At 45.6% G+C, this 72,089-nt stretch overlaps 1 protein-coding gene across 2 annotated transcripts; it reads right to left on the bottom strand.

Annotated features, from left to right (window-relative positions):
* Positions 1-30,070: 30,070 nt before the first annotated feature.
* On the bottom strand, positions 30,071-34,348 carry LOC124691341. 2 transcript variants are annotated; one of them, XM_047224630.1, is made up of 11 exons: positions 33,816-34,348; positions 33,490-33,672; positions 32,854-32,961; positions 32,721-32,762; positions 32,548-32,643; positions 32,366-32,458; positions 32,101-32,214; positions 31,958-31,990; positions 30,563-30,613; positions 30,399-30,482; positions 30,071-30,322 (listed from the first exon to the last, which is right to left on the bottom strand). In XM_047224630.1, the coding sequence occupies exons 1-11, from the start codon at positions 34,155-34,157 to the stop codon at positions 30,302-30,304; spliced, it is 1,167 nt and encodes a 388-aa protein (XP_047080586.1). In that variant the 5' UTR covers positions 34,158-34,348; the 3' UTR covers positions 30,071-30,301. The 2 variants fall into 2 exon arrangements, with proteins under 2 accessions (XP_047080586.1, XP_047080592.1); XM_047224636.1 differs by having other exon boundaries at positions 30,399-30,476; positions 33,816-34,346.
* Between the last annotated feature and the right edge of the window lie 37,741 nt (positions 34,349-72,089).

Below are 72,089 nucleotides of genomic sequence, written 5' to 3'. Positions count from 1 at the left end.
CAGTTCCTGTTTTCTGCTGTTTTTGATTTCAGAAAAGCTAGTTTACAAATATTCAAGGAATTGGACGAAACAAAGGCCCACGGCCCTATTTTCCACGGAGTGTTCCAGAAGACCGAAGAAGAGTCGAGGAAGGTTGGCAAGGGGCCCACACCATAGGGCGGCACAGCTGTGGGCCCCCCGCGCCGACATGTGGGGAGGGAGCTCCCTGGCTCCCCCGACTCTGCCCCTTCGCCTATTTATTCCTTTGTCCCCGAAAACCCTAGCACCGAGAGCCAGAATACGAGAACAGTTCCAGAGACGCCGCCGCCGTCAACCCTAACTCGGGGGGGGTGTTCAGGAGATCTCCTCCGGCACCCTGCCGGAGAGGGGAATCATCACCGGAGGGCTCTACATCATCATGCCCGCCTCCGGACTGATGTGTGAGTAGTTCATCCTTGGACTACGGGTCCATAGAAGTAGCTAGATGGTTGTCTTCACCTCTTGTGCTATCATGTTTAGATCTTGTGAGCTGCCTATCATGATCAAGATCATCTATTTGTAATGCTACATGTTGTGTTTGTTGGGATCCGATGAATATGGAATACTATGTCAAGTTGATTATTGATCTATCATATATGTTATTTATGATCTTGCATGCTCTCCGTTGCTAGTAGAGGCACTGGCCAAGTTGATACTTGTGACTCCAAGAGGGGGTATTTATGCTAGATAGTGGGTTCATGTCTCCATTGAATCTGGGGGAGTGACAACAACCCCTAAGGTTGTGGATGTGCTGTTGCCACTAGGGATAAAACATCAATGCTTTGTCTAAGGATATTTGTATTGTTTACATTACGCACGTACTTAATGCAATTGTCTCGTTGTTTGCAACTTAATACCGGAAGGGGTGCGGATGCTAACCCGAAGGTGGACTTTTTAGGCATAGATGCATGCCGGATGGCGGTCTATGTTCTTTGTCGTAATGCCCTAAGTAAATCTCATAGTAGTCATCATGATATGTATGTGCATTGTTATGCCCTCTCTATTTGTCAATTGCCCAACCGTAATTTGTTTACCCAACATGTTATTTATCTTATTGGAGAGACACCACTAGTGAACTCGTGGACCCCGGTCCATTCTTTTACATCTGAAATACAACCTACCGCAATCATTGTTCTCTTTTGTTTTCTCGCAAGCAAACATCATCTTCCACACCATACGTTTAATACTTTGTTTTCAGCAAGCCGGTGAGATTGACAACCTCACTGTTAAGTTGGGGCAAAGTAGTTTGATTGTGTTGTGCAGGTTCCACGTTGGCGCCGGAATCCCTGGTGTTGCGCCGCACTACACTCCTTCACCAACAACCTTCACGTGACCTTCATCTCCTACTGGTTCGATAACCTTGGTTTCTTACTGAGGGAAAACTCGCTGTTGTACTCATCATACCTTCCTCTTGGGGTTCCCAACGGACGTGTACTTTACCATCACAAGCAGCTACTTTTCTGGCGCCGTTGCCGGGGAGATCAAGACACGCTGCAAGGCGAGTCTCTCACACCCAATCTCTTTACTTTGTTTATTGTGTTGCTTTATTTTATTTTCTGTCTTGTTTGCCTTCTTTATATCAAAAACACACACAAAAAATTAGTTACTCGCATTTACTTTATTTATCGGTTTACCCTTGTTTATTTCATCATGCTTCTCCCTAAGTTCACTTTGAAAGATATATCGGTAGGGAGTGGGTCTATCATTGGAAGAGATAATATAGAATAATTTTTCAATCATGTTAGTAAGTTGGAAGATTTTGAAGATAGATCCTTGGTGGAACTTGCTCCTAATTATGAAATTGCTACTGCCTCTTTAGTGCACATGTTGGAACCTAGATTTGTTAATCTTAATCCTATAATGCAACATATGTTTCTTACACTCCGTGATATGGAAGAAGGAGAGAAGAAAGATTTTGTTTTAGAAACCCTTCTTATTGAATTTTGTGATGTAGTTAGGGAAGCTAGGAAAGTCTTTATTCAACATAAGATGCTTGTCTTTAATATCAATGTTGCAAATACCCTTGAAAGGATGGAAAAAGATAGGCTAAAGTACACTAATGAAGCCAATTGTGAGGGGGAGACTAAAGTACCAATACCTTATAAGCTCATAGGAATGCATGAGGCACTAGAAAAGAATTTTGATTGGATTGTTCCTGAAAATTTATTTGAGGAGGATAGTGAGCCTAAAAGTAATGAAAGAGGAGCTTCAAAACTTACATAGATAAGATATAATGCATCGTTGAGAAAACTCCCAACTCCTCTGTTGATGCTTCTTCTCTTGATGTTACTTGATTTACACTTTCTGCGCCTAGCTGAAAGGCGTTAAAGAAAAGCGCTTATGGGAGACAACCCATTATTTTATTTCTGTAATTTTTGTTTTATATTTGAGTCAAGGTGCTTGTTAGTACTGTAGCAATACATTTGTATATTTATTTTCTTGCATTGTTGTGCCAAGTAAAGTCTTTGATAGAAAGTTGATACTAGATTTGGATTTCTGCGCAGAAACAGATTTTTAGCTGTCACGGATTTGAGTTTTTCTCTCTATAGGAAACTCGTAAAATGCTGAAAAAATTCATGCGTAATCCTCAGATATGTGCGCAACTTTCGTTCAACTGGAGCTTTTCCATCTGAGCATGTTAAGTGCCTCGAAAAAAATCGTCTTTACGGACTGTTCTGTTTTGACAGATTCTGCCTTTTATTTCGCATTGCCTCTTTTACTGTGTTGAGTGGATTTCTTTGCTCCATTAAATTTCAGTAGCCTTGGGTAATGTCCAGAAGTGTTGGGAATGATTGTGTCCTTGCTGAACATGTGAATTTTTTATTATGCACTAACCCTCTAATGAGATTGCTTTGAGTTTGGTGTGAAGGAAGTTTTCAAGGATCAAGAGAGGAGGATGATATAATATGATCAAGAAGAGTGAAAAGTCTAAGCTTGGGGATGCCCCCGTGGTTCATCCCTGCATATTTCAAGAAGACTCAAGCGTCTAAACTTGGGGATGCCCAAGGCATCCCCTTCTTCATCAACAACTTATCAGGTCACCTCTAGTGAAACTATATTTTAATTCCGTCACATCTTATGTGCTTTACTTGGAGCGTCTGTGTGCTTTTATTTTCGTTTTGTTATTTTCATTCTATGAATAAATCGGATCCTAACATGCTTGTGTGGGAGAGAGACACGCTCCGCTTTTTCATTTGAACACTTGTGTTCTTAGTTTTATTTTTCATGTTCATGGCGAAAGCTGAAAGCCGCAGCACTTATTATTATTTGGTTGGAAACAGAAAATGCTTCATGTGGTAATTTGTATATTGTCTTGAATAATTTGATACTTGGCAATTGTTTTGAGCTCTCAAGTAGATCATGTTTAAGCTCTTGCATCATGTAGTTTAAATCTATTAGTGGAGAACTACCGTAGAGCTTGTTGAAATTTGGTTTGCATGATTGGTCTCTCTAAGGTCTAGATATTTTCTGGTAAAAGTGTTTGAGCAACAAGGAAGACAGTGTAGAGTCTTATAATGCTTGCAATATGTTCTTATGTAAGTTTTGATGTACCGGTTTATACTTGTGTTTGCTTCAAACAACCTTGCTAGCCAAAACCTTGTACTGAGAGGGAATGCTTCTCGTGCATCCAAAACCTTGAGCCAAAACCTATGCCATTTGTGTCCATCATAACTACCTACTATGTGGTATTTTTCTGCCATTCCAAGTAAATACTTCATGTGCTACCTTTAAACAATTCAAAACTTTATTACTCCTTATTTGTGTCAATGTTTTATAGCTCATGAGGAAGTATGTGGTGTTTTATCTTTCGATCTTGTTGGGCAGACTTTCACCAATGGACTAGTGGCATATACATCCGCTTATCCAATAATTTTGCAAAAAGAGCTGGCAACGGGGTGCCCAGCCCCAATTAATTAACTTTTATTAATAATTCTCTTCACATGTTTTGCCCTGATTTATCAATAAGCAACTTAATTTTGCAATAGACACTCCTCCATGGTATGTGAAATGTTGGAAGGCACCCGAGGATTCGGTTAGCCATGGTTTGTGAAAGCAAAAGGTTGGGAGGAGTGTCATCTATAAATAAAACTAAAATACATGTGTAAACAAAAGAGAAGAGGGATGATCTACCTTGCTGGTAGAGATAACGTCCTTCATGGGAGCCGCTCTTTGAAAGTCTATTTGACAAGGGGGTTAGAGTGCCCACTACCATTCGTTGACAACAACAAACACCTCTCGAAACTTTATCTTTATGATCTCTATATGATTTCAAAACTTAAAAAGCTCTAGCACATGATTTAATCCCTGCTTCCCTCTACGAAGGGTCTTTCTTTTACTTTATGTTGAGTCAGTTTACCTACTTCTTTCTATCTTAGAAGCAAACACTTGTGTCAACTGTGTGCATTGATTCTTACATGCTTACTTATTGCACTTATTATACTACTTTGTGTTGACAATTATCCATGAGATATGTATGTTGAAAGTTGAAAGCAATTGCTGAAACTTAAATCTTCCTTTGTGTTGCTTCAAAACCTCTTATTAAGAATCTATTGCTTTATGAGTTAACTCTTATGCAAGACTTTTTGATGCTTGTCTTGAAAGTACTATTTATGAAAAGTTTTTGCTATATGATTCAGTTGTTTAGTCATTATCTTTTTGTTAGCAAACTATAGACCATTGCTTTGAGTCACTTCATTCATCTCATATGCTTTACAATAGTGTTGATCAAGATTATGTTGGTAGCATGTCACTTCAGAAATTATTCTTTATATCGTTTACCTACTCGAGGGCGAGTAGGAACTAAGCTTGGGGATGCTTGATACGTCTCCAACGTATCTATAATTTCTTATGTTCCATGCTAGTTTTATGACAATCAATACCTACATGTTTTATTCACACTTCATAATGTTTTTATGCATTTTCTGGGACTAACCTATTAACAAGATGCCGCAGTGCCAGTTCCTGTTTTCTGTTGTTTTTGATTTCAGAAAAGCTAGTTTACAAATATTCTCGGAATTGGACGAAACAAAAGCCTACGGCCCTATTTTCCACGGAGTGTTCCAGAAGACCGAAGAAGAGTCGAGGAAGGTCAGCAGGGGGCCCACACCATAGGGCGGCACGGCTGTGGGGCCCTCGCGCCGACATGCGGGGAGGGAGCTCCCTGGCTCCCCCGACTCTGCCCCTTCGCCTGTTTATTCCTTCGTCCCCGAAAACCCTAGCACCGAGAGCCAGAATACGAGAACAGTTCCAGAGACGCCGCCGCCGTCAACCCTAACTCGGGGGGTTCATGAGATCTCCTCTGGCACCCTGCCGAAGAGGGGAATCATCACCGGAGGGCTCTACATCACCATGCCCGCCTCCGGACTGATGCGTGAGTAGTTCATCGTTGGACTACGGGTCCATAGCAGTAGCTAGATGGTTGTCTTCTCCTCTTGTGCTATCATGTTTAGATCTTGTGAGCTGCCTATCATGATCAAGATCATCTATTTGTAATGCTACATGTTGTGTTTGTTGGGATCCGATGAATATGGAATACTATGTCAAGTTCATTATTGATCTATCATATATGTTATTTATGATCTTGCATGCTCTCCGTTGCTAGTAGAGGCTCTGGCCAAGTTGATACTTGTGACTCCAAGAGGGGGTATTTATGCTAGATAGTGGGTTCATGTCTCCATTGAATCTGGGGAGTGACAAGCAACCCGTAAGGTTGTGGATGTCTTGTTGCCACTAGGGATAAAACATCAATGCTTTGTGTAAGGATATTTGTATTGTTTACATTACGCTACGTACTTAATGCAATTGTCTCGTTGTTTGCAACTTAATACTTGGAAGGGGTGCGGATGCTAACCCGAAGGTGGACTTTTAGGCATAGATGCATGCTTGGATGGCGGTCTATGTTCTTTGTCGTAATGCCCTAAGTAAATCTCATAGTAGTCATCATGATATGTATGTGCATTGTTATGCTCTCTCTATTTGTCAATTGCCCAACTGTAATTTGTTTACCCAACATGTTATTTATCTTATTGGAGAGACACCACTAGTGAACTGTGGACCCCGGTCCATTCTTTTACATCTGAAATACAACCTACTGCAATCATTGTTTTCTTTTGTTTTCTGCAAGCAAACATCATCTTCCACACCATACGTTTAATCCTTTGTTTTCAGCAAGCCGGTGAGATTGACAACCTCATCGTTAAGTTGGGGCAAAGTAGTTTGATTGTGTTCTCGCGAGGTTCCACGTTGGCGCCGGAATCCCCGGTGTTGCGCCGCACTACACTCCTTCACCAACAACCTTCACGTGGCCTTCATCTCCTACTGGTTCGATAACCTTGGTTTCTTACTGAGGGAAAACTCGCTGCTGTACTCATCATACCTTCCTCTTGGGGTTCCCAACGGACGTGTGCTTTACCGTCACAAGCATATGCGCAGATCAAGCGTGCGTTGTACCGCAGCGGCTGGATCCGCCGAGTGAACCAGCTGAGAGTGAGCTGAGTTCCGGTTAGCCCGTCGTGGACTAACCAAGAGATTCTCCGCGCAGCCTTCTCCGGAATCGGAGTCTGGGCGAGCGTGGGGACGAAGCTCCAGCTGTCGCGTTCTTCCAGAGGCTGGTTGATAAATTTGGGCAGCCCTTGATGGACACCCGGAACTGTGACGTTCTTCGCATAGAACCATCCGGTGTTCCAGTACCGGACGGATTCGTGGGAGTCATGAGGAGGGTACATGCGGCCAGGTCGAAGCATGAAGGTCATGCTGATGCAGTTCACCATAGCCTTGGCCTTCGTCTCTTTCTTCACCCGGAAGAAAAACTGCCATAATCGGACATCTGGGCGAATTCCGAGATGCCCTTCGCAAAGTGTGATAAAGTTTGAGAGAAGGAGATAGAAGTTTGGGCATATATTATGGGGCTGGAGCCCATAAGTGTTGAGGATGGAGAGGAAAAATTCCGAGCAGGGGAGCGACAGTCCGCGCTTGACCCAGGCTTTTGTCAGGACTGTTACGTCCGCGCCTGGCTTGGGGACGTCGGAGTCGCGCATGAAGCTCCATTGCGGAGCAATCATGCCTTCACCTTGGAGATCCCTTAGCTCCGCATCCTTGGTTTCACAGGGCCACCACTGTCCCTTCTCACCCTCTCGGATCCGGGCCTTGGAAGCCTTCTTCGCTTCCGCCTCCTACACTTTAGCGGCCATCCTAGCTTGACCTTCAAGTTCCTCTTGGATTTCTTTGAAGGTGGGGATTTGGCCTAGTGCAGTGCTGGAAGAGGCGGAGAATGGTTGAGCTAATTTTATGTCGGAAACATATGGCGGCAGGAATGCAAGGGGTTCCGGGCAGCTTGGTTCTAATGTGCTGGTATCCGGACTAGTCGGAGAACTACCAGTGCATTTGGACGAACTAGGCAACATGCTTCCGGCTGCACCCATGCAAACTAATTTGAGTAGTCGGAATCTACACTACACTACTTCTTCTTCTACAAGGCCGGCGCACTTACCGTTAATGGCGCGGTGGTTCTTCGAGACTCCGGCGAGGTTGAGGTGGCCGGACTTGCGGCGTTGAGCCTTTGAAGACCACGAATCGGCAGCGGAGGCAAAATCACGATCAAACACGCGAATCTTGGGTCGAGGGAGGCCTTAGAACGGCGGCGGGTCAAGCTCTCCGAGCGTGGGCTCGCCGGAGTTCAGATCTGGCTGGCGGCACGGCGCGAGGAAGAAGATGAAGTGGGTGAGACGGTGAAAGAATGAAGAAGATACCGCGTGCGGGGGTATTTATAGACCTCGCGCGGAGATTCGTGTTTCGGATCTGACGGTGGAAACTGAACGGTCACACCGTTGGATGCGTGACACGTGTCTTAGGTTAAAAGCGGTGAAACGACGTGGAGGTAACTTAACTGTGCACTCCCGAGATTTCCGGCTAGAGATTCGCATCTTCGAAAATTTAGCGCGGGAAAAGAGGAAGTTGTGCGCGGGAAAAGTGGAAAATCTACTACATTGCCGTTACTGAAGAACAGATGATTTCCGAGAAAGACGACATCGGAAACAAGTAAAGTTTAGAAGCTCTTCAAGATTCTCTTCGGATCCGAGTTGATTGTAGTCGGAGGAATGATGAATCTCGGAGAACTTCGGGGGCTACTGTTATGGGTATACTTTATGGGTATATCAACGGCATGGCCTAGATCCGGCAAGCCCGGGTGGCCCATAGTTGGTGATGTGGCATGTGGCCCATCGGGCGGCCCAATTGATGTAGATCCTGAAGGATGAAGTCCAGCCCAGGAACAGGAAACCGGATCCCAACCGACCTACGAAGGAGGCCGGATCCGTGGAGGCCCATAAGGTATCCGGATCCCGCACGACATAGATGGAAGGCGGATCCTTAACGGACACGGCAAGACATTGTACCGTAGTTAGGCAACTTGTATTCCGGCTAAGACTCTCCATGTAAACCCTAGATTCATGCGCCTTTATAAGCCGGATCCCGGGAGCCCTAGAGGCACAACCACAACTCATTGTAACAACGCGAAAGCACCCAGATAATTCCAGACAAGCAGCAGTAGGCCTTGCCATCGTGCAGGTGGTCCGAAGCTGGGTAAATCGCATACCACCGTCCCGAGGACTCTCCGCCCAATGGCCCCTACTTCTTCTCCCTTCCATGAGGATCGCTCCTCTGGAGTACCGTCGAATAGGCAACGACAACAACTTTCATACACGCTAAGGCGGAAACATCCAGCTCTGCGGTTTTAGTCGGAAAACATACACGATCCAAAAATGAACAAGTAAAGGAGCTAGAAGACTCAAAGAGTGAACCATATGCTTTATTTCATTGATCATGTATCATAGATATTACAAGATATGTAATGCGGAAATTGCTAAGTGTGGAAAGGACGTAGTTGTGCTATATTCCAGGGACGATCTGTTTCATCGTATATGTCATTCGGATCCTCCCATTTGTGTTTCCGGTACCAATTGGCAGGTCTATCCTTTAACTCCGGAGATCAACGAGGTAGTAAGATCCGTTGTGAAGCACTTTGCTGATGACGAAAGGTCCTTCCCATGGAGATTGCAACTTATGATCTTCCACCTGTCGAAGGCGGAGGACCAAGTCCCCTACCATAAACGAGCGGTTCCGAACTCGGAGCTTCTGCTGGTAAATGGTGGAACATTGATCAGCTAGGTTCCGAGCTTCTTCAATTAGGTCCACAGATAGCTGTCGAGTCTCGTCAGCAGTTTCTTCATTGTAAGCGGAAACTCGCGGTGAATCGTGGATGATGTCGGAGGGGAGCACAGCTTCAGATCCGTATACCATGAAGAATGGAGTAAATCCAGTTGATCTGTTAGGGGTAGTTCGTAAACTCCACAGAACAGAATCTAACTCCTCAGCCCAAGCTCCGGCTGCACGTCGCCGCGGTTCTTCGAGGCGAGGTTTGATTCCATCTAGTATAAGGCCATTGGCTCGTTCAACTTGACCATTAGATTGTGGATGAGCCATAGAAGCAAGGTCAAGCCGGATCCCTACGTCATTACAATAATCCTTTAGTTCTCCCTGTGCAAAGTTTGTGCCATTATCTGTGATTATGCTATGTGGGATGCCGAATCTCGTTACGAGGCTGGAAACAAATTTTAGTGTCGTAGCACCATAGGCTTTTCTCACTGGCTTTGCCTCGATCCATTTAATGAACTTGTCAATAGCGACCAAAAGGTACTCAAAACCGCCAGGAGATGATTTCTTTAATTTTCCGACTATATCGAGCCCCTAGACCGCAAACGGCCAAGTGATAGGGATGGTCTTCAGCTCCTGAGCCGGAGCGTTTGGTTGAGTAGCATAGTACTGACAACCTCGGCAGGTTTTCACTAGTTTCTCACCATCTTCTTTAGTTGTTAGCCAGTAAAAACCTTGCCGGAAAGCTTTTGGAACGAGCGACCTGGGAGCGGCGTGATGCCCGCAATCCCCTGCATGGATCTCTCTGAGTATTTCAATGCCATCTTGATTTGAGACACACTTCATAAATACCCCATTTGCACTTCCTTTGTAGAGCTGTCCATCAACAATTGTGTAGGATCTTGCTCGCCTGATGATCTGACGTGCGAGGACTTCATCCTCCAGCAACTTCCGATCGATAAGGTAATCTAGGAAAGGCTGTGTCTAGGCCAAAATGATAGCCATCACCTCCTTAGCCGGAGATACTGCCACATCTGGGTTTTCCGGGTTAGCGCCCTTCACCGAGGGTATCTGTAGGTGCTCAAGAAAGATTCCAGACGGAATTGGTTTTCTGCCGGATCCGAGCTTGGACAACATATCTGCTGCTGTGTTATCGTCTCTCCTGACGTACTTGACTTCATATCCGAGGAAACACTTGGCGATCTCGTCAACTTCGTCTCTGTAAGCCGCCATAACGGATTTCTGGCGTTCCAGGTTCCGGCTACTTGTTGTGCCACCAGATCGGAATCTCCGTAGCATATGATGTGCTTGATCCCAATCTCCTTAGCGATGCGCAGACCGTGTAGTAGAGCCTCGTATTCCGCCATGTTGTTTGTAGCTTCAAAGTGAATCTGCAGAACGTACTGCAGTTCTTCTCCGGTAGGTGACTTCAGGGTGACTCCAGCACCCGAGCCTTGATGTTGCTTGGATCCGTCAAAATGCATGACCCAGGCTTCTGGTTTCGGCATAGGTGTGCCCTCCGGCGCTTCAGTCCAATCAGCAAAGAAATCCGCTAAAACTTGTGATTTGATCGAAGTTCTGGCTTCGTAGTTGATGTCAAAGGAAGAAAGTTCAATGCCCCATTTTGCTACGCGCCCTGTTGCGTCGGAGTTGTTGATGATGGTTGACAATGGAGCCTTGCTCACAACTGTCATAGGGTGCTCCTGGAAGTAGTGTCTCAGCTTCCGGCTACCTAGGAATACACCGTAGGCTAGCTTCTGAAAGTGAGGGTATCTTTGCTTGGATTCCATCAGAACCTCGCTAATGTAATATACTGGCCTTTGGACTCCATATTCATGACCATCTTCATGTCGCTCCACCACGATTACTAGACATGACCTTGTTGGAGGCTGCCAAATAGAGGAGCATGGGCTCTGACTCACTTGGAGCTGCCAAGATGGGTGGGGAGGAGAGTAAGTTCTTCAACCCCTAAAGTGTTGCGTCTGCTCCGTCGTCCCAGATAAATTTGTCGGTTTTCTTCAACAACTTGTATAAGGGTAGTGCCTTCTCGCCAAGACGGCTAACAAATCTACTGATTGCTGCAACACAACCAGTTAATCGTTGCACATCTTTGAGAAAAGTTGGTCTTTTAATGTTTAGGATAGCCTGGATTTTATCCGGGTTAACTTCAATGCCTCTATGAGAGACGATGAAGCCAAGGAGTTTTCCGGCTGGTACGCCAAAGACGCACTTCAGCGGATTCAACATCATCTTGTACCGTCGGAGATTTTCAAAGGTTTCCGTGAGGTCGCTGATCAAATCGGATCCTTTCCGGGTCATTACCGCGATGTCTTCGATGTAGGCGTGCATGTTCCGGCCAATTTGGTCCTTCAGGCACCGCTGCATCGTACATTGGTAAGTGGCACCTGCGTTTTTCAAGCCAAATGGCATGGTAACATAGAAGTAGGTACCAAAGGGCGTGATGAACGAGTTCGCCTTTTGGTCGGACTTCTTCATCCGGATCTGGTGATACCCAGAATATGCGTCAAGAAAACACAGAAGTTCCGCCCTTGCCGTCGAATCAATGACTTGGTCAATGTGCGTCAAGGGGAACGGATCCTTCATACAATGCTTGTTCAAGCCGGAGTAACCGATGCACATTCTTAGTACTTCAGAATTATTTTTGGGTACAAGGACGGGATTTGCGACCCAATCAGTATGGATAACTTCTACTACAAGCCTCTAGTAACTTTGCTAACTCCATCCCTATGGCGCGGCGCTTCTTATCTCCAAAGCGTCGCATAGCTTGCTTCACCGGTTTTGCACCCGGATTTATGTTGAGGTAGTGTTCGGCAAGTTCCCTTGGACTTCGGACATGTCAGAAGGTTGCCATGCGAAGATATCCATGTTTGCTCGGAGGAACTCGAAGAGCGCATCTTCCTATTTGGGGTGCAGGTCGGCTCCGACTTACACCTGCTTGGAACTATCGCCTTCCTTGAGGTCAACCTTCTTGGTGTCTATCGCGGCCTTGAAAGAGGTCTTCTGTTCGGAGATCTTCTTCTTGGTGGTATGCATCTCACTCGGATCCACCGCGGCTCTATAGCCTTGCAGCTCCTCTCCAGGTATCACAGATTCTGCAAAGGTGGCTTCGCCCTCCTCGCAGTCTCGAGCTTTTTTGTAGTCTCCGGATATGGTGATCATACCATTAGGACTCGGAATCTTGAGCTTATTGTAGATGTAGCATGCCCTTGCGTGGAACTTGTGGTGACGTGGTAGGAGCTCTTGAAGGGCACTACTTCGAACCTGATCATATCTTCGCGGAAATTATTAACATCGCCGAAGGCCACGGGAAGTTTGATGCTGCCCAAGGAGTTTGCCTTTTTACCCGGAACTACACCATGAAACTCAGTGGTGATGTGCTTGAGCTGCTCCTTGGTAAGGTTCATCCTCTCCAGAGTCTCCAGGTACATGATGTTCAAGCTGGCTCCGCCATCCATAAGGCACTTGGAGAAGTCATACCCGTCTATGTGGGGACTTACAACCAGGGCGTAGCACTCTTTGGGGATAATGGTTGGGTGATCCTCCCTGTCGAAGGTGCAGGGCTTTTCCGACCATTTTACATACTGCGGCACAGCCGGAACTGTGGCATTCAGGATCCGGAGGGCCGATTTCTTGGCCCGGACCGTTGGGGTTCCGAGGAAGGTGTGGTATGCACCAGCACTCTTTTTCACGAAGGGGTTGGATTTGTTAGCTGCGGAACCCTCTTTGGGATCCGGCGAAGCGTCATCCTCATCCATCGCCTCGGAACTATCCTCATCCTTGTCCTTGTTCTTTCCCTTGCCTCCTTTGTCGCGTGGGCGGTGCTTCCGGGCGCGTTTGTATCCTGCCTCCAGGTCAGTTTTGAGATCATTGGCCCACTTGCAGTTGCGATTGGTGTGGGAAGATTTGCCAGTAGCCGGATCTATATGGGCTAGGCATGGCATATCCTTGTACTCTTCGTAAGTCTGGGGAGCGCGGGTTTCGGCAACGGTGACCTCGTCAGCGCGCTGCTGGCCCCTGCCGGCTCCGCCACCACGACCACGACCTCTTTCGCCTCCTTGACCTCCGCGTTGGAACTTCATGGCGACCATGTCAGATCCTTCGCTCTTCTGGTCGTCGGAGGGGTTCTTCCGCTTATTGTTGTTGCTGCTGCCACCGTTATCACGGTTCTTCTTTTGCTGATGCAGGGGTATGGCTGTGGCTGCAAGCTCTCCACCTGCGTCGTCATCAGCTGCGGTGTGATTGCTAGCTATGGTGATCATGTCATCCAACTTTAAGTTGTTTTCATTGATCAAACAAGTAAGCTTATGCCGGAGCAACCCATCTCTATGCAGGCCACCTATGAAGGCGTGCATAGCTATGCGGTTATCCACGTTCTCGCACTCGTTTTTGGTTGCTAACCAACAGGTGAGGAAGTTCCTTGATGTTTCACCCTTCTTCTGGATACATGCCTGTAGATCGCTTGTTGTGGCAGGTCTCTTGTAGGTGCCCCTGAAGTGTTTCTCGAAGGCATTCTTCAGGTCAAACCAGCAAAACATGGAGTTCTGCTCGTGGTCACTGAGCCAGGTACGGGCTGGACCAACAAGGTACAACTGGAGCATGCGGCAGGCTATGTTGGGGGTCCCTCCGACAAAGATCACTGCTATGTATTAATCCTCTATCCAGGTGTCGGGCCTTTCACTGCCATCATAATGCTTCAGATTTCTGGGTAGCTTGAGGTTCAAGATTTTTGGATTTGGTTCCTCTCGGATCATCCTGCCGAAGCACTTTGGTCCAATGTATTCGGATTTCTATTCATTGAGACGTTCTCGTGCATCACGCGGGCCATTGCGAGGGGATTTTGAACGGGAGCGACATCTCCAGCCTCCGCCTCCGCCTCCACCTCCTCCACTAGGTGGTGGGGAGGGAGACCTGCGAGGGGGCCTGTGGGACCTCTTGCTTCCGCCTTCGGATTCCCCGCGCCCTACCTGCGGCTGACTCCGGCTTCGGTGGCTACCTTATCCTTGGTGAGGGTCACCTCCATCATTCCGGCTCCTACGGGGCGGGCTCGCGTTCTTCGTTCCGGCTACGGCGAGGCTTCGGCGTGCGCTCCGTGTTTCGATTCCTCTGAGGCGGCACGTTGTTGCGGATATTGATTCCACCAGGCCCATGGGGTCTGGTGTTTCCGACTGGACTACGGTGCCGAGGTGGCGGAGGAAGACGCTGGATCCGAGGCGGAGGTGACGGGTTCCGGTACTTGTCCCTGCCAGTGTACATCGGGCCCTTTCCATTTTTTTGGATCCATCGGAGGTGTTTCCGAGGGCACCGGGATTGGGTTTCGATGTTCTCTGGTCCTTCTTCTGCGCTCCGTGGATCCGGTGCGCGATTCATCATCACGATGTTGCCTTCCGGAGGCGTCCTTCTCCGCGGTGGACACACAGTGTTCCGGGTTGGATTCCAACCTGCGCGAAGTGTCTGCCTTACTCTGTTGCTTCACTGCTGAGGCTACGAGTGTACGGAGGTGGTTGATGTCAATTTCCTCATCTTTTTGGCTAAGAGCTCCGCAGCCTTCTTCATATTGTCTTTTGGAGTTGTGAGCGGCTGCTGATCGGTGGGGGTTGCAAAGTTGATCTTGCAGGGGGCAATAGCTTCCCGTCGGATCCTTTCTGCTTCCTTGTGGGCATCACCCATCATATATTCCCACTGTTCTCGGAGTTTCTTGGCCTTCTGCAGGGATTCTACAGCTTCGCGCTCTCTTTTGAGGAAATTATTCATAACGTCTTCTGCCTCTTTCTTTTCCTCCAGCATCGCCATTGCGGTATTAGAAAATCTCTTGGCGGTGGCCAGCGTTTCCTTCCTTTTGGCTTCTAGGGCCTCCGGATCTGCGGCATCGTCTGGAGTTATTGGCTTGTTGAGGATTTCTGAATGTGCGATGGCACCTATGCCTGCTTACTCGACTAACTCTTCTGGGGACAGGTACTCTACGTGCTCGAGGACAAGTCCTTCTCTGGGATCCAGCGCAGCGCGGCGACGTGACCGTGAAGGCGGAGTTTCCGAGTTGGACAGGCCTGGGAGTGCGGGGTCAGTCGGAGTAGTTTCATCGTCAGGATCCTGTTCCAGCCCAGTTATGGTCGCAAGGACTTCCTTAGGCGGAGCGGATTCGCCTCAGCTTTCTCCCCATCTTCCAGCTCCTTCGTCAGGCGGTTGTACTCTTCTGTGTCCATCGAGGAGCCATCGTCGGAAGTTGGACTTAAGTTGCCAAGGATGGATTCTTCTTTGTCTCCGGCATCCTGTTGCTGATCCGGGGCGTCGCTGTCTCCGACAGCCTCCTGCTGATCCGGAGCATCGATGTCTCTGGAATCCTCAACCAGCATGGGTCCGGCTCCATCCTGGGAAGGGGCGGTTCCTGCGGTATGAGCGAGGAAGTGCACGAAGTGACACCTTTGCTTCTCTAACACCTGGGAGACCCAGGCGGATCTGCATTGGTCTTCCACCGTAATTTCCTGCTCAGGGGTGGATTGGGCGGGCTTTGGAATTTTCAGATCTAAGGCGAAATCTTCCTTAGGAAGTTCCTGCGTCTCAGATCGGATCTTCGCGACTGCGTCCTGCTCAGCGGCGGTCGCGTTAGCATGACTTACCAGGGCGTTTCCGTCGAAATCGACGGTCTCGCCGATGAAGATGTGGATGCCGCCGATTGGGACGATGGAGAGCTTGATGGGGTTGGTTTTAGCCGGAATCCAGCACTCGTCCTGAGGGACGATCGGAAAGTTTCCGGCGTAAAGGACACGCCCCACAGCGATGGATTCGGCGTAGCTTCCCATGGCGGAACCCTCCCGGTTCCGGCCTCCAGACGTCGCTGGCCCCACGGTGGGCGCCAACTGTCGTTTCCTATTCGACGGTGCCTCGGAGGAGGGATCCTCCCGAGGGGAAGAAGAAGTAGGGGCCATAGGGCGGAGAGTCCTTGGGACGGTGGTACGCGATTTACCCAGCTTCGGAATACCTGCTCGAGGACAGTGCTTCTTGTCTGGAATTATCTAGGCGCTTTCGCGTTGTTACAATGAGTTGTGGTTGTGCCTCTAGGGCTCCCGGGATCCGGCTTATAAAGCCGCTCGGATCTAGGGTTTACACGGAGAGTCCTAGCCGGAATACAAGATGCCTAACTACGGAATATTACATTGTCGTGCACATCAAGGATCCACCTTTCCTTACTTGCCATAGTGGATCCGGATACTTCATGGGCTTTCACGGATCCGACTTCTGCATAGGTCGGTTGAGATCCGGCTCATGTACCTGGTCTGGACTTCATCCATCTTCTATCAACAGCAACTAGGCCGCCCGATGGGCCGTATGCCACCATCACCACCTGTGGGCCACCCGGGCTTACCGGATCTAGACCACGTCGTTGATATACCCATAAAGTATACCCACAACACCGCTCGATCCTCTTCCTCGCTGCCCGGGAGCACCTGGGAGCTGCTTCTCGATCTTCTTCCTCGCCGACCGGGACGCCGTATCCCCTCGATCTCCAGGCACGCACAGCTCCGCTCCAGTTGCTTCAGGCTCCTGCCGCCGACAAATTGTTGCTGCTCACCTCCGCCATGTTCGTCTCCGGCTTCGGTCAAACAACCCTGCAACATCACTGAAAAAACAAGGTAAGTGACCTGCCATCTACGGAGTACACCTTGGCAGCATTTATGTTCGACCACAATGTTGTTTGCAAGGCAGTTAGACCTATTTTACAATATAGCAAAAGTGCCCGTGCGATGCACCGGGAAAAAAATTCGAACACTTCAGTGAATCATCCAAAATGGCTCTTTATCCTCTATGTCATTTTCAACAAATGTCACATTTTTTCCTAATTCTAAACTGCCATATGCTAGATCATGAAGTGATCGACCAGGTGTTGAAAAAAAAAGCAGGATGACATATGGAGAATTAAGCTGAAGGAGCATGACCAATCCAGAAAAAAATGAGAACCTGCACCATAAAAGAAGCAGATCTATTCAAAGTCATAAAATCGCAACTCACAGCCAAAAATATTCCATTTGTCTGGTCGTCCTAATCGTTTCGTTGCCGCCTTGTTGTTCTCTTTTGCGTTGCTATGGGACTTAGTTATCCATCCGACCCAAAAACATGAACATATAATAATACGGATATATAATGTAGATTGCATGAACGAGTTTTCTCCTAACGTCCAACATAAGCTAGTCATGGAGATTTACCAAGTGGCAGTTTTTTTCACGAGGACAATAATCACATTATGATTAGCTTAAGATGTATGAAGCAGGATGCCATTTGCAAGTGCTAAGTGTAAACAAGTGACATAATATCACTTACAGAAAAGTGTGTCTAAATCAACCCTAATTTCGTTATATAATGTAGGCACAAAAAACAACATTAAATTAATAATAATTTTGTAATATCACCAGTGCACAAAAGTTGTAGCTTGAACCGACATCAAATGGAGTAACCATTATTAATTACCCCATGGTTACCTAAATAAATTGCAATGAAGTAGGCAAAATTCAGTTAATATCAAACTTCAATCACCATCTGTATAAGGCTCTGTACAAGAAAAATGCCGTCGCCTGCATCCGCTGGTGACATGTATCCTATTTTGACAACAAATTTTCCATGTTTTATTGTTGATAAAATTGATGTATGTCCCTTGATTGGAGACTCCACAAACAATTACTGAAATTCTCATGACTTAGTATCCAAAAATTATTTCCCGGTGGACTATATTTATGAAGTGATAATCTGCATCTTTTTAACTATGGTAGATGGCTTCTCAAAAGCATAACATGATGCACATCCAGACTTAACTCATACGGGATGATCCACAGAAAACACCAATCAATCTCTCTCAAACTTACATCATGAACTTGATCAGCCTGTAGGTGCGGCCAACAAAAATACCTCGCACCCTGAGAGTTTCCTTATTTTGTCTTCACGCTGAAGGATCCAAAATTGCATTGCACATTAAGCAATATATCTGACTGAATTTACTGAAACTCTCTAGACCTAGCAAGAAACGGCGTTGTCCATCATCATACTGAAGTCAGATTCAGAGTAAAACCTGTAACACTAACCTGCTCGTGTTTGAGCTGCAAGGCCATCACACTGATTAGCAGAACTTTGGGAAATCCAAATAATACGTCGAGACCACTACTGGGCGAAATCTTCTCTTTCCCTATTCCTGTTAGACATGCCCGGCCCTTAGTAGAACTTGAAGAAATACAATCAATTTTCAATACATTAAGACCCAGTGCACGCAAATGGAGGATCGATGGATCTTGGCTGGATGGATGCTACCATCCCACCGCGAACCTAGATACTGAGAAGCTCCACCATTGATTACACACCGTGAAGCCAATGCCTACTACCGTGTCCTGCATAGCTTCCGACCGCCGCCGATGCCAGCTGTTGCCCCTTGCAGGAGACGACCAGCCGCGCCACTGGATGACCGGCGGCTGAGCGGCTCAGATAGGGGTGGAGCGTGATCGCCTGGGGTCGGGGCCGTGATGGGCGGTTACGGCAGGGGCTGGCGCCGGTGTCTTCACCGGTATCACGAGCACCCTCCGCCTTGGATCCGAGCTCTCCAAGGCCGGATCTTTCGGGCCTTTCGGCTGGGGGCATTGAGGCGCCTCTCTCTCCCCCGGCCGGGGGATGCCGTGATCTCCGATCTCCTGTGACCCTACTTCACGAATTAGGCGATGAGTAGAGGAAAGGAAAAGGACTTCGTTTATCCCTGCCGGCGGCGAGAAGCTCGTTTACGCGACTGAACTCCACCTCCTTCGGAAGGGGAGGCAAAAAAAAGTTTCGGGGATCTCCACAAAGAGCTCGATTTTCAGATTCGATGGCGAGATTTCTGTGGTTGAAAGGAACTATATATGAACGGATTTTCGTGAAGAGGGGGTAAGAAATCTGGATTGATTTGGTAGGAATAGGAATAGAGATCCATACGAACTCTGGTTTCCCTATGCGGAACGGCGGATTCCGCGGAGAATCGCCGGAGGGGTGAGCGTAGTGACGGATGAAAAAATCGTACAAAGACGACCACAATTTTATCATAATAATATGAGTCTAATTTGAAGATCTCGTAGAGATAAAGTGGCTGGTAAAGACTGATTGTCTGTCACATTCATGCTTATAGAGATAACACATTTTACTTCTTAAGTCATGCTTAGAGAGGTAGCACATTTTACTTTTTGAAATAAAAGATTCCTGATAATGTGAGCGTTGTTGTCATCAGATGCGTCCATACATGAACAATGTCATTCTAAGCTTATTTCATGTCCCTAAAATTGTATGCATATGCCTGGCGATGGTTTGGGTACTCTGCGTGCGTACCTGGCGATGGTTTCTTCTGCCCGAAGTGCTGAGATGGAGGCGTCAGCCTTGCTCATCGTACAGTATGAGCCCGCTGAACCGCGGCAGATCACACGCATCCCCATTAGTATCCTCCTCTGGCACACCGGCCGCCCCGGCGTCATCGCTGCCGTCGGCGTCCCACACCGCTCATGCCTCATGGGCGTCATGGCCCCTGATGCTTGTATATTTTGTATCAAGCAATGCAGTCAGTTTCTCCAGCGATTCCATCTAGAGTACATAGAGTACAAGGTTAATTATGTGCTCAACAGAGAGCATAGCATAGCAATTCTTTTTTTTTTGATGGAAAATAACATAGCATAGCATAGCATAGCATATCAATTCAACCAAACAACCAAGGGAATTCAAGAGATTGCATTGCTTGCAGAACTGAGTAGATGCATAGGTCAGTTCTGCGGCAATAGCATACCACGTATTAATGCAGTATATGCAGTATTGCAAACATGTATTCTAATACGTGGCATATGAACATCAGAAAATATCACAACATCAAACATTAATGAGCAAGGCACAATTACCTGTTGGCCATAGTCTTTTGATTTTCTTTATTAAATATTGCATGGATACAAGTTAGCTGACTATAGCACTTATTTTTAACAGGGTTGCTACAAAATTGGTAGGGTTCAGACTAATGCAGAAAACTAATTTTGCAAATTATGACTCGGGTACTGCACAGAAAACCATCCTTAAACAAGAGTTCTAACATCCTTCAGTCAACTTAAACAAGAGTTTCAGTTAGGAGTGGAGTACATTGCATTTTAAACTCCTTCAAACGGTACAGTGATTTTGAAAATTGACTACCAGCCTATCATAGATCCTTTGGTATCAGCGTATATGCTATAATAGGGGCTTCTTTTACAGTACCTTTTACCACTCCTAGGAAAGAGAGAGGTATGATTTGAGGAGGGGTCAGGATTAACCGATTTAAATTAGGCCCGACAACCCAGCAAGACATTGATAATGGGAAAAAAAAAATTAAAAGTAGCAGCGTTAGGCCCGGCCTAACAATTGGATAACAGAGTTTAGGCTGAGAGGTAACCTCTATCGTGAGGAACGTGCGACAGGTGATACCCCGTCTCTGGGTCGATGGCGACCGCCGTCGGCACTGCTGCGTCGAAGGTGACTGCCGCCGCCGCCGCCGCCGCCGGATCAGCCTGCATCGCCGCGAGCGACGCTGCCACCAGGTCGGCCCTGTCCTCCAACCGGCGACCGCCGCCGCCACCAGATCGGGCTAGTCCTGCATCGCCGGCGAGCTATGCCGCCACGACGTCGAGGCCACTACCAAGTTCTACATCGCCGCAACATCTAGAGACGCCGCCAGGTACGTCGACCTGAAGCATCCTAGGAGAATGTATCTTTTGCTGTGAGCTAGTTACTCCAACACCATCTGTAGTCCTTCATGTACTCCGTATTTGTCTTCAAAACGAAAATCCAGAGTACAATTATTATGTCCCTGGAAATTTTTGCCTCCTTTGTTAAACAATCTCAACTACAAAGAAATTGAGAGAGAGAGAGAGAGATCAGGCGGTCCAGGCCGGATCACAATGAACTGACATATATATACTATGCTACACATTTTATCTATGATGGCTTATTAAAAGGTCTGACAAAGAGAAGCACCATCTCCGATGAACATTCCAACTGTTGTATGGTCAGATGTGTCTGTTGCTGGAACCAGTAAATGAAGAGAGTCTAAATTCACTTCTTCAACTGAATTTGTATTTTCATAGTACTCCTTCATTGTTCTGGTCCAATATTGGTTTTAGTTGGGCTGACAGGGTCACAGGGTTACAAACGGATGAGAGGTAAAAAAATCCATGCACGAGCTGCTCTCTTTTAACAAAAGCTTGCAAGAGAGGTGTGCAAGTCAAAAGATGCAACTTCCATCCGTATTTTACTGGTCATTCAACTGCTCCGTATTTTTAGAGTGCACTGCAAATTTAGTGTGTCATTTACACATGTTCAAAACCTGTCTAGGAACATGCATCAGTACTACATTGTATGTACTCCTATCCCAGGCGCATAATACTGCAAATCCATAGTGCATAGTGCACTATGAATGGCATGCTTTCTATTTGTTAGTTAATTCTGCTACTCTCAGTTGTATGTTTAAGTTCAGTTTCTTCGTCAGTTAGCAGAGCTACCAAGTGGACAATTTGTTGGAAGGCCAGCGATGAGCTACGCGCGGCCAGCGGTGATCGTCCGGAGGGCGACAACGAGCTGCTATGAGGTCGCCGACAATCTACTGGAGGCGGAGCTGCTGGGAGGTCGGCGACGATCTGCTGGAGGCGGCAACGAACTGCCGGAGGCTGGCAACGACCTGCTGGAGGCCAGCCACAAGCTTCTGTTTGTAGTCAAGAATGTGGTGGCTTCTTGGCTTGGTCTGTTTTGACCCGTGAGGGCTAGCGCAGCTGACGTGCAAGATATTTCATGGTGGCAAAGTATTGAACGAAACTGTTGCATGCAATCAATTTTAACATACAACTAATAGGTTTATGTACAACAATGGCTAGTTCTGAAACTTCATATACATATGATGGTTATATTAAATATGCGGACACACGAAGATAAACGACTTTTTTGACTGGCTGGGAGCTTGTATTTTGCATTATCTGTAATTGGGAAAAAAGATTCTGGTAGCAACAATTTATTTTGGAGAAAAGAATTGAGTTGCTTGCATGCGCCATTCCAGCAAAAACCATACAGCAGAGCCATGGCGAGTTTCACTGAACTATTTTAAAAGTAAGATAAAAGAGTATTCTGAATCAAACAAGATAACTAACTTGGCTACAAGATTTCTCAATCAAACAGAATTGACAAATTGAAATAAACACTAGTAGTACCAAACTTGATAAAAAAACAGCTAGTCCGAAACATTATAAAATGAAGTAAACATTGGAGATAATCATAGCAAATTCCAATCATGCCTCCTCTGGAAGACCCTCGATTCTCAGCTTGGTGTGGAACTCCATCCTTCCCGGTGTACCACGCGCACCACGGCTCCACCGGCAGATACTCACTATCATATAAGATCATCGGTGGCCTCCCCGCAGCACGTCGCCGGCCTCGCGCAGCTCATCACCGGTCTCCCCGCAGCGCATTGTCGCCCTCCAGACAATCGTCGCCGGCCTCCCCGCAGCTCGTTGCTGCCTCACCATGATATGGAACACCTCGCAATTGTCCACTTGGTAGCTCTGCTAACTGACGAAGAAACTGAACTTAAACATACAACTAACAGAGTAGCAGAATTAACTGACAAATACAAAGCATGTTATTCATAGTGCACTATGCACTATGGATTTACAGTATTATGCGGCTGGGATAGGAGTATATACAATGCAATACTGATGCATGTTCCTAGACAGGTTTTGAACATGTGTAAATCACACAAAAAGTGCAGTACACTCTAAAAATACATGCAAAGGTACAAAAGGATTAATGCACAAAGTTATGGTTCTAGCCTGATAGAGCAAATCACTTAACACATGTTGGACTTACAGGGCAAACCTGATCATGGTCTTGCACTTGACGATGTACAATCTAAGTACCACAGTGGTTGCAAACAACAGGGGAGTTCCCATAGGTGGAAGCAGTACCATGTGTGATGGATTCAGACAGATTTCGTTGCCACTGGCAACCACTCTTGTTATACAGACATTGTACTGCAACTTTACAAATTGTCTCAGCAAGCAATTTATTTGAATCCACCAGAGGCTGCATATTGGAAAGCAGGTTGTAACAACGAGGGCACTAATTCCAAATATACTTAAGTGACTGCAACTTTACAAATTGTCTCAGCAAGCAATTTATATGAATCCACCAGAGGCTGCATATTGGAAATCAGGTGGTAACAACGAGGACTACTTCTAAATATACTTAACTTCACTTATTAAGCACAAATCACTGCATTAAGAAGGAAACTGTAGTACATGATTATGTCAGGAGAAAGGAACTTTCACTGATTTACAGGCCGTTCAAGAGGGTGCCGCCAGCACCAGGTCCATCACGGACAGGGCGCAGCAGTAGTGGGCCTCGTTTGTAAAGATGCGCAAGCCTAGAGCTATTCTTGTTCCGTTGATTTGCTTACATTACTTTTGTACCCTGGTCCTTTGCTGCATCTGCTTGGCGTTTTACTAGTTTCTCAGTATAGAAAAAATGTCCCAATGTTTCTAGGATCAGATTAGCATTTTCGCTAGCACACGTTGACTGATTGAACTAGCAATTTTTCTGACGGTTTGCTAGTTAGGCTCATTATCTTCATGGATTCATTGATAACTAGCCGAGCAATCTTGAGGAGACACCCAACCACAAGTACCAAGTGCGAATTTTTGTAATTGAGCTAACTGAATGTAGCTCTCAATACGAAATTCTTAATCCACTCGACTGGCCAGTTTGTCGACCGAATCAAATACAAGAGAAAATATTAGGCAACGTGAACTTCATCTGTTACTCCTAGAGGTGGTCCTTTTCATCTCCCTCTAGAAAGAAATTGCTGTTGTAGGTGGAGGTATATGGTTCTTATTATCTAAAAATCATCTCTAAACTCCAATCCTTGTTTAATTAGTGTAAACATGAAGACGCACTTAAAATGTTTGTGGAATATCCAAGGTACTTCATCAAATTCTGGAGTGGATCACAAAGCCTACGGTTGTGTGATGTCTAATAAATAGAAACATAGAACTGCCAGACATGTTTTGATTGCAAAAAAAAATACATGAAGCAAGAATCAAACGCACCTGTAGCTGGCAATCAGAGGAGAAGCGGAAGCGCCGGCGACCATCACCGCCGAATCGACACGAGCGGCGCGCCGCTACGACGTCCAGGCACCGCTCCGGGAACCGCATGCTGGGCTTGACCGCCTAGGCGAGCGGCGAGGAGGGCGCCATCGATCTTCGATCCACACGGAGGAAGGCCCAAGGCCGCCGCCGCCGAGACAGTATTGGGGAAGGGGACGGCGGAGGTGGTCAATCTACATCAGGACTTTACTCTTTCTGGATGGGGCGAGCAGCCGGTGGCGCCGGAGTTGGGTAACAGAGAAAGAGAGAGCGGCGGCGGCGAACCAACCATCTCGACGACTAACTCACGGAACTACGGAAGGAGGAGCTCACGCTCACATCGCTTAGGGCTGGACCTGTGGAAAGAGCTGGGCCTGTCTATTGGGTTGAGCCCGTTTACGGTTTTTTTTCCGAAGTGCGAAATTTTCTAGAGGTATGTAACATACCTCTCCAGTTTTTTAGTGTGGTATGAATCTATTTAGACCATTGGATGGACGGAAATTGATGGCTGTAATTCATTTAAGGGTACCACAAAAGAACTCATAATAGGAGAGACACTACAGAGCAATCGTCTTGTTTGGCAAAGAAATTCTCTAAACCTATCTTTCAGTTATGGCGGTAATCTGTTTCACCTCTGCCGTTGCTCCTTTGTGCTACGGGGACTGCTGAAATCATTAGGAGTAGATGGACACGCAACGCCTCGGCTGAGCTTTTGTATGTCACCGCCCGATCGACTACGCGCAGATGGCGGTCATCAATCTTCAGTTCTTATGGATGGGCACACCTCTTTCTTGTCTGCAATGATTGTGAAGACTGTCGAGTGTTAGCTTTTAATCTTGATTTGTATTTGCATGTTTATTTTTGTTCTGCATGTAGTCAAGTAGTTGTACATGCGTAGTTCAGTTTTTAGCAAGGCATGCAAGGTGAGATGCTAATGCCTCCGTGCGAGGTGGAGAGCTGGCGAGATGCCGTTGGTGGCGAGAGGCCGCTATGCATGTACTGGTTATTAGGGCATGTACAATGGGGTGACGTCAGCCTTCCCTTACGGCTGCCACGTAGGATTTTTGCTTAGTTGGAGGAGAGAGAATGAACAAAGAGAAGGTTGTCTTCCCTTAGCTAAGGGATGATCTCTTATGCAATAAGAGAAGACTATTTCCCCATTGTACGACTTGTCTTCCCTTAGACACACAATTTCCTACTAAAAATAATTAATTCTCATTTATTGTAACGGATGACAATAAGAGAGAATGCATTGTATCATTACTATTTACCGTCTTCTTTAGATGACGTGGACTACTAAGAGAAGACATATCTTCCCTACCATTGTACATGCCCTTAGCTGCATATACGTGTGTGGCTGAGGTTGCTAGAGAGATTCTAGGAGATCAAGTCAGCTGCTAATCGGTTAGTCGTGCATGTGTTAGTGGCCGGTGTTAGTGCGTGAGTGCATGGTGCCCATGTTAGTGGATTTATGCACCGTGGAGTGTTTAGTCCTTGTATAAATACCCCTTTGAGTGAATGGAAAAGACAGCCGAGTTGGCTGAGCAGAACAATGTAGCCTTTGTGGTGCCAAGGGAGAGAGAGCCACATGCAAAGTCTATGTTCTTCTTCTTTCTTGGTATGGGCGTGTGTGTGGAGTTTTCCCAAGTGTGTGTTCTTGAGAGAGACAAGAGATTGTGAGATTGTGAGGTAGAAGAACAAGAGGGGCTGCATCGCATCCCCAACATCGAGCGTCGAGGCATCGGCCAGAGGCTCGAATTTCTCCTCGTTTGGTTAGTGCAGGATCCAATATCCCTGCAATTATTTTCAGAAATCGTGAGCGCTCCTTGCCTAGCGCTCAATCACGACGTGTGTGCGAAGTGGCTGCATATCTGGCTCCGATGAGCTCGGCGTGATGGGTGCCTTTCCGGTGCTCCATCATTGCAGAGGTCCAATCTTTGCCCAATTTCAGAAAATTGCAGCGAAAATCTTTGCCGTGGTAAAAGAGAATTGCAGCAACACAGCAGCGACATTACAGTAGCAGCAGCCCAATTTTAGTAAACCGTGACGGGAGTGAGGGATCACACGACCTAACCTGAAGATCTTGCCAGGGATGGTAGGGTCCTCCTCGAAATAGGCTTTCGGCTCCGCTATATTAATATAGCAACCACGATACAACAAGCATGCTGGAGCCGCAGCACAACCAAGCCCAAAGGAACTAACAGAGAAAAAAAGAAAAAGAATGCCAACACCGGCAGATCGACAAGAACGAGGACAACTCGCCACCGCTGCGCCTCCCAAAAAGTCCTACCACGCTCCTAACACTCCGAACCACCGCGTACCAAACAACACCTTCAACAAGAAGAACGACGATGACGCCGCTGCTGTCCGGACTAATCCTAGGGTTTCCCCCGGTACACGGAGGGGATTGGGCGAGGGGGTACACCCGACGCCCTCCAGGAAGGCAAGGCAGCGCCCTCGGGCGTCACCGCGACGGTGTCGGCAAAGCCAACATGGATTTCTCCCAACCCCCAACACCACCACCCCGTTCATCCGAAGTGCGCCACCCAACCATCCGCCCACAAGCACGCGCCACCATGGTCTTGACGTCATCCTCGTTGTCTCCCCGGTGGTCCTTGACGCAGGGCCTAGGATGAGGTGACTGAAGATAGCAGGGTCGGGGGAAGCAGCACCGTAGCCAAGCGGGAGGGAACTACCTCCACCGCAGTCGCGATAGCCGACCGGACATGGCAGCACGGGTCAACCAGGCCCGCCTCGCCCGGTACGCCCACGCCGCCAAGCTGCAGCTAACCGGCCATGGTGTCGCCGCCACCCTGCCACCACCGCCCCAGCCCACCAGATCCCGGGAGCACCACCGCTGGACAGGGGGAGCTACAGCCCGCCCAGCCCAGATGGGGCCCAAGCCGGCCCGGATCCGGGCGGAGCAGATCCGCCGCCACCACCCCGGCCGCGCCGTGCCGCCGCCAACGGCGACGCCGCCGCATCTCCAACCACCCCAATGCGTGGAAACCACGCCGCTGCGCCAGACCGCCGCCTGAGTCCACCGCCGCCGTCCCGAGGCCCCCTCACCCCCGTCAAGCCGCGGGTAAAGTCCAGCCCGCCACCGCCGGCACCGCACGGGCAAGGCCCAAGGTGAAGCTCGCCGGGGTGACGACGTCGCTCACCGCCAGCTCCATCAGCGAGAGAGCCAGCGAAGACGACAGCACCGGAGCCGGCGGCTGGGCCGAAGGAGCAGATGGTCTCTGTGCTGGTGGTGGAGCAGGCACCGTAGGAGGAGTGGGCGCGGGAGAGGGCAAGGCGCTAGCTGCAGGCGACGACTTTGGCCAAGGTCTGGAGGAGATCTCCGGCTACGATTCGAGCTCCCACTACTACGAGTTTAGGTTTCCCTAATGATTTTATTTTGTCAGCAAATGCCAACTTTATATAGTACTATTGAAGAGTGAATAATATTTGAGCTTATGTTGAAGTTATGCAATTTGGATGCTTTGTATGCATGAATGAATTCTAGATGTATAATTATATTATTTTTAATTCGTAAAAACTTAGTAGTGCCGGACAACATAAATATGCTTGTCATTGATAATGAATATACTAGTGACGGGCAAAACGACTATGCATGTCCATATTAGTTTTTTTTAGCAGAATGTCCATATTAGTAGTAACCTGGTACTGGTGACAAGCGGTTTGCTCGTCACTAGTAGGCCAAAAGGCCCGTTATTGGTAAGAAAATTTGGGAGAGGAGTTGCCACAGATGTGTGGAGGGTGCCAGCTGTCCCATACTGCACACATGGACTTGGTCCATGCCTTGGAAAGGGGTGCTGATCTACAAGAGTGGTTGTGGACTGCTGACGCTACGTACCGCCTGCTGCGTTGCCCTGTCCACGGCGCCCTTTACGGAAAGGGAGTAACAACCACCTCGCTTTATGTAGGGACGTGTCAGAGCTTCTCTCTACGTTGTGTGTCGCGGCTTCCGTCACCATCTTCGTCTTCTTCCCCACACGGTATCTTCGCCAAGGGGTCCTCGCGAGGGGCTTCTGCCTTGCATTGAAACCGCCAAGTGTTGACTTCCTCGTGAGGGCCTTCTCCTCGTGAAGCCGAAAGGCCTCGTGAAGGGAAGGATTCCTCGTGGATGTAGATGGGCCACTGTGCGGACCCATCAGCAGGTGGACCGTGGTACCCCCAATGCCACTACACCGACAAATTTCACATTCCCCCATGCCGCATCCCCTCGTTCCCCGCCCAAATTTGCCACCAAATCGACCACCTTGCCCGGCAAGCCCAACGCCGTATCTATAAAATCTGGTCAGTAAACAGCTCCATTGGTGACAATGAGGTCTTGTTTTCCTCTTCACCACGAAGCCACACCCCCTCTCTACCAACAAGGAGTGTGTGCTGCAAGATCGTATTCGCCGCGAGACTGAGGGCATACAAGCCGCTCGGATGCAACGCAACACCTACGTTGTGCAGTTTCGCGGGCCTAGAGCGGAGGCGGAGAGCTCCACGACAACGACGTGGCGTGCCGCATCACCAAACTACACGGTGCAGGTGTCATCGAGGAGGAGTTTGTGCTCGAGCCCAAGCCAGTGCTCGGTTCGCATGACAGCTAGGGAGGAGATGGTACAAATGTGTTACTTTTTGGATTGTCTATCAATGGATCTTTTTAAATTTTGCTTGGAATTTAGATATTACAGACAAAATTAAGAATATGTGTTAGTGAATATGTGCACATACAAGGATAATGAAACTCCTAGGTAAGAAGCTTTGATGTACACACTGAGGCCAAGTCCATAGCAAAGCGGAGTCAATACCTCCATTAGTTTTACCCATAGACAACATGAATAAAGTAAGCCCATCGCAAAGCAGAGTCAATTCCACCATTACTTTTACTAAGTAAATGATACATCTGCAACTGACAAACATGCATGTAACTATTTGCATGGAATTGTGATGCACACTATGGATAAAAAGGATAAAATATTTAGATCATTTTAAAATGATGAGCTATTTTATAATATTTTTCCCCGTAGCAACACATAGGCACTTTACTAGTATCATATAAATGATGACATTATTTAATTACTTTAAAATGATGAGCTATTTTGTAAATTTTTTTGCCCCGTAGCAACACAGAATCACTTCAATAGTACTATATAAAGTTGGTTACATTAGAATAGTTCGACATGAAACGGAAATTCAATTCGGCTTCCGGGTGCGTATGATCCCTCTACTAAAATTATATATTTCAAAACGTCGAAAAATTTGGACAAAAAATTCTACATGTACATCTTCATAATATACGTGCGTTCGTCAAGTTTCACGAAAAACCAATATTTTATGTGGTCTATATAAAAAAGAGAAAGTTTATCTTGTGAAAAGCATTATTTTTAGCACTGAATTTTGTCTTTTTACACGCGTCACATGATAAGTCGATTTTTTATGAAACAACTTTGTGAGCATGTACCACGTGAAGATGTACGTGCAAACTTTTAGTTTCAATTTTTTCTAAAATTTAAAATGTATGTAAGATACATTTCAAAATATAGAGAGCATATGGACCCATGTTCCAAAACACCGCTCCCGACATGAAATGTATACTTACTTGTAGACAAAGGAAGCATGACACATGACGACGGTCGCTCAGCGACAAGAAAACTCAACTAAACTGACCCACCACCGTACAAAGTTAACAATCTTGGTATCAGCGACCACAACAAATCTAGGTAGAGCATACAAGAACGGGAGCAAGATACCTTTATTGTTATTAAGTCAGGCACATCAACGAAATACATGCTACAAAATAACATCTAATTCAACAGCTTTGTTTTACCAAAGTATTATATAACTCAATTGTAAATATTGATGCATAGTTAAATAACAAAGGCATTATCAAATAGCTACATCTTAATTTGCATCTGAGTGAGCAACGGACAAGCTATGTCGAGGAACAACAGTCCATATCCTTCTGGGTCTTAAACCGGACGAGATGATGCCTGCAAGGTGAATTAGGCATCAGCTTCCTTCAAGACCAGTAAAGTCACCCAAAATTTAGAGAATATCAACACGTACCTTGAGATCCAAGCCAATCTGTTTAGCAATCTCTATTTTCCTCATCATATACTGGTTCCATGTCTTACGCTTGGGAAGCTGAAACTAAAATTGATATTGAAACTAAACTTGGCCAAGAATGCATATAATGAATGAGCAGACTATACAAGAGCAAGCATGTATACCTTGTTCCAAACCGCCGATGTAATCAACCTCCGTGCTTCATCCTTTGGGACCTACAGATGTTTTTTTCATCAATATTTATGAGATTTAAGAACTAGACAAATTACAAACACATGCAAATCATATATACAGCCCGCAGCTCCGTTCGACTGTAGGCCCGTGGGAAGCAGAAAATCTCGTGTGACCTAAGAGTGACACACTCAATGCCTACACTCTTGCCCACATAACTCAGTCACGTATCAACGCAGAGAGACGGTATACACCTACAAAGAAGCACCGACACGGCAAAAGTGGCCGTAGCGGCATCCAGAACACGAGTGAAGCATAACCCTGAGTATCCCCTGGTTTCTTTCTACTAAATGGAAATAACTATGGGATACGGTTATACAGTGGGATACAGCTGGACACTCAGGGGATACACAGTGCCACGGTGGGATACGGCCAGTAAGGCCCAATGCACAGAAACCCTAGGTCAAAGGGGGTCAAGGCACGGCAACTACAGGTTAATCCCTCATCCAACTCGACGCTGCCTCCACTCCAGCGACCGGCAGCCCCCACACGCCACCGCCACGATCACTCCAATGACCCTTTGCCGCTTGCATCTTATTGGTCACAGGCGGCCACCGGATCCGCCAGCTTCCTCACCAGCACCAAGCAAGGTAACCATCTCTCATCTTTGCAACTCCCACTTATTTCTGTTGTTGCTGCTTGCTCAATTGCCAAGATGCTACGGACATCGATTGTCATCTGAGTTGTTGACAGCCTTCGATTACAAATATATGGTCTTTGACAGCTAGCTAGTTAGAACCATGAACCTTGTATCATCCTATTAAGCATGTTTTGTTTGTGGACCGTGTGATGTTGTATTGTTTTCCCCTATTTCATGTTGCATTTATTTCAATTATCTATATACATACTTGCCGTATCCCGTAAGTCTGTTTCTGGAAAAATCCATATCCTGTATGCATGTTTCCGTATCCCCATACCAGTGCTTCTCAGGTTTAAAGTCAACCGAGAGTAGCCAAAAGGAAAAAATAAATCAATAATAACACATTAATGTGTTACTAAAGCAATATGGGCGTAGTGGCTTGCTAGCCACTAACATTTTCATGATGCTCATTGATGTGGGATTAGGGTGCAAGGTAATGTACTCAGTCCGTCCCAAAATAACTTGCTCAGGTACTTCCTTATCTAGAAAAAGCTGAGCAAGTTATTTTGGAACAGAGGGAGTACATAGTTTTTCTTTCGTTTGAACCACTAGGGTACATTTGTTGAATCTGTCTAGAACTTCAATTCTATTGTTAACAATAATAGAGTCCATTGGTGAGCCATCATTTAGAAAAATGTACAACCAAATCCAATGCAAATCGCATATACTTTTTACATATCATACTTACGTCATCAGCGATTCCTTCCACGCAGATATCAAACTGGACAAGGACGGGAAACGAAAAAGCATTAGCAAGGATAATGCGCATCAATAATCAGAACTCAAGAGGATCAGGGCATGAATTGCAGAACACGACCTAGAGTAACTTACGGAATATTGCAAATTGGAGTAGATATTATTATCCAGTGCAAATTGCATACGATCTTTGTGTCGAGGGACCAAATTCTCTTGATTGACTTGGTGCAGAGCATCTCTGAAAGTAATCTGGGCACAGTTCAAGAAACAAAACATAGATCACAAAACATATACAGCAGACATGAACAAAAACAGATACTATGGTCTTGTTTGTAAAGACAAGGTTTCATTGCATGAGTACACAAATGAATAGAGTGTGTGACCGGAGTATGATGCTAACATTTTGCGTAGTGGTACGCTCCCAAATCTCACAAAGGAGACGATCAATGTCTTCACAATAAACATAATCAAATCGCACGCTCCAAATGTGATCCTGAACAAAAAAAAATGTTGATTGTCAAGTAAAACAAGAACCAATGCTGACCACAAGAACTACTTAAAGGCGAAGAGCAGATATTGTACCGTGTATGCAGTAAAAGCTAAATCAAAGCTGATGTGGGGAAAGGCTACTGCGATCTTCACTGCTTGCTGAAATCCTCTAGCTTCCATCTCCATCCACTAAAGGGCAAAGGGGCTATCAGGATATTATACTTAATCTGTACCTTTAGTCCATGGTTTTTTTAGGGCATGCTTACCGTAGAAGATTCTCGTTCACAGTCCATATACTTTTTAATCCACTGTCCAAAAAGATAAAGGTTACTGGCATCCCATAAATATCAAGAAAATAGCAGATTCTAAACCTTCATAGCTTCGCCTAGGGATGCATACCTTAATTTTCTTTGATATTTCTTCAAAGTAGTTGATATAGTCTGCATCCATTTCGTAGCTAGTAAACCATGAGCTGTACTTGTCCCAGTCGAGGTACATCATGCCATCCTGCACCCACCCCAGGGAGAGAAGATATAGATGAAATAATCATAGCTTCATTTTAAAAATTAACAAAAGGTTTCGATTATATTGAACAAACTAGTGTTGAAGTTAAAGTTGCATGCAATGTTCCATGTTGGCCGCCACTGAAGTTTTAGAATAAGTCACAGCTCTGGAAGAAGCTTCAAAAGGATAACTTGGACCTCAGGGAACATAGTGAATGTGTAAAGTCTTGCTATCTCATATATTTTATACTTTTCACGGTCTCCAGGATGCAACTTCAATACTGGTTTCCATTTTGATAAAGACAAAGCTTTAATTTAAAATAATGACTGTGTGAAAAATATCACCATGGCACTTTTGCATGATCAATTAGAATACACAGAAAGGTGCTATCAAGTATTGATATTGCTTAAAAATACAAAAAAAAAAAAATTGCAGCCACTGGAATTTGTCCACACATATGCATCATGGAACAACATTATAAACGAAATGCCAAACCAGCTATCCTTGTGAGTATGAGCCGCTGCCACTTACATCTCCATTTTTAAGGACAAGGCGCTGGTAGTCACTCAAGTAGGAGTGAACAGCGTAGTCACGGTCAAAGTACCAGTCGGCGTCCACTTGGCCATTGTAATACATTTCCTCGAGAGCTTCCGGAGAGTACTCCTTTCTCAGAGTCATATCATCCAGCTCATCGATGCACACTCCCTGTGCCATCTGCACGTGCAACAAAAGCACAAGTGGTAAGAGATACAGTTCATCGCAGATTTCCAGGAACATTGCAAAATTAAATCAGTGCAAAATACACGGGCAGATAAGATAGGATATTGAAAGGATAAGATAAATTACAGGAACTTAACCTTGGAAGCTCTGATGTGGTAGAGTGCAATGCGCTCATAGACCACGCGCTGCCGTTCGTTGTTCATAATCGGACCAGCTACGGTCTGAGGAGCACGCCTGGTGGACAAAATTGCAAGGTACTTCTGGAACTCCTCCTTGCCAACGAAGTTATCTGACAGCTCAGGCGATACATCCGAAGGCGTCCCGACCTTAGCACGCGCAGAGGATGGTGTAAGGGACGGGCTCCGATACATGCGCCTCTTCTGTCCCGTCCATGCCCCCGTTCTATCTCCATAAACGGCGCCGGCGCCGGCGCCGGCGCCGAACGGCGGATCTGACCGGACGTGCCTGTCGTGCAGCATCTCGTCGGAAACCTAGCTCCTCGCCTAAGCAAAACCCTAATAGGTAATCGACAGACCGCGATTTCGCCTCTCCGGCCTACTCTGTGGGATTTCGATTGGGGTTGGGGTGTGCGGTGCGGCGGGGGAAGGAAGGAGAGGGGAAAGGCAAGGCAAGGGCTTCTCTTTTTATGAGGGGAAAGGCAAGGATCGGACCGGAGACGGAAACGGAAACGGAAACGGGTCGCGGCTCGCCCGCGGGCGCTCGTAATTGCCGTCAAGAGCGGTTTCGGTGCACCCGAGCCGGTGCTCGGCATTTTAAAATATTCAAAAAAATATACTTTCCTATTTTATAAAGTTATAAATTTATGGGTTAATTGTATTTTGTCCCTTATATCTTGCAAAAGTCTATTTTTGGTCCCTCAACTTTGTTTTGGTCTAAACCTACCTCAAACTCTTAATTAAGTTCAATTAGTCCCTGGTAACGGCTTAACGATGGTTGACCGGTTTTTGACTCTTTTTTTGCCACGTAGGACCATCTAACCTCGAGATCAATTATGCAATTAACATTTAGCTCATGATCATTATCTGTTTGGTGTAGTAACCCTAACTCTTCCCCAACACCTAACGGCGGTGCCTAACACTACGAGGGCGGATAACTCGGGCGAGAACGACATGTGAGGGCTTTTGCGTCAGAAGGAAAGACGGAGGCGGCTAGTGGCGAGGACGGCTGCACCAAGCGAGAAAGGTGGAGGCGGCACACATGTGCGTTAGTAAAAAGGAATTTCTTCTATTTGTTGACTGAGGTTAAATGATCCCTCGTATATTAAACCAGCCAATTTAATTAAGAGTGAAAAAACAATCAGTCAAAATTGAACTTAATTAAAAGTTTGAGGGCGAATTAGACCAAAACAGAATTCAGGAGCCAAAATTAGACTTTTGCATGACTTGAGGACCAAAAGTACACTTAACCCTAAATTTATTTCATGAATACATATGTTTTTGAATGCTCCTAACAAGTTTTGGTACAAATTACATTCTATTTTAATAAGTTATAGGAAAATCAATTTGTGGTTGTACACATGATAGACTGCTTTTCTTTGGCGAGACATACACAGACATACAACGCCCGCTCCCGTCGCCCCAGGGGGAGGCACAGGCGATCCAGATCCCGGCAGCAGCCCCCACCCCCTCCACCTTCGTCCCCCACTGCCATCGTAGGAAGGGAAAGCTTGTGCGGCTGACGGTCGTGACGAGCCTTCATCTCCTCACGTGGCGGGTGGCGGCTCGCCTTTCATCCCAAGGCGGCGGGATCTCCGGCTGTTGCAGATCGGCGGCCCTAGAGAGTGAGGTGCATGTGGCGGAGATGGATGCCGGGGTGGCGGCCCCGGTCTTCTTTGGAGACCTTGGCGACCGTTGTGGCCGCGAGGGCGGCATGGAGCCTCGTTCGGGGGACTCGGTGCAGCTAAGCCCCTCATCTCTGCGTGGTGCGGGTGGTGGCAGCGGTGTCCGCTGAGAACACCGGCCTGCTGTTGGGAGCCAGCGGGTGACGGCGTGGGGGTCGTCATTCTTCCCAATAAAGGCGGTAGTCCTAGGGTCATCTCACGCTAAGACTAAGATGTTCTTTACTTGTCCTCCTTGATTTAGCCGGAGTGTCAAGTTCTGTAAGGCTCCACGGACGAATTTCTTTGGACTTCTCATGCCTAGAGATTGATGGGTCATATGAGATTTGTCGTGTGCACCCATGTTTTTTCCGGACGTTTGGTTTTAGCAGGGAGCGACATGAAGCTCTACTATCTCTTGCCATCATGGGACATGTATTTTTCATTCCATGGTGAAGTCAGAGGCGAGGAACAGCATGGAAGCCAAGATCTGAGGAATAATAATGGTGGTACGATTCTTTGTGACAATGAGAAACTTGCTTGCTGATTCAGGCTTCGTAGCAGCGGTATGCCAGTGGGGGCAACAACACATGAGAAATTCAAAGTCTTACCTTTTAGGGTGAAAATCTAAGGTAACCCTTAAATAGTTTTACGGGTTACCTTAAATTTTACGGTGTTGTTACATATCACTTCCACTAATCTAATTATACATCTAAAGGTATAATAGATGCACCCTCGGGGGACTCTCGCAGTGCATCCACGATAGCGACCTCGCACGCACGGGTAGGATCGCTCGATCCCCAATGGTTGGGCCATGATAGCAACCTCGATTGGACATGGATGGGTATACATGAGTCAAAACGAGAGCCTACTAGACAAGCCCTGCCCATTCGTCCTCTGCGCCAACACCGCCGCCACCAGCCTCCTCCTCCCGTGCTCATCTCCATCTCCCTCGTGCTCTCCTCTCCGCACCGCCTATCCCAACTGTGCACGTCAGTTGTCGGTGATCAATTTTGTTGGGTTCTGTTGCAGAACACAAAAAATCCTACGATGAACATATATAGCCAAGATATATTCTATGGAGATGCAACGTAACGGAGGGGATCAATGTTCATACCCTTGAAGACCGAAAAGCCTAACATTCACAATGAACGTTTGTTGATGAAGTTGTATGATGACGCCGACCTCAAGGTCGTGAAAAAGTCCAACGATGAAGCGCTCTAAATGTCGCCCCTCCGCAGTTCTAGACACGTACGGTGTATAGACGTCTCCCGGTCTCCGGTCCAGCGGAAGAACAAGATTCGGACCAGTATCCCAACAGCACGACGACATGCTGTCGGATGAGAATACTCCAATCCTGCAATCATGTGCACGTTCCAAACTCACGAACACACGTGAGGGAGAGAAGAGGAGAGGGAGAGTGATGTGGGTATTTGTAATATTCCGGAACATAGGACAAATGCGGGGTAGATTTAGAAAGGGGTTGTGCATTTTATTGCAAAACAGGGGGAATTTTCGCGCTTAATTGCATAAAATCTAAGAGGGATCGAGGTTTCTCTCTCGTTGCTATTAGGGTTAGAGTGATGTGAGTGCTATAAATTTCGACATGATCTCTTTTGAAACTAGGGTTTTGGATAGGGATTTGAATTGGCATTTGAATTTGATTTCAAACAAATATGAATTTAAGTAAACAACAATTCAAATGAATTCATAATTCATAACTCAAATCAATATAACATTGATACAACACATCTCATAAATAAATTATAAGTATTACAAAAAGCTCATAAGTAAAACTTGAACTTTATTGATTTGACACACACATTACATTGTCTTTACATAATTTCTTTTATATTACAATTGAATTGGAGCAAATACAAAACATAAATAAGTAAATAAAAAAGAAGATTACAATATTGAATATTTTCCTACACTAAATCTTCAAAGATCTTCACTTGATCTTCTCCAATTCTTGATCAACATGAAACCTGCAAAATAAGAAGCAAAAGAAAACAGATTGTCCAGTAACAAGTCTCAAAGACACTTGGACAATAAAAATAAGAGAAAATGTACCAGATAAGCATTGGCTGAGGGGATCAAGTCCCAACCAAAGCCAAAGCTAGCCAGGATCTTCTCCCCATCGCCCATCCATGGTGAAACCAGGGCAAGACACCACAACACACATCCATAGTGGTGCTGTCGACCAAGGAGAGCATCACCAAGGGCTATAAGTAGCACAATAACTTGGAGATAGGGATGAACTTCACATGACAGCAAGAACATCAGCAAGAACACACCAACAGCTACATTTGTCCAGTTCATTCAGTAAACCCAAACCAAACAAAACTAAGCAGTAGATCATGATGACCTAGAGCAAGATCATCCAGGAGCTAGGAGGTGAAGAGCAGTTGATCAAGTCAACCAGCCAAAAGCACTTCATCAACAAAAGGAAATCATCTAGGAGCTGTAGCAAGGTATAACTCATACACTTAGTTTGTAGCCACTCCATGTGTCTACCTTCTGACCCAATGTATGAGGTGTTTGTTCTTCAATTCTGCATTGGCCAGTGATTTAACAATGGCACAACAGAAGGCAATGTGCTGCCCTCAAACTTAGTCGTGTGTGTCACATTACTTGCACACTAGAGACTTAGTTTGAGGGCAGTCCCTTGAGCCGTGTGAGCTAATATATGAGGCCTTGTGAGCAGCCACACCTCTAATGGCATGTGTTCTTTGTGCAGACTGAGAAGATCATGCTTGGGGCACCTGCTGAGGTTCCCGGCGTGGGACCGTCGAAGAAGCGTCGAGGAAGGAAGGCTAACGTCGGCCACTTCCACGACGAGGTAGGGCCGAACCAGTTCATCCGGATCATCTTCAAGCCCACCTTCGGCCAGCTCCCATTCCCTGACAAGTTCGACAAGTGGTTCGGACCCATCCCTTCGAACGTCATCGTCCATACCAACATTGGCTGCAGCTGGAGGATGACTACGAGGAGAGAACGCAACGACGCATTCATCAACCAGGGATGGGTGGCCTTCGCCATTGCCCATCAGCTCAAGATAGGTCAGTTCCTCACCTTCAAAAAGGTGTCTACTCTCGAGTACAGTGTGGTCATCTTCAACCACACCTGGACTAAGGTGATGAGCATGTGCCCGGACCATGGCAATGCCACCAGGTGTGTCGTGTTTGAAGAAGATGTCTGAAGCTCTGCTGGTATTGTCTCGCTGCTACTATGTTGTCTCTAGTGTCTAATGGTGTCTGAACAAGTGTCGTGTCGTCTCGTGAACTATGGTCGTGTCTGAACAATGGTGTCTGAAACTATTTCGTAACGTCTATGATCTTTCAAGTCTGATCTTGCATTGTGTGCTTGCTTGTGCGGTATTTCTCACTGGTAACCTCATCACTGAATGCAAGAGGTAAACAAAAGAGAATTTTGGGTTGCAACCAAACAACAGGGGCGCCATTCTGGGCTGCTACTTGGCCTGAAAACTGACCTACCAAACGGTCAGAGCCCAAATCTCCACGGAGCCGAAAAAACTCTATGCAGGCGACCAAACGAGAGACCTTTTCCAGTGTCCCGTCTGGAACATGTAGGGAGTTCTTCTCCCTAGCGCAGTGGGCAAGAATTCGGCCCATGCTACCAAACGCGTCCTATGATTCACCTAATCAGTACATGTTGTATAAGGTCATCATACCTACGCAAAAAATGAGAAAAAAGTGCCACTCTGGTGGCTTGAGGTGCGGGAGGGCACGCAGCCCGCTCTGGTTCGAATCGACAGGGGTGCTCAGGGTTCTTCTGTAAAAAAAAGCCAACGGATGCTAGTGTCTGGGTTGGTCTCGTTTTTTGTACCTACGCAAAACGCAGCCCAGGCTTTAGAAAGCCCGAAGTTGGAAATGTAACCCCGAGTCCGCCCCAAGCCTAGCCCGAAAGATGGAACAATCCAGCCCAGCCCGAGTGGCCCCGCCTAACTCCTGCCTGAAATCGCGCATTTTGGAGGCCCAAGACAAGTCAATCGCCAGGATCAAAATTTAAGCCCAAGATCGACTTGACGTGCAATATTAGCCTCGTCCAGCCTAGGATTTTCAGGCCGAGTCGAGTTGCCCATGCCCATCTATGCAGGTCATCACAGGCGGACCAACTAGCGTAGAAGGCGATGTTTGCGTCAGGTGCTAATTAGGCTGAATATCTAAAATCCATTTCTTATCTATTCATATCTTTGAAAATATACAATACATAATAGGATGCCCTCAGTTTTGCTAAAATTTCAATATATCTAGACCTATTTTAGTATCAAGGTGCATCTAAATTTATCCACAATTTCGACACCCTTTTATAGACACAGAGTATATGAATTTTGGTTTTAAAAATTACAAGTAATAAGTATTCAGCTGAATGTCTCTGAATTGTGCCCTGCACATTCCTGGCTTCAGCATGCTCGGAGCTTCGCCGATGATGAATATCGGGACACAAGAACGGAATGTGTTTTTGGCATGAGCACCTTGATTTTTAAAATCATATTTTTTGGATTTAAAAAAATTGAAATTAAGTATTCACATACATATAAACATGTCGAAGGTGCGGCAGGAATTTTGGAGAAAAATATGTTTAGCTATACAAAAAAGATAAATGTCTAACACCTATCTATAAATTTCTAACAAATATCTACTTTGTACATAGTCATAAATTTGTTTTTTTTTCCTATAGCTCAAAATACAATGCAATTTCTTCGGAACTTCGCACGAATATTAAGGACATGTGCATGTATTCATGAAATAAATGTTACGGTTTTTAAAACATAAATGTACAGTGTTTAAATATTTTGAAAACAGAGAGTTATGTGCACCAAATCTGCGTCCACACAAGAACCATAATATTGCAAGGAAAACGTTTTTTGGTTGCCTATTGTAAAATTTCAGTACCAGCTTGTAATTTCTCTTTTGTTTCGGGTCCATGTGCTGACTGTAGCGGCTGATCTGAGCAATAGAAAAGGCGGTGGCCCCGAATCATTCGGGAATAGAAGATCATTTTGCTTGGTTCTTCTTCAGTCTTGAGTCAACGCTGTTCCACGACATGGAGGCCAACATGAGCCAAGCAACGGCCGACGCCGAGATCGAGCGGCCTGCACCACCGGCGCTGCCGTGGACGGTGCGGATCCAGCTTTTCATGCTCGTCGGCGCCTACGACTTGGCGCTGCTAGCCGACGGCACCGTGAACCGCTTCCTCTTCTCCTTCGGCGACCGCCAGACCCGCGCCAGCGCTTGCCCGGACGCGCTCGGCGTCCGATCCGCCGATGTCACCGTCGACGCGTCCCGCGGCCTCTGGGCGCGCGTCTTCTCGCCCGCGGCGGATCAGGCCGGGTCCCCGCTCCCCGTCATCGTCTACACCCACGACGGCGGCTTCGCTCTGCTCTCCCCCGCATCCACGCCCCTGGACGGCATGTGCCGCCGCTTCTGCCGCGAGCTGGGCGCGGTCATCGTCTCGGTGAACTACCACCTCACCCCTGAGCACCGCTGCTCGGCAGCCTACGACTACGACGACGGCGCAGCTGAACATGGCGGCACTGAGAAACACGCTCGGCGGAACAACATTCAAGCTGTCAAAGGAGACGAAGTACATCGTCCTGGACCCGGAATACCCAGAGGGCACCGTCCGCATTGGTGCCGGATTGAGTGAGGCATAGAAAAGCGCACTCGTCAACTTCATCCGTGAGAATCAGAACATCTTTTTCTGGTCTACTGATGACTTAGTGGATGTGCCGAGGAGTTGGCTGACCACTTTTTAAATGTCCGAAAGGATGCTAAACCGGTGAAGCAGCCCTTGCGCCGTTTCGCTGAAGATCGAAGGAAGATTATCGGTGAAGAAGTCACCAAGCTGCTAGTATCCGTCTTCATCGTGGAAGTCGTGCATACCGAATGACTGGCCAACCCAGTGCTGATCGAGAAGAAGAAGGAAGAAGACTCGAAGGCGCCGAAGGTTTGGTGCATGTGTATTGACTACACACATCTGAACAAGGCTTGTCCCAAAGATCCATTTACCCCGAATTGATCAGGTGATCAATTTCACTGCTGGGTGTGAGTTGTTATCTTTTCTGGATGCTTATTCCGGTTTCCACCAGATTCTCCTAAAAAAGGAGGACCAAATAAAAAATGCATTTATCACCTCGCACGGAGCTTATTGCTATGTCACCATGCTTTTTTGTTTGAGAAATGATGGTGCAACATAACAACGTTGTATGCAAAAATGCCTACATAAACGAATCGGTAAAAATGTGCAAGTGTATGTTGATGATGTCGTGATAAAAGAAAAGTAAAAGATACTCTGATCGATAATCTGAGAGAAACATTCGATAACCTGAGAAGATTCCGAATGAAACTTAACCCGGCAAAGTGCACCTTCGGGGTACCAGCTGGAAAGTTACTCGGTTCCTTGGTCTCAAGCCGCGACATAGAGGCTAACCCGATTCAAATCCGGGCAATCGAAAGAATGGAATTGCCCCAATGTTTAAATGATGTGCAAAAATTTAGCGGATGTTTGGCATCCTTAAGTCGGTTTGTAAGCCGGTTAGAAGAAAAAGGCTTGCCATTGTATGCATTGATGAAGAAATCATATAAGTTCATTTGGACTTCACAAGCTGATGCGGCATTCAAGGAGCTAAAGAAAATATTGGCCACGGCTCCAATACTGGCATCGCCCTTACCCAAAGAGCCGATGTTGCTTTACATAGCTGCAACAAACCGGGTGGTAAGTGCCGTAGTGGTGGTGGAGAGAGAAGAGGAAGGAAAAGCTGTGCAAAGGCCGGTATACTATTTGAACGAGATGCTCTCCCTCTTAAAAAAAACTACCTGCACTACCAGAAAATGACGTATGACGTGTTCATGGCACCCACAAAGCTAAAGCATTACTTTGAGGAACACCTGATGACGATGGTTGATACGTCTCCGACGTATCGATAATTTCTTATGTTCCATGCCACATTATTGATGATATCTACATGTTTTATGCATATTTTATGTCATATTTATGTATTTTCCGGCACTAACCTATTAACGAGATGCCGAAGAGCCGATTCTTGTTTTCTGCTGTTTTTGGTTTCAGAAATCCTAGTAAGGAAATATTCTCGGAATTGGACGAAATCAACGCCCAGGGTCCTATTTTTGCACGAAGCTTCCAGAAGTCCGAGGGAGAGACGAAGTGGGGCCACGAGATGGCGACGCAGCAGGGCGGCGCGGCCTGGGCCTTCGCCGCGCGGCCCTGGTGTGTGGGCCCCTCGTGACGCCCCTTTACCTGCCCTTCCGCCTACATATAGTCTTCTGTGGTGACCCTGCATACCACTGCATGTTGTAGTATGCCAGTCGTTGATATAACATTCACGAAGTACCATTCCGCAAATATTACATCTCTCAGAGTAGTACAACAGAACATAGCAGGGTCCATAACTCATTCATTTATTATTACAAGCATCAAACATATATTGTCTTGGAGCTCCTCTTGGGTCCAAAGAGGGATACTCCTGGGTTCGAGGTGAACCCAACTTAGCTTACAATATAAGAGTCTCATTAAATTATACATTTATTGCCTCGAGCAGCTAAATACTAAGAGTTCGGGCTGCTCGGCTACTACTACTACTTGGATATCTCTAGGCTTGATCTCCTCCGGAAGCCTCCCGGATCCGTAGACGATGAGGTAGTCTACGCCTTCTATACCTCCAGAGAGGTCTGGTTCTTCATAGCCGATGATCTCGGCTCCTTCATTGTTGTCGTAGTCCTCCTCCAGACGATTCAGACAATCTAATCATGGGATTTAAGAGTGGTATGAGTACGAGCGTACTCAGCAAGTTCATTATAGATAAGAGGTGTTTAATGCACTAGCTACGATATTAGTCCAGAAAGTCTAATATCAATGCAAGTTTTGGTAAACATTTCTTCAAGAGATTGATTTTATTTCAAAGAGCTATGTCCGTCAGCCTTCACCGGTTTACTAGAACTTCATGGAGCTCCTTTCCAGCCGCGTTCGCAGTTCCATATCCCGGAACAAGGAGTGACAGGTCACGGTTCTTTACACTCTGCAGAGGTGTGTTGCTTTACCCATAAGAGATCTTAACCTTGGTGCCAACCGGGCAGCTTTCCCGTCCACACTTCCTTTGGTGTGAGGCCCGGTATAAGGTCTAGCCAATCATGTTCCTCCGCTACCTCGAACACCCACCCTTTGTTGCATACCCCGACCATGGGTCCTCGTCGGTCCTCTTACACCAATTAAGGATGGACCCCGACCACGACAACAGTTTGGGACTCGTTAACCAAACTCCTTCGCCGGTAGCTGCAACCCATCATAGACCACATTACCGTGGGGAATTAGAAGGGGATCCCCACCCTCAAGTTGTTCCGCAAGCCGCAACCGCTACGGTAAGCACTTGCTATACCGTGGGGAATTAGAAGGGGCTCCCCACCCTCAAGTTGCTCCGCAAGACACAAGCTGCTACGGTTAGCGCATCCGTTGATGAACGAGAGGTGGAAACACTTTTGACTACTCCGTCCCACTCCGGATCTTATGGTTAACACGGGTATTACGGCACAAGAATCACTTGGCGACATTTGTTGTTTAATCCTAGATGGATATAAGCCCGTGCAATGGAACCTCCACCATATCAACACAATCCATGGTTCCATTGCCCACCACATAGTCATATTCATAGTTATGAAAGTAGTGGTTTTGATTTTTATGCAATAGTGATAACCATAATACTTTGCAAGTAATTTGATAGAAATACTCAAATGACATGAGCAAGTGATGAACTTGCTCGAACACTCTGCAAAGTTTTGCGGTTGGATGGTGTGGACTGACCCTTATCCTCCGGTTCTGAAAAATAGCATCATTGTCCGATAAGGGCAATGGTTAAAGAAGCAATTATGCATGTTTCGAGTTTTAGGGTTTGTTCCCCTTCCGATGTCGTTATTATTTCATGTAGGAAGTTATTACTAAGAATAATTTGGGGATACTTGATTTAAAGTAATATACAACCTTGAAATGTTGTCAAGGTGTTTTTAAAGTCCAAAAGAATTTATGGACTTAATTTTCATTATTGAAAATAATTTATGTGATTTAAATGATTATTTTAATCATCAAATTTGAACTTATTCTTGTTTATCTTCAAAAATTCTATTTCATATTTTATTATGATAGAGTTTTTTATACTGAGTGGTTTTCATATTTTTAATTATTTTTTTAGAGCTAGGAAACATTTATTGTGCATTTTCAAAGTTTCTGCATTTATAAAGAACTAGCACAGTGGCCCTCGCAAATGCGAGGGCACCATCTTTATTTAATTTAGAGTGTGTATGAATTAAAAATATCGTTTAGGAGATATTCATATTATGTGAGGTGTATAACATAGTTCTAGGAACACCGTACCTAGATATTGTGGTAAACAAAACATCAAATTTGCGAGTAACATCTTTAGTTTTTGGATGAAGGATTATTTTCCATATTGAAATGAAAGGACCATATAAGAGAGTATATCTCCTATTTGTACATGATATTAGATTAGGAGAGTGGATTTTGTACAGCCACGCATGGGTGTGGTTTTTTTCGTCACCATCTATTGTGCTTTGAGATTCGGATAAAAAGATGAGAGAGAAATGAATCTTTCCATCTACCATGGTGACACTAATCTCGAGGAATAAATGGATGGTGGCGGAGACACCCACACCCACGCGTGGGTTTACAAAAGTATTTCTGATAGTACATAAACTTATATTTCGTGACATCCTGTAGTTCATATTACCCCGGAGTTTATGCAATATTGTTGGATCAATATGCCAAGTAAACATTCACATAGTCAGTCATTGGAATTAGATGTAGAACTGTGAAGTTTATAAGTTCTAGCCCAAATAATGATGAAGGTCTAGCTAGATGAAAATGGCTAGACTTTTGTTAGTTAAGCTTACAAACTGAAAATCAAATTATATTTTCTTAACAAAGACCCACTTAGAAGGTATGGCAACTAAACGGTTGGACATTTCATCTTCTAGAAGCTTATTTTTGTTAAAAACGAACTCCTTTGCAAATCAAATGAATTGTAAACATATAGGAGTCTCCATGGTGCAAATGGCATTTATTTTTCAAATGAATATTTTTTAAACAATTAATAAATAATGCATTTTGCATTCATATTAACTTATTTCTAATTGTCTCCGTAACACACTTATATATGGTAGTAAAGAGCAGTTAAAGGGCAATTTTTCTAGGATATTATCTATTATATACTAAAAGTTCCGCTAGCGCATGGCTGTGCCCAATCGTGTTCGTGCTTGTGGCACCGGGACATATTTTACGTACCTAAACTTTTAAATCTCTACCGTTAGTACATATATATGGTTAACGTAAAATCAACGGATTAGATTATTTAGTATATGGATTAGTGTGGTGTTTCTATTTCAGTTCTGTATTTTTATTTTAGTAGATAATAGATAGATATTTGAGTAACTTTACCATCATGGCTTAGTAAAATATGTTGACCTAACAGGTATGTCTTCCCCTCATTTTCTCACTTAATCCAAAAAGTGTGATGTCTTATATATGGCTCAAAGATGTAAAATATCATATTGAGAAATAATGGTGGAATGTATCTCAAGAAAAAATTAATCATAACTCTTTTTTATGACCACTATAGTTGTATTGTTTATCAACCCATAAAATAACAAACGGATCATGTTGAGAAAATCTTATGAATGTGCCGGAAATAGCTGATTCAGTTTTTTCTTTAGAATTATGCGCGCCTTGCTTTAGTTGGTGTTTGCACATAGGAATATGGACTGATTATGGGAACGTAGTCATACCGATCTATTCGCGAGGATGGTTCATATACAAAAATCATCAAAAAACATATTTTTGTTTTTAGTACAAAACAGAAAAATAGATAGAAATATTATGTAAACTCGGTTACTAATATTCCGTGAACTCAGTCTATTAGATAATTATGCCGAATTATCAGAAATACCAGTCATATTCTCTCCATCTGGAAATAAGTTATTCACAATTACCTATTATGTTTAGTTTTAGCACATAGTCACACTAATTTGTACGCGAGCATGATTCTTTATAAAGTAATCATCACAATTTTTTTATTTTTACTACAAAAAGTACTAATATTATGTAAAGTTGGTTTATTTATATTACGCAAATCCATTCTATTAAATAATTATGCCTAATTATCACTAACACCGCACATATTCCATCCGTCCGGAAATAAATAACCCGGATTTGTCTAAATTCATGTGTACTCGGACGTGTTTTAACGTATAGATATGTGTGAATCTCGAAAAATAGTAAGTCTTTTCTAGGTCGCCACCTTCTCATTTCAACACTAAAAATATGATACTTGATCTGATCTATTTTACTCTCCCATTATTTCTGATCTATTTGATTTACACATACTATCATCTAATATTTTTTATGCTAGTTAACAACAAAGAAAATATTTGTAGGCAACCCTTGAGGAAAACGTGTACAAGATGGACTCTGTGTTAAGACTACACGGATAAAAAGAAATAATTGGAAAGACACAATCGTACAGGACCAGGACTCTATTTCATTGTGTTTTTCACTGTACGTACGTTATTTCGTTGTGTTTCCCAATGTACATACGTTGGTCCTGTGTATGTCCGGGACGTGACAACATTTACGTAACACCTAATAATTTTAAATCTCAGCCATTAAAATTAAGATCAATGAAGTATATAATTTAAGGGCATGTGGATTAACCTGGTGTCTCCATTAAAACCTCTTATTTTGCTTTTAGTATATAATAGATTGTGAAATGGCAAAAATGCCCCTGGGCCCACCTGTCGGTGTAACCCAGTGGGGTTAGGTCGACCGACCCACCTGGTCCGGCTCGACCAGCCTCACTCCTCTCTCTCTCTCTCTCTCTCTCGCGTGTCCGAACCCTAACCCTAATCCCCTCTCGGCGATTCGCGTCGCCCCGCCGTCGCCGCTCGATTCCGGCGAACTCCGCCGGACTTGGCCCCCGCCATGGTGCGCAATCGACGCGCCCCACGACGGGCGGTCATCCTCATCCGCGTCGATCCGGAGCGGTTGCTGCTCCGGCTCGTCTTCGATCTCCTCCGAGGCGGCTAGGGTTACGGGATCGTGGCGATCCCGCCGCTTCCTGGGCTCCGGGCGCGATGGCGCCGGCGTGGGCCTCGCCGCGGTGGTGTGGGGTCGCTGCGGCGCTTGTCGGAGCATGGCCTGGCCTGGCCGGGTGCTACCGAGCACTCGGCGCGCGCCGCCGTGGCCGCTATGGCCGCATCTCGCTCGTCTGCTCGCCCCGGGTACGTGCGCCACCTTTCTCTCCCACTCTTACGTGCCTGTTTTTCTTCTTCTCCTCCTCTTCTTCGTCTAGCTTGGTCACTGGCCTGCCTTTCCTCATAGAGGTACGGCCATGCCGTGATGCTGTCTTGCTATTCCGCTTGTCTGTCGTTGTACTCGTTGTCTTGCTTTGCTATCTTGCTTGTCTGTCTTGTGCTAGCCGTTGTGCTAGCCCTACTGCTATGCATTTGTTGCTGCTGTCATGGTTCCTAGCTGCTGGTTTGAGCTGCTCTTCCCTATAACTTGATGGTATATCTCATGAGCTCTTGCTCATGAGCATACTGTGATGCTTTGCTTAATCTTATTGGCTCCTGCTGTTGCTATGTGTAGCCTATCTCTCCTGTGAATGCATTAACTGGTCCCTGGCTTAATGACTGAGTGTGATTCTTGCAAATTTGCAAGTGCCAGTGATGTTTGTGTGATGATTAAAGTGTTCTGGCTCATGGTAGGCTCTGCTTTGCTTAATTGTTGTCCATATGCATCAATTCCTTGCTGATGTGCTTATGGGTACAATCATAAAATGGTTTATCTCGGCTATCCGTGATTCAATTGTTCATGTCCTATGGCCAGTTCAATTATCCGATTCATGTGTTGATGCTAGAAGTAATTCTAGCAGCCTTTAGCATGTCTGTAGCAAGCCCCGGTGATCAAGTGATCATCAGTCTGTTGGTTTATTGCTTGCTGAACTTACTACCTGTGATTGTTCGGTGCTTGCCATGGTGATTGTGTATCACCATGCTTTGTGCTCGGTGCGAGCTTAAGCATCAGTCGATGCTTGCAATGATCCATTGGATCAACTGCAAGACTCTGGTGCTTTGATTACTTGTGTAGTTCATTTATCTGTATTAGCTTGCTTTATTAGATGGATAAATGATGTGAACTGCTTGCAGTGATGATCATTTCAATGAATTTGTTAGGGCTAGATGGATGCCAACCACTGGTTGGGTACCCTAGCCCACTACTGAACCCTACTTGGGTGATGATGTGGTGGCTTAAGATGTTGGTTATGGGTTGAGGTGGCCTCGGCAGCTCTTTGATGTTGTCATGGGTAGCTCCCCTCTCTCGTGACTTGTTGTGGCTTTGTGGATGCATCACTTGGGCAATCCTTGTTGGATTTCCAGTGCTCTTTGTCGTTGACAAACTAGAATAGGCACAAGTTGCCTATATGTCCGATGGTTAGCAAACCATGTAGTGCTAGGTGAGTTGGGTAGGCTAGATGTGAATCTTTCCCTTGCTTGGATTCTTTGGTTTACCTCGGTGTTAACACAATGGGTTTGACCATTTCTTCCACTGGGATGATTTCTTCCGGCTTAATTCCCTTTTGCCAGCATCAAATGGTTTGATCACCAAATGATGATGCACACAGGGTAATCACACCCTCTGGCTTGTGTATATGTTATGCACATGCTTATTTATGAGCAAAACAGATGTTTGCCCATGATTTCTTGTTTATACCTCACTCCGGCTCCTAGATTGGGTGTTGGTGTAGAGGGTTTGCTTCGGATGGATTGATGTGCTTGCCCTGCTCCTCCTAGCAAGCCTCGTGGTGCTTGGATTCAGTTCCGTGGTTGTGAAGATTTGTTGAACGGCGGTGGCTGTTCAACTCTGTTCTAGTGTTCTTGTGTTCTTGTGACTTACCCGAGTCTGTTGTCTGCCGATGAACTGTTGAATGCGGTGGTGGAAAAGGTTTTATATGAGCCTGGTGTTGATCTGTCGATCGACAAGCAAGGCCTAGCCTCTCTTGGTGACACACGAGCTTTGTGTGTGTGTTGTGCTTGCATGCACGAGTGCCTTGTGAGCTACTAGGCTGTGTGTGTACCGATAATTGGTATACGGCTTGATCCTTGGGCGTGAGATGATCAGCTCGGCGGAGCTGATCCATATCTGCTCAAGTTCTATTTTCTTCTAACTCGCCAAGTGGCAATGCCACTTGGCATAATTCTTTGCTTTGTTGTGCTTGTGTGCGGGGTATAAGTGAGCTGATCAAGATGATCCGGAAGATGATCAAGTCCAAGATCAAATGAAGATGTTCTTGTAGTATTTAGGATATTTAGATAACTTGTAATTTTCCTTTTACTTTTTCTATTTCTTCAATTCTTGTAATGTGTTGTAATTCAATACGCAATTCGAATATTGTAAAGACAATGTATTATGTGTGTGCTTATCAATAAAGCTCAAGTTTTCCTTAATAAGCTTAATGTAATTGTTGTATTACTTATATTCTTGCTTAATGATAATTGTTTGATAAATTATCTCAATTTTGAATTATTTGATAATCATTTGATGTTTGAATTTGAAATTCAAATTCAAATTTGGTTTGAATTCATTCAAACACTTAACTTGTAATTCAATCATGCAACTTAAGATTTCAATGCAATATCACTTCTCTCTTCTCAAAACCCTAACTTAGATAAGTAAGAACAAGTTCATCGCACTCTCGAAACCCTAACCCTGTAAGGTGTCGAGAGAGAAACCTGTCCCCCTTCAATGCAGTTTTGTTTTAAAAGCGCGAAATTTCCCCGTAAATTACAATGCAATGCACATCCCTTTCTAAAATCTACCCCTCGATCGCCTCTAAACCTGGGACATTACGGCTTTTCCCCTTAAAGAAAACTTCGTCCCGAAGTTGTGGTTGTAATACTCGAACAGTTCGGGGTATGTTCTCCTCGAGTCTTCTTCCTTTTCCCAGGTGGCTTCCCTCTCGGGATGATGCTTCCATTGTATCTTGCGGTACTTGATAGCTTTATTTCGAGTTGTTTCCAGCTCTCCTCGAGAATCTTGGCTGGCTTCTCGATGTATGTCAAATCTGGTTGTAACTCGAGCTCTTCATGTGATATCTTGGTTCATGCGGGGTCTTCAAACATTTTACGAGTTGCGACACATGGAATACGTTGTGAACCTGTGATAACCTTCCCGGTAGTTCCAATTCGAAGGCTAACCCCGGTTTTGACTCGAGAATCTTGAAAGGTCCGATGTACCTAGGGCTTAGCTTTCCTTTTACTCCAAACCTCCGAAGTCCTTTCATCGGGCTCACTTTGAGATATACCATGTCTCCAACTTGTGGCTCCCATGTTCTTCTCTGCTGATCTGCGTAACTCTTTTGCCGGCTCTGGGCTATCTTCAGTCTATCTCTTATAATGTCAATGATGTGTTGCTTTTCCTTGACATAATCAGGGTTGAACTCTTTGCTTGCTCCGGCTTCATACCAACATATCGGTGATCTACACTTTCTTCCATAAAGAGCTTCAAACGGTGCCATCTTGATGCTGCTTTGATAGCTATTATTGTATGAAAACTCTGCTGAGTGGCGAGTGCTCCTCCCATGATCCTCCGAAGTCTAGGGCACAAGCCCTAAGCATATCTTCTAAGATCCGGTTAGTTCTCTCCGTTTGTCCACACTGTCCGAGGATGATAGGCGGTACTATAGTCCAACTTGGATCCTAAAGCTTCGTGTAGTTGCTTCCGGAAAAGCTGATGTGAACACGGATCCTCGATCCGACACTATCTTCTTAGGCACTCCATGCTTACTCACGATCTCTTTGATGTAAAGATCGATGAGTTTCTCTCCTTTGTCCTGCTGATTTCTCGCTAGGAAATGTGCACTTTTCGTCAACCGGTCCACGATTACCCAAATCATGTCCTTCTTTTTATTGGTCATGGGTAGTCCGGTGATGAAATCCATTGCTATCTCCTCCCATTTCCATTCCGGAATAGGTAAAGGTTGTAATTTCCCTGCCGGACTCTGGTGTTCAGCCTTCACTCTTTGGCAGGTATGGCATTCCGCCACATATTGTGCTATCTCTCTCTTCATATTGTTCGACCAGAATAACTCCTTCAGATCCATGTACATCTTCGTACTTCCCGGATGAATGGAGTATGGTGTTTGATGGGCTTCCCGGAGTATTACTTCCTTGATTTCAGCAATATCCGGAACACAAATTCTTTTCTGGAACCATAATGATCCCGATTCTCCTCGATTAAATTCGGATGGTCTTCCTTCATCTATCCTTCTCATTTCCTCCACGATGAATGGATCGTCCAGCTGACCCATCATTATCTCATTCTTTAGGTTGACATTTAGCTCATCGGCTACTTGTAAAGCTGATAGTCCTTCATGAGCTTCTTTCTCCCAAAGTTGTATTTGGGCTTGACTTATTTCCTTCTTCAACTCCGGTGATAACTCTTGTTCCACTCCTCCAGTGCTCTTCCTACTCAAAGCATCTGCTACAACATTAGCCTTTCCTGGAGTATAATTGATGGTCAAATCATAATCCTTGATTAGTTCTAACCATCTTTTCTGCCTCATATTGAGTTCCTTCTGAGTGAAGAAGTATTTGAGACTTTTATGATCCGTATAGAGCTCACACTTGGCTCCATAGAGAAAATGTCTCCATGTTTTAAGTGCAAATACAACCGTTGCTAACTCTAAATCATGTGTTGGATAGTTCACTTCATGAGGTCGGAGTTGCCTCGATCCATAAGATATTACCTTCCGATCTTGCATGAGTACACAACCCAATCCATGCTTGGATGCGTCACAATACATGGTGTAATCCTTGCCAACTTCAGGAACTGCTAACACCGATGCTGTGGTGAGTTTCTCTTTTAGAGTCTGAAAACTCTTCTCACACTCCTCTGACCACACGAATGGTGTGTTCTTCCTTAACAACTTTGTCATTGGTCCTGCTATTTTAGAAAATTCTTCAATGAACCTCCGGTAATATCCTGCCATTCCTAGGAATCCTCGGATCTCCTTGACAGTCTTGGGTGCTTCCCATTCTAGAACTGCTGCTACCTTACTCGGGTTGACAGCGATTCCATCTTTACTAATGACATGACCAAGAAATTCCACTTGATCTAGCCAGAATTCACACTTGCTGAATTTGGCATAGAGTTGATGTTCTCTTAGTGTTTGCAACACTATCTTCAGATGTTCAGCATGTTCAGTTTTATCTTTGGAATAGATCAAGATATCATCGATGAATACGATGACGAACTTGTCTAGACATGGCATGAAAATCTTATTCATGAGATTCATGAAAATTGCTGGGGCATTGGTTAATCCAAAAGGCACTACAAGGTATTCATGATGTCCGTACCTTGAAACAAAGGCAGTTTTCGGAACGTCTTCCTTCTTGATCTTTATCTGGTGATAACCGGATCTTAGATCAATTTTGGAAAATACTCCCGCGCCTCTAACTTGATCAAATAGATCTTGTATTCTTAGAAGTGGATACTTTTTCTTGATTGTGACGTTGTTCAGATTCCTGTAGTCTCCGCACATCCTTCTTCCTCCATCCCTTTTATCTACGAAGATCACAAGTGATCCCCATGGTGAAACACTTTCTTGAATGAATCCTTTCTGTTCCAAATCATCCAGTTGCTCCTTAAGTTCTTTCAACTCCTTGGGCCCCATCTTGTATGGTGCCTTAGCAATCGGAGCTGTTCCTGGAATTAGGTCGATAGTGAATTCTATCTCCCTATTTGGTGGCATACCAGGTAATTCCGCAGGAAATACATCTTGGAATTCATTCACTACAGGTATATTCTCCAATTTCACTTCCTTCATGCTGTTCAGCTGTAGCTCCACTTCAATCTGTGTATGTTTGTCGCCTTGGTAGATCATTCTACTTCCATCGGGGCTTTTCAAAGATACAGTCTTGCTCACACAGTCGATCAATGCTCCATTAGCTTCTAACCAGTTCATACCAAGAATGACATCAATGTCCTTCATTGGTAAAATGAACAGGTCCGCGTCAAACGCGCACTTATTGATCATGATGACTTGTTTTTGTTTGGTATGGGTTACTACTATCGTTCCCCCCGCAGAAAGTATAGTTATAGGTGTATCTAACTTAGTGCAACTAATCCCATGTTTGATGATGAATTGTTGAGAAATGAATGATGTAGTTGCACCGGTATCAAAAAGTACTTTGCCAGGATGAGTGAGTATCTGGAGCGTACCTATCACCGCCTGATCGGAGTTCACCACCTCCTCCAAGCTGGTGCAGTTCAGCTTGCCGAAGGGCTTCTTATTCTTCCAGTTCCCTCCGGTGTTTCCTCCTCGGCTTCCTCCTCCTGACTGACCTCCTCCATTCTTCTTGTTGGGGCAATCTTTCATCATATGCCCCTCCTGGCGACAACCAAAACATATTATCTTGGGCTTCTTACAATCCTTCGAGGTATGACCTCGGAATCCACAAATGCGACAGACAATCTGGTTTGCAGTCTGAAACGCTTGATTCCTCCTACTACCGTAGTAGTTGCTGTTGCTGTTGTTGTTGTTGTTGTTGTTGTTGTTGTTGTTGTTGTTGTTGTTGTTGTTGAATCTGGGCTTGAAACTCAAGCTGGAGTTGGGCTTGTTGCTAACAAACCTCTTAGGCTCAAACTTGGCCTTCTTCCTTTTCTCCTCCTGTAGTTGTTTGAAATCATCTTCCAGGGTGATGGCCGCATCCACCAACTCTTGAAACTCCGTTGCTCTCATCATACGGAGCTGTACTTTGAACTGGGGACTTAAACCCCTCAGAAACCTTTTCTTTTTCTTGTCCTCGGTATTGACTTCTTCCACTGCATACCAAGACAACTTAGAGAATTCCCTGACATAGGTCAGGATGGCCTTGTCCTTCTGCTCGAGACTTTAAAATTCTCGACGCTTCAGTTCCACAATACTTTCAGGGACATTGGATTCCCTGAACTTCCTTGTAAACTCCTCCCATGTGAATACCTTTCCCGCCGGGTAAACGGCTACAATGTTATCCCACCATGATGCGGCGGGTCCACACAATAGGTGTGTAGCATAACGAACCTTCTCTTGGTCGTTACATCCAACGGTATTGAGCTTTCGCCCAGTATCCATAAGCCAATCTTCCGCGTCCATTGGCTCGGGTGCGTATGCGAAAGATATAGGCTTGGTATTCTGGAAGTCTGCTAAGGTGACTCCCTGATTCTCGGGTCTCTTTACCCGGTTCTGTTGCAGAAGCTCTTGAAAGAATTTGTTTTGCTGCTCCAACGTAATACATTGCCTTTCCTCCACCAATTGCATGTATTGGACGAAATTCTGTTGCGTCATGGGTGGTGGTGGTGGTGGAAACTGATTCCTGGCTGCTTCGTCAGCCTCTTCCTTTTGTTTTACTTCGCGCTCCATGCGCTGCGCTTCGGTCTCCTCTCCTAACGCTCCCGACATAACCCCCTAGTTCTGCAACACAAGATGATACTCATAGTTACTCCATGCGCAAGTTTTCCGAGCTCAACATTGTGCACGTAACTAGTCACGCAATGGAAATCAAGAAGCAAATCCAAATCATACAAAACATATACCATATATTTACATACTTAAGTGGTCTTATTACAATACTCAAGTCGATGTGAGTATGCAAACTCACTTATTAAAGTATATGTACAAATTTCTACAAAATATTACACTCTACAATACACGTGGTACTTGTGTATTGTAGCTTTGCTTCCCTTGGTAGTCTCTAGATGATCTTCACTCCCGATACATTCCGGGCTTCCATCCGGTCGAACGTGTCGTTCTCCCGACAAAACCTGGAACATAAGGTCTCCCCGTTGGTTGGTAGTCGGAATCCGATGATGATCCTAGGGAGAAATCAGTGTTCACGAACTGATCATTCAGTGCATCATAATCCACCCATCGGGTGTACTCCCCTGTACCTACACCATAGGTATTTCCTACATTCGTATCCGACCCAACCTGTGTCGGATACCCTCCAATTTCCTCCTCATTCCACGGATAACTCCGGTGCTGGGTCGCGGCATCTTCATTCATCTCCCCATCATAATACGCTGTGGTACTATGAGTTCCTGTATCAGACCCCCAACGCCAACCCGTGGAGTTTTCTATCGGAGTCACGGAACGCTGATTGTTCCCGGATTCCTCTCCACCCTCATATCCCCCATAGGAACTTCCCGGATAGTTCCCGGGTGTAACGGTGTAGCTTCACACTCAAAAGGATCTATACTGATATAGTCACCAGCTGAGTAGACTGGTGTGTGCACCACATTCTCCATAGGTTCCTTCCCCTTAGTCTCCTCCTTGGGTTCAGTAAACTCCTCTAGCATTGTATCAATTGCTCCCGTCAAATGACGGTTCAACCGAAAGAGTAATGATATAAAGTTGCGGCTATTGTCCATGTATTTTGCTGCTTCTGCTGGTTTGCTTTTGGCATATTTGAAATGGTTCAGCATGGGATCATCGTCCTCCTCCATATGAGGAATGTGTGTGAATTCGGAACCCATAAGCTCTTTCGTCTTATGTTCCCGAATATCGGTTATGGCTCTCATAACGGCGATATGATAGGCTGTGTTCATAGTTCTGGCTTCCCTGCTGGCATTACTACGCTCATTCCCAAAGATTCGGGAAGTCGTAGCCCTACCCTACACTTGGCCAATACAGTACCATCATAGTACATGTATTTCTTTACTTGAATCTGGGGATCACACCCAAATTCAAGTAACATGGCTCGTAGGATATCTGCAAGTCCTCCTTCGTATTCACTCAGTATGGAATCCATCACCTTCACGTTTCGTCCGGGACGTGAACTTGCCATGTTGGCTGTAGAAATAGAAAGATTATGAGATTAGTAATAATGCATCATAATAGAGATAATAAAGAATTATCGCACTAAAAGATATGATTGTTGTATTCTCAAGTGAATATACACCATATTTTTTAGAGAATTCTTTACTAATCCTATTTGACTCCTAACGTTCGGTCCCATTTACTAGGTTCCAACCTAAGGTCAAAGCTTTTGCTCTGATACCAACCGTGGTGACCCCGCATACCACCGCATGTTGTAGTATGCCGGTCGTTGATATAACATTCACGAAGTACCATTCCGCAAATATTACATCCCTCGAGTAGTACAACAGAACATAGCAGGGTCCATAACTCATTCATTTATTATTACAAGCATCAAACATATATTGTCTTGGAGCTCCTCTTGGGTCCAAAGAGGGATACTCCTGGGTTCGAGATGAACCCAACTTAGCTTACAATATAAGAGTCTCATTAAATTATACATATATTGCCTCGAGCAGCTAAATACTAAGAGTTCGGGCTGCTCGGCTACTACTACTACTGGATATCTCTAGGCTTGATCTCCTCCGGAAGCCTCCCCGGATCCGTAGAGGATGAGGTAGTCTACGCCTTCTATACCTCCGGAGAGGTCCGGTTCTTCATAGCCGATGATCTCGGCTCCTTCATTGTTGTCGTAGTCCTCCTCCAGACGATTCAGACAATCTAAGCATGGGATTTAAGAGTGGTATGAGTACGAGCGTACTCAACAAGTTCATTATAGATAAGAGGTGTTTAATGCACTAGCTACGATATTAGTCCAGAAAGTCTAATATCAATGCAAGTTTTGGTAAACATTTCTTCAAGAGATTGCTTTTATTTCAAAGAGCTATGTCCGTCAGCCTTCACCGGTTTACTAGAACTTCATGGACCTCCTTTCCGGCCGCGTTCGCAGTTCCATATCCCAGAACAGGGAGTGACAGGTCACGGTTCTTTACACTCTCCAGAGGTGTGTTGCTTTACCCATAAGAGATCTTAACCTTGGTGCCAACCGGGCAGCTTTCCCGTCCACACTTCCTTTGGTGTGAGGCCCGGTATAAGGTCTAGCCAATCATGTTCCTCCGCTACCTCGAACACCCACCCTTTGTTGCATACCCCGACCCTGGGTCCTCGTCGGTCCTCTTACACCAATTAAGGATGGACCCCGACCACGACAACAGCTTGGGACTCGTTAACCAAACTCCTTCGCCGGTAGCTGCAACCCATCATAGACCACATTACCGTGGGGAATTAGAAGGGGATCCCCACCCTCAAGTTGTTCCGCAAGCCGCAACCGCTACGGTAAGAACTGCTATACCGTGGGGAATTAGAAGGGGCTCCCCACCCTCAAGTTGCTCCGCAAGACACAACTGCTACGGTAAGCGCATCCGTTGATGAACGAGAGGTGGAAACACTTTTGACTACTCCGTCCCACTCCGGATCTTATGGTTAACACGGGTATTATGGCACAAGAATCATCGGCGACATTTGTTGTTTAATCCTAGATGGATATAAGCCCGTGCAATGGAACCTCCACCATATCAACACAATCCATGGTTTCATTGCCCACCACATAGTCATATTCATAGTTATGAAAGTAGTGGTTTTGATTTTTATGCAATAGTGATAACTGATACGTCCAATTTGCATCACTATTTTATATCATAATTTGCTGTTATTCATTGATATATTTCATATTGGGACACAATACTTATGTTATTTCATCTATTTTGCATGTTTCATGATTATTTGGAGATCGAGCACCGGAGCCGGGATTCCGCTGGAAAAAGCACCGTCGGGATGCAATATTTCGGAAGATCAACTCGTGGAAGGAAGTTTTACGGAAACTCCTATTTTTCCGGATGACGGAGGAAGACGAAGGGGGAGCCAGCCTGGACCCGAGGTGGGCCCACACCATAGGGTGGCGCGGCCCATGGCTCCGGCCGCGCCACCATGTGGTGTGGGGCCCCCTCGGCCTCTTTCGCCTCCTTTTCTTCGCGAAACCCTTCGTCCCGAAGACCTAAGCCACGAGAGGAATCCTCACGAAGGGTTACAGCCCGCCTCGCGGGGCGGAGAACACCGCAGAGAAAAGAGCTCTCCGGCGCGCAGGAATCCGCCGGGAAATTCCCTCCCGGAGGGGGAAATCGACGCCATCGTCACCGCCATCGAGCTGGACATCATCTCCATCACCATCATCATCATCTCCACCATCATCACCGCCATCTCCACCGCTGGACATCGTCACCGCTGTAGCAATTTGGGTTTGATCTTGATTGTTTGATAGGGAAACTCTCCCGATACTGATTTCTACTTGTTGTTTATGCTATTGAGTGAAACCATTGAACCAAGGTCTATGTTCAGATTGTTATTCATCATCATATCACCTCTGATCATGTTCCATATGATGTCTCCTGAGTAGTTCGTTTAGTTCTTGAGGACATGGGTGAAGTCTAACTGTTAGTAGTGAACTATGGTTGAGTAATATTCAATGTTATGATATTTAAGTTGTGGTGTTATTCTTCTAGTGGTGTCGTGTGAACGTCGACTACACGACACTTCACCATTTATGGGCCTAGGGGAATGCATCTTGTACTCGTTTGCCAATTGCGGGGTTGCCGGAGTGACGAAACCTAAACCCCCGTTGGTATATCGATGCAGGAGGGATCGCAGGATCTCAGTAGTTTAAGGCCGTGGTTAGATTTATCTTAATTACTTTCTTGTAGTTGCGGATGCTTGCAAGGGGTATAATCACAAGTATGTATTAGTCCTAGGAAGGGCGGTACATTAGCACAGGTTCACCCACACAACACTTATCAAAACAATGAAGATTAATCAGCTATATGTAGCGAAAGCACTAGACTAAAATCCCGTGTGTCCTCGAGAACGTTTGGTCATTATAAGTAAACAAACCGGCTTGTCCTTTGTGCTAAAAAGGATTGGGCCACTCGCTGCAATTATTTCTCTCGCATTTTACTTACTCGTACTTTATTTATCCGTTACATCAAACCCCCCGAATATTTGTCTGTGAGCATTTACAGTGAAACCTTCATCGAAACTGCTTGTCAACACCTTCTGCTCCTCATTGGGATCGACATTCTTACTTATCGAAGATACTACGATACACCCCCTATACTTGTGGGTCATCAAGACTATTTTCTGGCGCCGTTGCCGGGGAGTGAAGCGCTATTGGTAAGCGGAATTGGTAAGGAAAACCTTTACTGTTTGTGCTGATTTTATTTCTGCTCGCTCGCTATAAGTCATTATGGAGAGATCTTCTCTTCAATTTCTATTTGGGAAATCTACTACTACTCGCAACGGTAGTGGATGAGGCGCCAGTGAGGAAGTAATACCATATAAAATACCTACGAAAATTATTGAACATGTTATGGATAACCGCTATGAAGGGGATGGAACTGTCCATCCCGGTGATCATTTACTGTTTTTGCATGAATTATGCGGGTTATTCAAATGTGCAGGTATTGCTATGAATGAAGTTAGGAAGAAACTATTCTCTATATCGCTGTCCGGTAAAGCGGCGCATTGGTATAAATTGCTCGAAGAATGGTGATTCTCTTGATTGGGAGGACATTGTGCCTTTATTCTATTCCAAATTTTATCCTCCAAGTGAAATTCACAAAGATCGGAACCGCATATATAATTTCTGGCCTCATGATGGAGAGAGTATTGCCCAAGCTTGGGGGAGATTGAAGTCTTTAATGCTCAAATGCCCCATTCATGAGCTTCCTGGTAATATTATTATTGATAATTTCTATGCAAGACTTTCTTTTCAAGACAAGACCTTGCTCGGATACCTCTTGTTCTGGATCATTTACACGCAACAAAGAAGAGTTTAAAAGGGACCTTCTTGATCGGATCCAAGAAAATACTGAAGGTTGGGAGAACGACAAAGATAGAGAGTCAGGTATAATTTATGATTATAAATGCATTGAAGCTTTTATGAATACTGATAAATTTCGTAATATGAGTGCTATATATGGTCTTGATTCTCAAGTTGCTGCAAACCTTTATAAAGCTTTTGCCTCTCATTATGAATTGCCTAAGAAGAATTTTGATAAGTATCATGAACCGTACAAAGATAAAATTGATCCATCTATTAATAAATGTGTTGTAGTTGAAACTGCCGATCGTGTTATTCCTGAAGCTTATATTGAAAAAACTCCTTTTCCTCGCTAAAATGAAAGAGTACTGTTATAAATAGTGCGGTTCATAAAAGTGAAAAGAAACCTAGAGAACTCGAAGAACAAATAAAAGTTGAACCTCGCTGTTGCAATAGTTAAAGATCTTGTGACTGAAAATGTGGAGGATGGTCATATTATTTTCTGTGAAGATGCTTCTAATATTGTTTCACATCCTAATAAACCCAAACAAGCTAGTGTTCCTATGCTATCCGTTAAAATTGGTGATCATTGCTATTATGGTCTATGTGATATTGGTGCAAGTGTTAGTGCTATACCTTATGAGCTATACACGGAGATTATGCACGAAATTGATTCTTGTGAACTTGAAGACATTGATGTGGTTATTCAGCTGGCTAATAGAGAAACTATTTCTCCAATTGGTATTGTTCGAGATGTGGAAGTTCTATGTGGTAAGATTAAATATCCTGCTGACTTTTTTGTACTTGGTTCTGCATCGCTAGTGATTATTGTCCTATCATTTTTGGTAGACCTTTTCTAAATACTTGTGGAGCTATTATAGATTGCAAGAAAGAGAAAATTTTGACTAAATTTGTCTGGCGAATCCTATGAGTTTAACTTCTCTAAATTTACTAAAACTCCTTATAAAGCTGATTTGCCTAGTAATGATTTTAAAATGGAGCAAGTGTGCATCTATTGTTCTTGTTCCTAACAATCCTTTGCGAGCAACATTTGGAGGATAGCGAGAGTGAAGTGTTTAGGAAAGAAAGAGGTGAGCTTGAGGAGATTTTTCTTCGCCAACCTATTCTCAAGCATGATTTACCGGTGGAAGACTTGGGTACAACACCGCCACCAAAGGAAGATCCTGTTTTTGATTTAAAGCCTTTGCCTGATAATCTTAAATATGCTCATATCGATGATAAGAAAATATATCCTATTATTATTAGTTCTAAGCTTACAGAGTTTGAAGAAGAAAGATTATTGCAAATATTGAAGAAACACCGAGGTGCTATTGGCTATACTCTTGATGACTTGAAGGGGATTTCTCCCTCTATTTGCCAACACGCCATTAATATGGAAGATGATGCAAAGCCAGTTGTTGAACCTCAGCGTCGTCTAATTCCCAAGATGAAGGATGTGGTAAGAAATGAGGTATTACGACTTCTTGAAGCTGGTATTATATATCCTATTGCTGATAGTAGATGGGTTAGTCCTGTGCATTGTGTTCCTAAGAAAGGAGGAATAACTGTATACCTCAGAGAGTAGTTGTAGGTTATAGAATGTGCATTGATTTTCGAAAAGTTAATAAGGTTACTAAGAAAGATCATTATCCTTTACCATTTATTGATCAAATGTTAGAAAGGTTATCTAAAAATACTCATTTTTGTTTTCTTGATGGTTATTCTGGGTTTTCACAAATTGCTGTTAAAGCTAAAGATCAAGAGAAAACCACTTTTACTTGTCCCTATGGAACTTATGCTTATAGGCGTATGCCTTTTGGTTTATGTAATGCTCCCTGCTACTTCCCAAAGATGCATGTCTGCTATTTTTCATGGCTTTTGCGAGAGTATTGTGGAAGTATTCATGGATGATTTTTCTGTTTACGGGAATTCTTTTGATAGTTGCTTGCGAAACCTTGATAAAGTTTTGCATAGATGTGAAGAAACTAACCTTGTTCTTAATTGGGAGAAATGCCACTTTATGGTTAATGAAGGAATTGTATTGGGACATAAAATTTCTGAAAGAGGTATTGAAGTTGATAGAGCTAAAGTTGAAGCTATTGAGAAGATGCCCTATCCGAGGGATGTTAAAGGTATTCGTAGTGTTCTTGGTCATGCTGGGTTTTATAGGAGATTTATTAAAGACTTCTCCAAGATTTCAAAGCCTCTTACTAATCTTCTTCAAAAAGATGTACCTTTTGTTTTTGATGATGATTGTAAGGAAGCTTTTGAAACTCGAAGAAAGCCTTAACAACTGCTCCTATAGTTGAACCCCCTGATTGGAATTTACCATTTGAAATTATGTGTGATGCTAGTGATTTTGCTGTAGGCGCTCGTTCTTGGACAGCGAGTAGATAAAAAATTAAATGTTATTCATTATGCTAGTAAAACTCTTGATGCTGCTCAAAGAAATTATGCTACTACTGAAAAAGAATTGTTAGTCGTAGTCTTTGCTTGTGATAAATTTAGATCTTATATTGTTGATTCAAAAGTTACAATTCATACCGATCATGCTGCAATTAGATACCTTATGACAAAGAAAGATGCTAAGCCGAGGCTTATTAGATGGGTACTTCTTTTGCAAGAATTTGATTTACATATTGTAGATAGGAAAGGTGCTTGATAATCCCGTTGCTCGATAATTTGTCTAGATTGGAAAATATTGCTTATGATCCCGTTCTCGTTAATGATAGTTTTCCAAATGAACAATTGGCTGTAATAAAGGTGAGCTCGCGAGACAGTCCTTGGTATGCTGATTATGCTAACTTTATTGTTTCCAAGTACTTGCCTCCAATCTTTTCAATTTCAGCAGAGGAGGAAATTCTTTTATGACTTGAGGCATTATTTCCGGGATGACCCACACTTATATAAAGAAGGAGTGGATGGTATTATGCGAAGGTGTGTTCCCGAATATGAACAACAAGAGATATTGAGTAAATGTCATGGCAGTGTTTATGGAGGACATCATGCCGGAGATAGAACCGCGCAAAAGGTTCTACAATCAGGTTTTTATTGGCCAACTCTCTTCAAGGATGCAAGGAAGTTTATTTTATCTTGTGATGAATGTCAAAGGGTTGGTAATATCTCCGTACGCAATGAAATGCCTATGAATTATACTCTTGTTATTGAACCATTTGATTGTTGGGGATTTGACTTCATGGGACCTTTTCCCTCTTCAAAAGGTAACACTCATATACTTGTTTCTGTTGATTATGTTACTAAATGGGTGGAAGCCATACCTACAAAAAGTGCTGATGGTGAGACCTCTTTAAAAATGCTTTTAGATATTATTTTTCCTAGATTTGGAGTACCTAGATATATTATGACTGATGGAGGTTCTCATTTTATTCATGGAGGTTTTAGAAAAACTCTTGCTAAGTATGGTATTAATCATAGAATTGCTTCCGCTTATCATCCCCAAAGTAGTGGTCAAGTAGAACTATCAAATAGAGAAATTAAATCTATCTTGCAGAAAACCGTTAATAAATCTAGAAAAAATTGGGTTAGTAAATTGAAAGACGCACTATGGGCTTATAGAACTGCTTATAAAAACCCCATGGGAATGTCACCTTATAAAATGGTTTACGGAAAAGCTTGTCATTTACCTTTAGAACTAGAACACAAAGCTTATCGGGTCTGTTAGAGAATTAAATAAAGATCCTAAACTTGCCGGTGATAAGAGGTTGCTACAATTAAGTTCTCTAGATGAATGGAGAAGTGAAGCTTATGAAAATGCTAAACTCTTTAAAGAAAAAGTTAAAAAATGGCATGATAGAAGGATCATCAAAAGAGAGTTTAATATTGGGGATAAAGTCTTGTTGTATCGGTCTCGTCTCAGATTCTTTGCAGGGAAATTACTCTCGAAATGGGAAGGACCATATGTTGTTGAGGAGGTGTATCGTTCAGGAGCAATTAAAATTAGCTCTCTCCAAGGCAATGCTACGCAAGTGGTGAATGGAAAAAGACTCAAGCATTATATCTCAGGTGATTCTTATAATGTTGATGTTGATATTATTCGAGTGGAAACACCGGAGGCTTTCATCAAAGGACAAATTGATAGTCCGCCAGAATTCAACTTTGAATAGGTAACAGTACTGGTAATGAAAAGTTCGCGATTTACTTTCCGAACATTACTTTTGTTGTTTTTGGAAAATATGAAAAATTACGAGTTCGAAACGGAGTGGAAAGGACGCACGAGGGCGTGCCACCATAGGCCGGCGCGGCCTGGCCTGGGCCCGCGCCGACCTATGGTCTGGCCGCCTCGTCGCCCCTTTCCGACTCTAGTTCGATCTGGTGCTTTCCGTTTGTTCTGAATTTTTTTATTATAAAATCCACCGTACCCCTGGAGGTCCGTATATCATTTTCTCGACGTGTTTTGTTTCGAGCTGTTTCTGCCAGGATTTGTTTTAGATCTAGAGCCATCATGTCTTCATCGGGAACTCCGAAGGACAACTCCTGCAAGGATGTTGGCAACTTGTACAAGGAGGAGCTGAGGATGCATCCAAAGGAGTTGATGCTCGTCGGAGGAAAACTGCAGATCAAAGATGTTCTGGGTCCCAAAGGAGAAGGAAGCTTGGAAGACAGGATGGAGAAGCTAGAACAAGAGGTCTTCAATTACAAGAAGATGGCCGAGCGTGAAGTGGATATCTTTCACAAGATTGTGTCCGAACTCATTGCTGAACACGAGAAGGAAACTGCAAGGCTATGGGGCGACATCCTCTCACTTCACGTCACCACCAACAAACTCCAAGCTCAACTCTATGACATCCATAATCAGAACTGTGAGTATGAAAACAGGTTTAAACATATAAGCCGTGCTGCTAGTTTCAGGATTCCCGAGACCAAGATGTCATTTGTTGATGGAGAGCCTCTATCTTGGAAGTCCGAAGATGGAAATTCATTACCACCATCACCAAAGGAGTAATCCATCATCGGTATTGGCATCCCCTTGGTTTGTTCCAAGCTTGGGGGAGTGCCGCGGTATCACATTATCATTACCTTTTACTTTTTACTATCAAGTAGTGTCATATCATGAGTAGGGAAGTTATCGTATAAGATGGGTTGCGGTGTGGAAGTATCTCTCCTTTAGTTGTCTATGTATCCCTTGGTGTGAGTTATCGTTATGGAATATTAATGAGAAGTCTTATCATTTACATATTGCACACCTTATTTTAGTTTGCAATTTCTACTATATGATTGATCTTGATTTTAGTATTGGTACCACTTTGGGAGCATTGAGTTAATCTATTTGGTTTTGGCAAACTTAGCAATGGTCAATAGCAACAACACTTTGAGTTTTAGAAGAATAGAGGAAACAAATGTAGAAGATGTTATTATCTTTCTTATCAGTTCTTAGCTTAGTATTCTAGAAGTTAAAACTGTTTGTGCTTACAAGTAAGATGCATGATTGTTTCTATTACATGGATATTTGTTTGTTTCCCTCAACTCTTATGCTTGCTAATTAACCTTGCTAGCCAAAGACCTGTACTGAGAGGGAATACTTCTCGTGCATCCAAACTTGAACCCAAACCTATGCCATTTGTGTCCACCATATCTACCTACTGCATGGTATTTTCTGCCATTCCAAGTAAATACTTCATGTGCTACCTTTAAACAATTCAAAACTTATTACTTCTTATTTGTGTCAATGTTTTATAGCTCATGAGGAAGTATGTGGTGTTTTATCTTTCAGTCTTGTTAGGCAGCCTCCACTAAAGGACTAGTGGCTTCATCCACTTATCGTATAATTTTGCAATAAGAGGCGGCAACGGGGTTCCCAGCCCCAATTAATTAACTTTCATTAATAATTCTCTTCACATGTTTTGCCCCGATTCATCGTTAAGCAACTTCATTTTGCAATAGACACTCCTCCATGGTATGAGATTGTTGGAAGGCACCCGAGGATTCGGTTAGCCATGGCTTGTGTAAGCAAAGGTTGGGGGGAGTGTCATCCTGTTATCACCAGAATTTAACCGAGTCAGAGGTGGGCCGCGATCAGGATTAAAGGAAGTATACATGGAGGATTACGTGAATCGGCCTGTTATACCAAGTTGGGTTTAATTGCCCGTGTATCTGTAAAATATTAGATCGTATCTTAGTTTAGAAAGTAGAATCTTACTCGTGCACGGTTTGGTGCACGCCCACATTAGAAAGTCCGCGGGACTATAAATATGTACCTAGGGTTTATGGAATAAACAACAACTCACGTTCAACCCCAAACAAACCAATCTCGGCGCATCGCCAACTCCTTCGTCTCGAGGGTTTCTATCAGGTAAGCGACATGCTGCCTAGATCGCATCTTGCGATCTAGGCAATGACAAGCCCCACGTTGTTCATGCGTTGCTCGTACTCGAAGCGCTTTTGATGGCGAGCAACGTAGTTATCATAGATGTGTTAGGGTTAGCATTGTTCTTCGTTTAAGCATGCTTACGTAGTGCAACCCTCGCATATCTAGCCGCCCTCACGCCTATCTCGGGTGTGGGGGCGGCACCCCGCTTGATCATTATTTAGTAGATCCGATCCGTTACGATTGCTCCTTGTTCTACAAGGATTAGTTTAATATCTGCAATAGTTAGGCCTTACAAAGGGGGAGGATCCAGTGGCACGTAGGGTGGCGTTCGCAAGTCCTAAACAGGATGTTCCGATGATCAACTTCATGTTGGTTTTTAGGCCTTGTTTAGGATCGGCTTACGAGCACCGTGCATGGCCGCGAGGCCCAACCTGGAGTAGGATGATCCGATTATGCGGTGAAAACCCTAAATCGTCGTAGATCTAATTAGCTCTATCTTGATCAAGCAGGACCACCAAGTATTCGTGCACCCCGTACGAATCATGGGTGGATCGGCTCTTTGAGCCGATTCACGAGATAACCTCGAGAGCCGATCGAGGCTCGTATTTAATGTTTACATGTATGCCCACGGAGAAACTAAGCGAGGCATCCCCATCACCTTCCCGGCCGGGTATAGGTCAGGTGGCACGCCCTTGCACTTCGCATCGCCGCGTGTGACCGGAAGAGCATTACGGGCCGTCGCTCGGAGGGTCTCGGCCAGCCGCAGCTCTAGGCTCTTCCCGGCTCTACGGTGTTGACAAGGCCGCTGCCCGCCGGTGGGTTTTGGCGGTCAACACATTCGGCACGCCCGGTGGGACAATCGTCTACATCAACCACATCGCCATCTACATCCGAGATGGCGGACGGCACGCCGATCACCTACGAGGATCTGCTCGATGACCTCAAGAAGCAATACAACGAGATCAAGGCCACCCTCGAAGCCGACCTCATCGGCTCTTTTCGGAGAACCCGTTCCCATGGCATCGGATGGAAGGGATTCTCACCGCAAGGTGCGCTCGATGGGATAGACCTCTCTACCCCGTCGGAGGAACGCACCAGGGGCCTGCGGCAGGAGATCAACTACTTGGTGGCTCACTCGCTACACCGCCACTCTGAGAACTTGGTCAACGTGTTGGAGCGTGTCGCTCCGCGCGTGATCCGAGGAGATCATGAGCCACCAGTACTCGCCGTCAGGACCAGCTCTCGGGACTCATCAAGGAGAGTTGCCACTCCAGTCCCGTCCACCGCTGCCATATGCGTTGGCAGCACCTGTTGAAGTGCTGACTACACCGGCATTCCTCGTCTACAAGATGGGTGGCGACCCTAGTAACTACCAGTTCTTAATGGAGGCGCCTAAGGAGATCCCTCAAGGATACGCGTGCACGTATGTGCCGGATTGTGGTGACTGGGCACTCACAAACCAGGCCACAACATCGGGGACTCCGGCGAAGACGGGAGGGACGTCGGCAACGAGCTTGAGAAGCAGACGTGGCTAACTAAGTACGCCACACCGACGAAACTCCCGAGCCCAGCTCCTGCAGTTGGCTCAGAGCTGGAAAAGCAAACATGGCTGGCTAAGTACGCCACCCCGGCGAATCTTCAGAGTGCGACTCCTACAACCAGCACGACGGATCAGATCGATACCATACCGAGAGACCGGTTCGGCATGGTGCCGAAAAGAAGGGCGATCGGCTATTCCAAGCCGTACCCCGACGACTACGAGATGATCCCGCTGCCACCTAAATATCGGCTCCCCGACTTCTCCAAATTCGGTGGATCAGATGGCTCCAGCTCCATCGAGCACGTCGGCCGATATTTGGCTCAACTAGGACCGGCTTCGGTGTCGGATCAGCTACGCGTGAGGCTCTTTTCACGGTCCCTCACGGGATCGGCTTTTGGATGGTACACCTCTTTGCCGAGCAAACTCCATCCGAGTCTTGGAAGCAGTTGGAAGAACGAGTTCCATATGTAATACCATTCGGAAGCTTCCGAGTCCGGCATTGCCGATCTAGCACAACTACGTCGAAGCGCGGGGAAACGGTGACAGAGTACATCCGGCGCTTCAGGAATCTTAGGAACCGATGTTATTCGGTTCGTATAACTGAAAAGGAAGCAGTCGAGTTGGCAGTAGCCGGCCTTGCAACACAGCTCAAGGACATGGCCTCCCAAGCAGATTATCCCTCGCTGGCGCACATGGTTCAGAAACTATCAGCATACGAACAGCGCCACCCGGACCTGTACCAAGACAAGTTCAAGCGTGCAGTAGTCATGGTCGATACAGAGGAAGATGAAGTGCCTGCGGGAGACCAAGAAATAGCAGTGGCTGAGTGGACTCGGGGAGGAACCCCCGTGTCCTGCAAGTGGGTAAAGCCACCAGGGCCGCCCAGGGGATTTGATTTTGACGTGACCAAGACTCGAGCAAATCTTCGACCTCCTGCTCAAGGAGAAACGAGTTGACGATTCCCGAAGGTCTCAAGTTCCCCACGGCGAAGGAGCTAAACGGAAAGCCGTACCGCAAATTCCACAACTCGCTTTCCCATGCCACCAACGACCGCCGGGTGTGGCGTCGGCACATCCAAGCGGCGATAGAGAAGGGGCGGCTAATTTTCAACCGAGTACGCCATGAAGGTCGACACCCAACCCTTCCCCGCCGTTAACATGGTGGAAGTCACCTACCACGAGGGTTGCCGGCCAGGTCCCTCGTTCGGCATCAACATGGTAGGACCCGGGAACCACTACGGCAAAGACGGAGATGAGGGCAGCTGCTCTCATAGCAAGGATACAGAGGAGGCCGCTCCACGTGATCGGCTCCGTCATGATGGCAAGCGCTATGTCACAGAGGGAGAGGTGAAGAATATAAGATATCAGCGACCCCTCTCTGATCACCTCCTCAACAAATATGTAAGTCAGTATGACCAACGCCGACGGTCCAATTATGATGATAGAGGAGAGCGTCTGGCTAGAGAAGCCAGAAGATATCGTCGGCAGGATTGCGATGAGGAGGAGCACGAGCGCTGTGCCACGGAAACATCAAGGGAGCAAGATGACAACGCCAGACACTGGGACTGCCCTTTCTTCAGACACTGCTGGGATTCAGGAATGAGCCGATTGCCCACAATCGGCAATTGCCCAGAATGCAACAAGAAGAAGAAGGAGGCAGCCAACGTGTCTGTGTTCGAGCGCCTAGGGCCTCTCCCGCCACAAAGCAAACACGCTGAGTCACCTCGTTGGGCAGATCTTGAGGATTCGGAAGACGAGGGAGAAGTAGAAGAAGACGGTACCACCGGCCGAGGTGGTGCCCCGACGGACTCAGCCGTTCCCAAAAGCGCGAGGTTCAGCGATTGCGCGGCCTGGAGGAAGCCGAAAGGTTATACCTACATACGCTAAGGAAGGCACGACCTGATCCGGCTGCAAAAGTTCAGCGAACCCTGGATGAAGAGGGTCGTCCACGGAAAATGGAGTGGCGCCCCAAACAGAGGAAAGCCGATGATGAGACATCGGCTGGCACAAACATGGTACTCGTCTTGCCGACGGAGCTTAGGGCTCCACGACTCTACGGTGCACTCAAGGTGGACGACAGCAAGCGCATCAAGTCAGAGGTTGGGTTGGTTTTATCCAGCCTAACCGAATAGCAAGACTAAACCAATGAGCAAACCAGGCAAGGCTGATCCTTGTGATCGGCCCCAAAAAGTTTATGAAGGGACATTACAGGACCTTCAGTCAGCTCTCCAATGAATATGGAGGCCGATTCCAGCAATCGGCCAAAATTACTTCCACCACATGTTCTGCTTGCGTTCGAGCACCGATCTGCGAGCGGTGGCCACGGCGGCAGACGAGAGTCAGCGTGGATTTTTTGCGAAGCCGACGTACAAGTGCAGTGCCCTGGCTATCCATACAAGCCGATATCTGCAGTCATCTAGCAGGTATCGGCTCGGGGGGCATATAATCAGATGAACATGCGCAGATAAACATGTGAGAAAATACGTGCAAGGAAACATTGGGGGCCGATTAAGAAAAATCGGCCACATAAAAAAAAAATATTTGAAAATTCGAAAATTTTCGAGCACAGCCGATGCAGCAGGCATCGACTTTAGAATCAAGAAATGGAGTAGCTTAAGAGCTTGGATCCTCTCTTCAAGGACAAGGCCAAGAGCAGCCTGGACGATGGATTGCATCAGGTCCACCAAAGGGAAAGCTCGGGGGGGGGGGGGGGCAGCTCACCTTGAAGGCTTTTCGCTTAGAGAAGCCGACTTGTGTTCAAATCGGCTGGCGCTGCATAAGGAACTTCCCCACACACGATCAAGCCCAGGTCTATGCAGCTCATTTGCGTATCCTCGTCTCTGTTTTGCCTTGGCTGAGACTCGGGGGCAACGAGCCCGGTAGATGCTCTATTGAAGGACCGATTGAAGTACCATCGGCTGATCTTCGTTGCAACCTTCTTCACAAAACGATGAACGCTCGCTAAGGAGTTGAAGAATAGAAGGATGAATGTCGAAGGACCGATGCGTTGTTATCGGCTCGTTACACATTGGCAAAGGGGACGAATCGGCGAGGTCAGTAGGAGAGGTGAATCGGCTCAATTAGACTCAGAAGAAATCGGCAAGATTAAATTGGGGAACAGTTCTTCATTGATAGGCGAGATTTCTTACATAAAGAGCTAATTGCTCTCAAAAGGAAATACTAGGGGATACATTGCCCCATCTACTACTACTGACCCTATGCTAGAGGTCCTATCTACAGGCCGTCACTGCCCTCATCGTCATCCTCAGAACTCTCATCGGCGCTGCTGCCGATGGGCTCCTCGTCGCTACTCCCGTAGCCCTCCACGGGGGCTTCATCCCCGTCTTCGTCGTCGCTGCTGTCGTCGTCCCACCACATGCGAAGGCGCTTCGCTGGCGGGTAGCCCTCGAGGGAGTCGTCGTCGTCGTCGTCCTCCTCCTCCTCTTCCTCCTCCACCACCCCTCGGAGGAGGTGAAGTCGTCCCAGGAGAAGCGATCGTCATCGCTCTCCTCCTCCGATTCCCCGTCGGCGAGGAAACGGAGGTCGCTCTCCCCGTCCGTCGAGGACTCGGTCGTCCTCGGACCGGATGGAGAAGTCATGGTCTGACTCCTCCCCGGCCGCAATGGCGCGACGGGTGTTGGCCGCATGGACCGCCGCCGGGTTGTGCTCGCGGCGTCGGCTCGCGGGACATGGAGGACTGGCTGGAAGGATCCGATAGGGCGAGAGGAGGAAGAAGACATGATGGCGCAGGAGGACTTTTGGACTGCTAATGCGGGGGGGATGCAGAGCAGAACTGTTCATAGCGGTTAAATAAAAGGGGATATGGTGACAATTCAATGCCACAGCAGTTTCCGAGGAAGTGGTGTTTGATAGAAAGAGAAAAGACTGCCAAGTCACGCGGAGAAGTTGAGAAGGCAAGTCATCATGGTGACGG

This window comes from Lolium rigidum, chromosome 1 (genome assembly GCF_022539505.1).
Source record: "Lolium rigidum isolate FL_2022 chromosome 1, APGP_CSIRO_Lrig_0.1, whole genome shotgun sequence".
Classification (NCBI taxonomy): domain Eukaryota; kingdom Viridiplantae; phylum Streptophyta; class Magnoliopsida; order Poales; family Poaceae; genus Lolium; species Lolium rigidum.
Note: the sequence above shows the minus strand (reverse complement) of the source record. Positions and strands in the feature narration are given on the sequence as shown.

Excerpts from the sequence above, each read along its gene's own strand:
- LOC124691341 (XM_047224630.1), bottom strand. The coding sequence starts at position 34,157 with ATGCTGCACGACAGGCACGTCCGGTCAGATCCGCCGTTCGGCGCCGGC. Across the intron at positions 32,962-33,489 it reads TTGTCCTTAAAAATGGAGAT|GATGGCATGATGTACCTCGA; the intron begins GTAAGTGGCAGC and ends GGGTGGGTGCAG. Across the intron at positions 30,614-31,957 it reads TGGAAGGAATCGCTGATGAC|GTCCCAAAGGATGAAGCACG; the intron begins GTAAGTATGATA and ends AAACATCTGTAG.